Below are 72,089 nucleotides of genomic sequence, written 5' to 3'. Positions count from 1 at the left end.
CAATAACCGTGATATGGCACTTTGATATTGTTACATTCCTATTAAATAACCAAGAAACATAACACACAAAAAAAATCATGAGACGTTGAAAAACTGTCTTTGTGGTACAATGTTCCGTGTATGAATCCCGCGGTAATTTCAAATGGGGGCGTACTTTTTGGACTAAGAATCTTTTCATTTTCTCAAAAATCGACAGTGCGCCTAATGTACGGAATAATTCTATTTGTGCTTACTGACCTCGAAGAAATTTTATTTGGTAAATTGTTTAATGATAAGTGTGACAAGTAGATGGCAGTCACACATAAGAGATATTTGTAGTTTGCAATGTGACGCCAGTAAACAACACCAAAACTTTAAATGTTCCATTGAAAAAGAAGAATATTACACACGGCGTTCGAAAATCCGTCAAAATGTTTTAGTAAGACTTGGAAATCGCACCGTTTGATGGATTGTCGGACCATTACGGCTACCGTAGTCAGAGATACAAGTATTATTATGGTCCGTGTATAAGGACCGCAAAATGGCCCTCATTAGCAGACATATTATCTGGCGTTTTGTTTCACAACATTATGCAAAGCCAACTTTTCTTACCTTCTGGTACCTGCTGATGTGTATTTGAGATCTGCATGAGTCCTGAAAATTTGCGCACCTCCGCCACTGTAGTTTGTGTCGATGCCGTATAAAGTAGTGTAAAGTTCTAACTCATAGCTTGCTACAGAAGCACTAAAAACTACCAGTGTGGTGGGTTTACATAATTCACCCACGGAACTTTATTATTTGCGAGTTTTCGGACGTTTTTTCCACGGGACACATTTCCGCCGATGTTACACTGGTGAGCCACGGATGAGAAGCAGCTGCTCCGTTATTGATTTAGGTAAAGTCGGAATGTCATTAAAACAGTGAGCTCCATCTTTTGACACTTCTTCCACTCCCGTCCTTGCACGCTACACCGCTACAACAAAGATGGCGGTGAGAAGACGCTGTCGAAGGTGAGCCACGTAAATAAAACCGCCCACAAAACGGCGCATTTGGAAGCGACTGTCAGAAAGCGACTTGAAGATGGTCTGTAAAACATATTCTATGCAACATTTTGACCAAAGAACTACCATTACATATTATGTAGACCAGGGGTCCCCTACCAATGTATGCATTATTTTCACGTATGAAGTATTTCAAGAAATACCTAAAATTACAGTATTTCTTATATATATATATTATATATATTATATATATATGTTACGCCTGTTCAGCAGTGTGGTGCCGGGTTTGATTCCCTCCAGGATGCGTCAAAACGAAGAACACAACAAAGGTAAGATATAACCAATTTATTCTAAATAACGGAAGGAGAGCTATAACATAAACACTGGAGCTAACAAAAGGCAAACCAAAGACGCTAGTATGAGAACTAGGAGATACAAGATAGGAAATTAAACTGGCACGTTGGCACACAAAAAGGAGTAAATACAACATTTAGCATGTGAGCTAATAATGAGGTGAGTAGCTGTTGTGTGAGAGCAAACTAGAGTCCCAGAAAGAATAAACAGAAGAGGCTGGCTTATAAAGGGCGGTGATTACAAGAACAGGTGTGCGAGAACTGAGACTAGCAGGTGGAAATAATAAGTGACCATGGAAACGAACAAAACAGGAAGTAAACGGGTCAGAATGGAGAATGAAAACACAGATGGAAAAATAAACAACAACATGTGAAGATCCGAGTAACGGATCGTAACAGTATATATATATATATATATATATATATATATATATATATATATATATATATATACATATATATAAGAAATAATTGAATTTCAGTGAATTCTAGCTATAAATATACTCCTCCAACCTTAACGCCGCCCCCCCACTCCAACCCCGGCCACCTCCAAGACCCCCCCCCCCAATCTCCCGAATTCGGAGGTCTCAAGGTTGGCAGGTATGGTTACATGTTGCAATCTACAAAGAACCATCGTCAAATAACTTTAAATCCTCAAAGTCCTCGAGAAGCGGCTTGAATACTGTCATGCTTGTCCTATGCCTCAATGTTTATCTTCCATATCTTGTAAACTTAATCCTTTTTGGGGGATTTCAAATTTGATATCTGGCCCCAAATGCCAAAAACTGTTTTAAACACACTAAGTGCAGTGCTTCTACGCCATTTGCACAAACAAAACACAGAGAGTGTGCCAATGGCCGTTGGCATGGCGACAGCGGTGGAAGGGTAATGACAAGCTGCAGGTTTTGGGCCGGGCCCGGCCTGGCAGGGCTGTGGTTAGCGAGACCCGAGTCTGGTGCCAGCTGCCCTCTCGCAGTCCTGAGAGGATGCCAAAAGTAAACCCTGCTCCTCTCAAATGGAGCATGACATGGACCATCCATCTTGTGCTGGAGGCCAGCGCCAGATGATCTGCCATCGGCGCATGTCAGGAGCAGGATTCTATCCAGAGCATGAATGTGCTCGCGAGAACTGATGGCGGACATGCAGCCAATAAACGAGTTTGAAACGTGATGCTGTTAAAACCTTTTTGCTATTTTGCAAAATCATTTAGTAACACTTTATAAGTTTATACTATCAAGCATTAATAAAGCATTAGTAAATACTGAATTCATCATTTATCAAGCATGTTTCCGACATTAAATCTTAATAGTAATAAACACACTTTGTAAATATAACCGTTAGTATGTGTCTGAATACTGTATGTGTAAGAGCATTTATAAATGTCTAGGGCCTATGTGTCTAAGTCAAGGCCCGAGGGCCAAATCCGGCCAATATATAAATCAATTATTGTCAAACGAAATGACACTTTTTTCTCTAAATGTGGCCCCCCGAATCAGAATAATTGCCCAGGTCAATTCCAATTTGTTTGCCTTATATGATATTTGATTAGCATTAGAACCGGCCCACAGGCCACAGCCGCCTGCTGCTGTTTTGCACGCACCAATACTCCATCAGTGTTGGCGCTAGGCATTTTCAAAATGGGGTCCCATGGACCCCATCAAGGTATAAAAATGGTGTCCCACAGTACATTTTTGGGGTCACACTTTTTTGTAATCAAATGATAAATGTAATCATTATCCTGTTACGTCTCACATTCTATATTGTGTTTTAAAATAAGGTTGTCATAAATGTTAATTAATCCATAAAAAAAAAATAATAAAAAAGAAAACTAATTGTTTTCATATATAAATGTATTCAGTTATAAACATTCATTCCCTTTCTTCTTTCCTTCAGGGATCTAAACTTTACCGCTGCCGGTATTTTTTTTTGTATATTTTCTATTGTAATATTTTCAGAATGTGTTTGTCTTACTCTGGCCAAAAATAGAACAAATAAAACAATCCGAAGTTGTCTTTTTTAGTTTTAAAGGCCTACTGAAATGAGATGTTCTTATTTAAACGGGGATAGCAGCTCCATTCTATGTGTCATACTTGATCATTTCGCAATATTGCCATATTTTTGCTGAAAGGATTTTGTAGAGAACATCGACGATAAAGTTCGCAACTTTTGGTCGCTAATAAAAAAGCCTTGCCTGTACCGGAAGTAGCAGACAATGTGTGCGTGACGTCACCGGTGTGGGGGCTCCTCACATCCTCACATTGTTTATAATGTGAGCCACCAGCAGTAAGAGCAATTCGGACCGAGAACGCGACAATTTCCCCATTAATTTGAGCGAGGGTGAAAGATTCGTGGATGAGGAAAGTTAGAGTGAAGCACAAAAAATAGAAAAAAAGAAAAGGCGACGGCTCTAGGCGGCAGCAGTGGGAGCGTTTCAGATGTAATTAGACACATTTACTAGGATAATTCTGGAAAATCCCTTACCTGCTTATTGTGTTAATAGTATTTTAATAGTATTTATTTCATCATTGATATATAAACTATCAGACTGCGTGTTCGGTAGTAGTGGGTTTCAGTAGGCCTTTAATGCCACAATTGTAATAGCCCAGCCCGCGTGTGCACAGCTTTTCCTCCTTGCGGCCCCTGAGCTAAAATGTGTTTGACACCCTCTAAGGAGATTATTAAAAGTGTTACATACACTTTCTGAATGATCTAAAACAAACAGTGATAATATCTGAATAGGATGTAAAAATGCTGAATCAATCATTATTTAAGTCAAAAAATGTAGCCATTAAAGGGGAACGCCACTCTTTTTGGAATTTTGCCTATCGTTCACAATCATTATGAAAGACAAGAGGGATGGATTTTTTTAGCATTCTCAATATTAAAATAAATTTGATCAAAAGTCCTTGCGCCAGAGAACGTCTTTATTTTCATGCTGTTAACTAGCTGCACACGCTGGAAATGAGTAACGAGGGCAGAATAAATATATTATTGACAGTGCAGTGTTTAAGTTGATGTCTTTACTTTGTAATTAAGTTACTAAGTTTTAAAGAAGTATAACTTGCGGAGGCACTTTCTGACAAAACAGCCACATTTTGATGTCCGGCCCCTGAGCCCTCGGGCTCTTGAAACTGCCGCCCTCTTCATTTTGTAGTTAAAGAGCTCTGGTTTAAATCATTCAAAAACAACTTTTCATAAGAGTCTATGAATCCACCTCATCTCATTTTAAATATTTTTTTTCATTCTCGCTTCTATAGATGCCTCTAACCCATGGGTTTCAAGCTCTGGCTCGCAGGCCAAATTTGTCCCGCCGTGTAATTTCATTTGGCCCCTGAGGCAATATCAAATTAACAGTAGAGCTAGCCCGCCGGTACTATACACCGCATCCACCGCTAATATTCATACTTGCCAAACCTCCTGATTTTCACGGGAAACTCCCGAAGTTCAGTCCCCCTCCCAAAAATCTTCTGAGACAACCATTCTCACGAATTTCTCCCGATTTCCACCCAGACAACAATAGTCACTGCCTTTAGCGTTCTCTACAAACTGTCATACAAACAGCGTGCCCAGTAACATAACTTAAGCGGCTCGTAAGCACACGGAGGTGAATGCAAGGCATACTTAGTCAACAGCCATACAGGTCACACTATGGGTGGCTGTATGAACGACTTTAACACTGTGACAAATATGCGCCACACACCAAACAAGAATGACAAACACTTTTCGGGAGTGATCCGCACCGTAACCCAACATAAACACAACAGAACAAATACCCAGAAACCCTTGCAGCACTAACTCTTCCGGGAAGCTACAATATACACTTCCCACTACCACCAACCCGCCCACCTCATTATTTTATTTTTAAATGAATTAGCCTGTGGAAAAAGTTAATGTTGATATTTACCTCAGAAGGCTGCAAATAAAAGAGGTATTACATTTTTATTTAATTTTATTTAATATAGCATTGATGTTTTTTGCTGGATCGGTTCGCAGCCGAGTGTGAAGCGACCGGAATGAGAATCAGCACCTCCAAGTCCGAGTCCATGGTTCTCGCCCGGAAAAGGGTGGAATGCCATCTCCGGGTTGGGGAGGAGACCCTGCCCCAAGTGGAGGAGTTCAAGTACCTAGGAGTCTTGTTCACGAGTGAGGGAAGAGTGGATCGTGAGATCGACAGGCGGATCGGTGCGGCGTCTTCAGTAATGCGGACGTTGTACCGATCCGTTGTGGTGAAGAAGGAGCTGAGCCGGAAGGCAAAGCTCTCAATTTACCGGTCGATCTACGTTCCCATCCTCACCTATGGTCATGAGCTTTGGATCATGACCGAAAGGATAAGATCACGGGTACAAGCGGCCCAAATGAGTTTGGGTCTCTCCCTTAGAGATAGGGTGAGAAGCTCTGCCATCCGGGAGGAACTCAAAGTAAAGCCGCTGCTCCTCCACATCGAGAGGAGCCAGATGAGGTGGTTCGGGCATCTGGTCAGGATGCCACCCGAACGCCTCCCTAGGGAGGTGTTTAGGGCACGTCCGACCGGTAGGAGGCCACGGAGAAGACCCAGGACACGTTGGGAAGACTATGTCTCCCGGCTGGCCTGGGAACGCTTCGGGATCCCCCGGGAAGAGCTAGACGAAATGGCTGGGGAGAGGGAAGTCTGGGCTTCCCTGCTTAGGCTGCTGCCCCCGCGACCCGACCACGGATAAGCGGAAGATGATGGATGGATGATGTTTTTTGTTTTTTTTGAAAGTTGATTTTGCACTAAGCGTTGCTTGTTCCATGTTCAGTGTTAAAGCAAATCATTGTAGCAAATTAACGTTTTATTCATGCACTTTCTCTCACTACGTAAAGGCTTGAATGTTTGATTAATTCATTATTGTTATTTTATTTTCAACTGTATTAGTAGCCTGTGGAAAAAGTTTATTTTGATATTTACCTCGGACGGCTGCAAATAGAAAAGAGGCATTCAGTGTTTATTTAAATTTTATTTGATATGCCATTGATCTTTTTTAATTATTATTATTTAAAACTCGATTTTGCATGTCACTATAAAGTTTTATAGGCCGTGCTTTTTCAATACTCAATGCAAAACTTGTTTGGGTTCTCATTAAAAGGTCAGATAATATGTCTTACTTTATACACACACCATAATAATTGTATGCTTAATGCGCCGACACTCCATCAAGCCGTGCGGCCTCATAACTTACCAAAGTCGTACTAAAACTATTTGATTGATTATTGAGCGCCATGTGTAAAGTTATATATTTTCAATGGAACATATAAACATACTTGCCAACCCTCCCGATTTTCCCTGAAGACTCCCGAAATTCAGTGCCCCTCCCAAAAATCCCCCAGGGCAACCATTCTCCCGAATTTCGCCCAATTTCCACTCGGACAACAGTAATGGTGGCATGCCTTAAAGGCACTGCCTTTAGCGTCCTCTACAACCTATCGTCACGTCTGATTTTCCTCCATCCAAACAGCGTGCCGGCCCATTCACGGAATATATGCGGCTTCTACACACACATAAGTGAATGCAATCCATACTTGGTCAACAGCCATACAGGTCACACTGAGGGTGGCCGTATAAACAACTTTAACACTGTTACAAATATGCGCCACACTGTGAACCCACACCAAACAAGAATGACAAACACATTTCGGGAGAATATCTGCAACGTAACACAACATAAACACAACAGAACATCCATCCATCCATTTCCTACCGCTTATTCCCTTTTGGGGTCGCGGGGGGCGCTGGCGCCTATCTCAGCTACAATCGGGCGGAAGGCGGGGTACACCCTGGACAAGTCGCTAACTCATCGCAGGGCCAACACAGATAGACAGACAACATTCACACTCACATTCACACACTAGGGCCAATTTTAGTGTTGCCAATCAACCTATCCCCAGGTGCATGTCTTTGGAAGTGGGAGGAAGCCGGAGGACCCGGAGGGAACCCACGCATTCACGGGGAGAACATGCAAACTCCACACAGAAAGATCCCGAGCCTGGATTTGAACCCAGGACTGCAGGACCTTCGTATTGTGAGGCAGACGCACTAACCCCTCTGCCACCGTGAAGCCCACAATAGAACAAATACCCAGAAACTCTTGCAGCACTAACTCTTCCGGGACACTACATATAGCATACATAGTATACACCCCCCCTACCACAAAATCCCGCCCCCCCAAACCTCAACCCCACCCCCCACGCCCCCCCACCTCACCCCCACCGCCATCTCCCGAATTCGGAGGTCTCTCTGTTGTTTACTTGAGCCATATTGCAGTCTACACTTATCTCTTATGTGTGACTGCCATCTACTGGTCACACTTATCATTACACAATGAACCAAATAAAAATGATTCGAGGTTGGTAAGCAAAACCAGAATCATTCCATACATTAGGCACACCAATTATTAAGCGCACTGTCGAGTTTTGAGGAAAAAAAAAGATTTAAGTGCGCCCTATAGTCCGGAAAATATGGTAGGTGGTTCAGAAAAGGGAATAAAGTCAGGGGGAAATTGAAAGTGCTTCAAAGAAAATTGCTCTTAAAAATATCACTTTCATTATCGTGTGGCATATAATCGAACACGCTCGTGTCTGCAGCGATCACTTTGTAAAATATTTCTTTGAACATTTGATTTGCTTGAGAAACTTTCTGTGTTGCCATCGTTAGAACTTAACGTAAAAAAAAGGAAAGCTTACATTAGTTTGTGTGCTGTTATCGGTTGCTATGTCGAAATACAACTCAGAAGACCTGCTTGTGCCAATAAACTAACGTCATGTTAAGTCCTAGTAAGATATTGTGATTGTTGGTCCAATCCACCGTATTTTCAGTGACCGTTTCCATAACAGAAACTAAAATCAGTTGTTGTGGCGGATAATAAACTACATGAATACATCTCTCGTAGGCTCATCAGCATATACCAAATCTGGCTATAGCTAGCAAACATGATTGCTGCACAACAGGGACATCTATAGCTAAATGAGACAAAATATGAACTTCTTACCATAAAAACAACTGCAGACGTCAGTATCCATCCAATACTGATATAACCATACTTGCCAACCATCCCGATTTTCACGAGAAACTCCTGAATTTCAGTGCCCCTCCTGAAAATCTCCCGGAGCAACCATACACCCGAAATTCTCCCGATTTTCACCCGGACAACAATATTCGGGGCGTGCCTTAAGAACAATGCCTTTAGCGTCCTCTCTTACCTGAAACCTTCACCCCTTAACAGCCGCATACTGTCCAGGTGTTCCCTTTTCCTCCATATAAACAGAATGCCGGCAATGCATACTTGGTCAACATCCATACAGGTCACACTGAGGGTGGCCGTATAAACAACTTTTAACACTGTTACAAATATGCGCCACACTGTGAACCCACACCAAACAAGAATGACAAACACATTTCGAGAGAACATCCGCAGCGTGACACAACAAAAACACAAAAGAACAAATACCCAGAATCCCAACTGCACACACAAGAAGAAGGAGACGAAGCGGAAGAACGAAGACAACGAGTAACAAGAAGAAATACGCTTTTAAGTACCAAAATGATTGGAAAAAATAATTTCATTTCATCCAGGACAGCTCGAAGGGTAAGGGGTATGCTGCCTGCACTTCAACCCCGCAACCACGTCCCCAACACCCCATATCTTCCGAATTCGGAGGTCTCAAGGTTGGCAAGTATGAAACCCATGGTGTTGATACTATAGAATCTATAGGATCGATACAAATACCTATAGTATAGATATTTGTATCGATTCTCCCAACCCTATTGTGTTTTGGTTAATGGGAGAGAGGTTAAGCAATGTGTGTGTGTGTGTGTGTGTGTGTGTGTGTGTGTGTGTGTGCGTGTGTGTGTGTGTGTGTGTGTGTGTGTGTGTGTCTACCTCTGACTGATTACTAGCCACTCCTTGAGTAAACACACTCACTGAGGAGGAATCTAACCTGTGGAAGGAAGGAAGGAAGGAAGGATTCTTCCATCATCAGTGATCAGTGATCCCTAACTTTAAAATGTGAAAACCATCTCCTATGAACATGAAAACACAGTCACAGGCTGTCACCTACAAGTTAAAACAACAGGTGGCGCCCTAAGCCGTGATCGTAAAACTATTTTGGTCAATCAGAAGCCCGAAGAGAGTAATTGGTGGAAAAGTCCCAATGACAATAATAGTCAATAGATCAGGGGTCACCAACGCGGTGCCCGTAAGGACCAGATGAGTCGCCCGCTGGCCTGTTCTAAAAATAGCTCAAATAGCAGCACTTACCAGTGAGTTGCCTTTATTTTTTTAAACTGTATTTATTTACTCGCAAGCTGGTCTCGCTTTGCTCAACATTTTTACTTCTAAGAGAGACAAAACTCAAATAGAATTTGAAAATCCAAGAGAATATTTTAAAGACTTGGTCTTCACTTGTTTAAATAAATTCATTTATTTTTTTTACTTTGCTTCTTATAACTTTCAGAAAGACAGTTTTAGAGAAAAAAATACAACCTTAAAAATGATGTTAGGATTTTTAAACACATATTCCTTTTTACCTTTTAAATTCTTTCCTCTTCTTTCCTGACAATTTAAATCAATGTTCAAACATTTTTTTTTTTATTGTAAAGAAGAATAAATACATTTTAATTTAATTCTTAATTTTAGTTTCTGTTTTTTTCGATGAAGAATATTTGTGAAATATTTCTTCAAACTTATTATGATTAAAATTCAAAAAAATTATTCTGGCAAATCTAGAAAATCTGTAGAATCAAATTTAAATCTTATTTCAAAGTCTTTGGAATTTCTTTTAAAATTTTTGTTCTGGAAAATCTAGACGAAATAATGATTTGTCTTTGTTAGAAATATAGCTTGGTCCAATTTGTTATATATTATAAAAAAGTGCAGATTAGATTTTAACCTACTTAAAACATGTCATCAAAATTCTAAAAATTAATGTTAATCAGGAGAAATTACTAATGATGTTCCATAAATTATTTTTTTAATTTTTTCAGAATGATTTGAATTAGCTAGTTTTTCTCTTCAATTTTTTCGGTTGAATTTTGAATTTTAAAGAGTCGAAATTGAAGACAAACTATGTTTCAAAATTAAATTTTCTTTTTTTTTTCGTGTTTTCTCCTCTTTAAAAAAACGTTAAATTTAGTGTTTTTTCATTGTTCATTCTCTACAAAAAAACCTTCCGTAAAAACAAAAAAAATGTACCACGGAATTACAGACAAAAATACCCTTTTTTTTTAATATATAGATTTATTTATGAAAGGTAAATTGAGCAAATTGGCTATTTCTGGCAATTTATTTAAGTGTGTATCAAACTGGTAGCCCTTCGCATTAATCAGTACCCAAGAAGTAGCTCTTGATTTCAAAAAGGTTGGCGACCCCTGCAATAGATCAATCAATCAATCAATGTTTACTTATATAGCCCTAAATCACTAGTGTCTCAAAGGGCTGCACAAACCACCACGACATCCTCGGTAGGCCCACATAAGGGCAAGGAAAACTCACACCCAGTGGGACATCGGTGACAATAATGACCCAGTGGGACGTCGGTGACAATGATGACTATGAGAACATGATACAGTGAAAGATCAATCCATAATGGATCCAACATCATTTGTATGCTCCAGCCTTTAAATAGACTCCCTTTTCAGACCAGTTGATCTGCCGTTTCTTTTCTTTTTCTTCTATGTCCCGCTCTCCTTTGTGGAGGGAGTCCGGTCCGATCCGGTGGCCATGTACTGCTCGCCTGTGTATCGGCTGGGGACATCTCTGCGCTGCTGATCAGCCTCCTCTTGGGATGGTTTCCTGCTGGCTCCGCTGTGAACGGGACTCTCGCTGCTGTGTTGGATGTATTGTTCACCCCTTAAAAAGGGTCCTATTCTGCTCATAACTTTTTAAATGATATTGGTGAGGTACTACTGTAAGTTTCTTGATTAAAATCTTAAATAAAGGGCACAGGCTCAACTGCATTCTAATCCTCTTGGCCAACCGGCTGGAAGTTGGCAACCTCCCCTTCTGACGACGCCTACTCTGTTGGAACTGGTCAGGGTCAAAGATCGGCTGTGTCTGTGACTTGGCAAGACCTTAAACTCAAGTCCAAATGATGATTTATAATAATAATATATGAGGTTCTATACAATGTTCAGACTGTGTTGTTATTCTTAGTTTCCGTAGGAAGATTAGAAAGGCAAACATTTGAACGCCTTCGATAACTCCATGAGAACCTCCCCCGTCCCCCCTGCCATTTGAAACGTGAACTTTGAGAGTCCTGGGAGAGTCTGAGGAAAGTGTGTGGGCTGGGAGTGAGGGTAGGGGGGGGCTCCAGGAGGAGAAGGTAGGAATGGACTTCCAGGCAGATGCACTAATTCCATTTCCACCCTCTTAAATTTGGTATGCAGGGCTGGGGGTGGGAGGCAGCATGTAACCTGAGACCCACTATCGCTATGGTCGCACAGAAGGCGGCCATGGTAAGGTGGGGCGGTCCGGGGACCGAGTCAACAGTTGGTGGCTGAGCCCGCCAACGGCTATCAGCCCTGTTAATCAATACGGCCTCCACTCTGTAAGCGATGCTCGGACGCCACCCGGCCGCTTTCACCTGGGCCTCACGGGAGGCTTTCAGATGGGACCCTGGAAGTCCCTCGCTTGTTGGTCTGATACGGTTGCAAGTCTTAAAATGAAAGTGGAACGCGCCATTGTCATCGCGGTAAGCAAACATTGGCCTGATTTGCATCAGCATAAGCTAATATTAGCGTAAGTATCTGCGTGTGGCGAACTGGCTTTAATTTGGGGCTGCAACAATTAGTCTGCATAATCGACAATTGCAATTATAAAAAAAATTTCGACAAAGATTTGTTGTCAATTCATAACATTTGAATTGGTAGACCGCCAGGAATGTTAATGTTTACACTAAATAAGTGCAGCTAAATAACAATAACAATGCTGGACACAATTACTTTATTTCAGAGTAGGGCTAAAAACCTAATTATTTGATTACAAAAAATATACATACATACATACATACATACATATATATATATATATATATATATATATATATATATATATATATATACACACACATGTGTATATATATACACACATATATATACATATATATATACATACAAATATTATATATATATCCATCCATCCATCCATCCATTTTCTACCGCTTATTCCCTTTCGGGGTCGCGGGGGGCGCTGGCGCCTATCTCAGCCACAATCGGGCGGAAGGCAGGGTACACCCTGGACAAGTCGCCACCTCATCGCAGGGCCAACACAGATAGACAGAAAACATTCACATTTACACACTAGGGCCAATTTAGTGTTGCCAATCAACCTATCCCCAGGTGCATGTCTTTGGAAGTGGGAGGAAGCCGGAGTACCCGGAGGGAACCCACGCATTCACGGGGAGAACATGCAAACTCCACACAGAAAGATCCCGAGCCTGGATTTGAACCCAGGACTGCAGGAACTTCGTATTGTGAGGCAGACGCACTAACCCCTCTTCCACCGTGAAGCCCATTATATAAATATATATATATATATATACACACATATATACAGTATATATACATATTTATATATATACACACACACACACATATATATACACATATATGTATGTATATACAGTGGGGCAAAAAAGTATTTAGTCAGCCACCGATTGTGCAAGTTCTCCCACTTAAAATGATGACAGAGGTCTGTAATTTTCATCATAGGTACACTTCAACTGTGAGAGACAGAATGTGAAAAAACAACACCAAAGGATGATGTTTCCACCCCCATGCTTCAAAGTAGGTATGGTTTTCTTGGGATGCAACTCAAAAAGTTCTATTTTGGTTTCATCTGACCACATGACATTCTCCCAATCCTCTGCTGTATCATCCATGTATCCATTTTGGTATGAACTCAACTTGTCGTGTTTGGAGGAAGAAGAATACTGAGTTGCATCCCAAGAACACCATACCTACTGTGAAGCATGGGGGTGGAAACATCATGCTTTGGGGCTGTTTTTCTGCTAAAGGGACAGGACGAGTGATCCGTGTTAAGGTAAGAATGAATAAGGCCATGTATCGTGAGATTTTGAGCCAAAACCTCCTTCCATCAGTGAGAGCTTTGAATGTTTGACCAAATACTTATTTTCCACCATAATTTACAAATAAATTCTTTAAAATTCCTACAATGTGAATTCCTGGATTTTTTTTTTCATATTCTGTCTCTCACAGTTGAAGTGTACCTATGATGAAAATTACAGACCTCTGTCATCATTTTAAGTGGGAGAACTTGCACAATCGGTGGCTGACTAAATACTTTTTTGCCCCACTGTATATATAAATACACATAAAATATTTATTCACACACACATAAATATATACCGTATACACAAACATAATACATGTGTATATATGCACATTTATGTACATATAAATATATACATATTTATATACACACACACATACATACACATATATATATATATATATATATATATATATATATATATATATATATATATATATATACATACAGCATTGGATGGTTACCTTTTACATCTTGATTGATACAGTACCAATTCCCGGTACCAGGTAATCAGAAGTCATTGGAACGGTACCAAATAGTAATCAATACCAGACCTCAACGGCACTATTTTTGGGTACATCTGTGTGTTCATTTGTTATTAAATGTATCTTTATTTAAAATACAAAATCAAATTTTTTGTAATTCAACATTGAACTTGCAAGTCGTTATATCTTGATTTCGGATTGAGTCTCATTTGGAAGTGTTATAAAATCGATTTTGCATGCAGTTGCAATCCCAAGACGTTAAAAGGCAGTAGTGTATAGACTTCAATGTGTTGCTTACAAGTCAGGAAGTAGTCTTTGCCATTATGCTGAATCTAGTTCTTTGTTGCGCCCTAAAAAGTGTGCACACTGCTAGCATTTTACTTATTACACGCCATATGTTTGATTTAAACGTGCATCTTTTAGTTGTATTTTTCATTACCAAATGTGGAGGTGTTAAAATCGCCATGTAAAATCGTTAATGCTAATGAGTAGCATCTCTAAGGCAAATACAGCGTAAATTAACATCCAGCTAAGGCATTTTGAAAATTGGTGCCTCACTTTATGTTTGAATGTTTTCTGTCAGGCACACTTGCTTTGTTGGCAGGGAAAATTGTAACATTACCTGGAAGCAATTTGGCTGAGTGCTTGACTGCTTGTTTCCCGGGCAAGTGTTTGAGTCTACATGCAACAGTGGTATGAAATTATAGCCAAATTTGATTATACGCGAATAGATACCCGATAGTACCGAGGGAATTCGGTCAGTGTCGGTGATAGTACTGAACGTGTAGCAGGATAAACGACTTAAAATGATTCCATGATCGATTGCGGTGTTGAATTCATATTAAAATAGGTGTGCACGTATTGTTCCAAACCAAGCTTTTTTGGCCTTGGCGGAGGTCTGCGTTCCACGTTGAGGACTCCAGCTGAAGTAGCTTGTCATCGTCTGATGATGTGAAACTTCTGAACTTAATTCTAAATTCAATCTTTAAAATCTATCACCCTGGCGAGGAAGAAAAAGCCACGCCGAGGCCAAACAAGCTTTCCTTCAGCAAACACAGGCGGGCCGCTGGGCTAATTGGTTCCGATGGAACCTGCGGAAGTGTTTGAGTCCGTCTGCCAAAGTGTCTTAAGCGGCATTTGAAGCTGATGAATCCAATAAGAAGTGTGAATTACTTTAATTAGTGCTGTCACAATGCGCTTATCTGCACGCGTTAGCTTGGGGTTTTTTTTGTTTTTTTTTAAGGCGAGCCTCTTTAAAGACACACACTCACACACCAGGGCGATGTCGCAGCAATCAGTCTCCCAGCATGCTCCCAATGAAACATTGGAGCTGCAGTTAAGACAAACAGCAAACTCCCTTTGGAGCAAGACAACCCCCCGCAGTGGGCTAACTAGACCACATTAACCCCCCTGACTCACAAACACACAAACATACAAGCACGCACACACACACACACACACACACACACATTACATCAGGCTGCAACTTCACATCTGAACTGCGGAATCCTCAAACTATGTCAGCTGATGAATTCTAAAAACATTTGCAAGTCTTTTAATTAGAATGTTCTAATCGGGTTTTTTTTTTGCTGTGTAAATGTTTATATTTATTTATGGTGATTGAGTGGCATTGTGTAGCAATATCAACACAATATTTAAAATACTTCGTAGTTAAATAAATAAAATGATAAATGGGTTGTACTTGTATAGCGCTTTTCTACCTTCAAGGTACTCAAAGCGCTTTGACACTACTTCCACATTTACCCATTCACACACACATTCACACACTGATGGAGGGAGCTGCCATGCAAGGCGCCAACCAGCACCCATCAGGAGCAAGGGTGAAGTGTCTTGCTCAGGACACAACGGACGTGACGAAGTTGGTACTAGGTGGGATTTGAACCAGGGACCCTCGGGTTGCGCACGGCCACTCTCCCACTGCGCCACGCCGTTATCCTTATGAAGTTATCCTTCATTACATAAAATTGGCAGATCAAAACAAAGATAGATAGACAGACAGACCTTTACTGATTCCTTCAAGAGAGTTCCCTCAGGAAAATGAAAATTGAATTAAAAGTCAATAGTATCAATCAATCAATCAATGTTTATTTATATAGCCCCAAATCACAAATGTCTCAAAGGACTGCACAAATCATAACGACTACAACATCCTCGGAAAAACCCACAAAAGGGCAAGGAAAACTCACACCCAGTGGGCAGGGAGAATTCACATCCAGTGGGACGCCAGTGACAATGCTGACTATGAGAAACCTTGGAGAGAACCTCAGATGTGGGCAACCCCCCCCCCCTCTAGGGGACCGAAAGCAATGGATGTCGAGCGGGTCTAACATGATACTGTGAAAGTTCAATTCATAGTGGCTCCAACACAGCCGCGAGAGTTCAATTCAAAGCGGATCCAAGACAGCAGCGAGAGTCCCGTCCACAGGAAACCATCTCAAGCGGAGGCGGATCAGCAGCGTAGAGATGTCCCCAATCGATACAGGCGAGCGGTCCATCCTGGGTCTCGACTCTGGACAGCCAGTACTTCATCCATGGTCATCGGACCGGACCCCCTCCACAAGGGAGTGGGGGACATAGGAAAAAAGAAAAGAAGCGGCAGATCAACTGGTCTAAAAAGGAGGTCAATTTAAAGGCTAGAGTATACAGATGAGTTTTAAGGTGAGACTTAAATGCTTCTACTGAGGTAGCATCTCGAACTGTTACCGGGAGGACATTCCAGAGTACTGGAGCCCGAATGGAAAACGCTCTATAGCTCGCAGACTTTTTTTGGGCTCTAGGAATCACTAATAAGCCGGAGTCTTTTGAACGCAGATTTATTGCCGGGACATATAGTACGCAGTAACTAAACAAAAACTACTAAATTTTACTCATTGTTTTTTACCCTCTAAGTCAGGGGTGTCAAACTCATTTTAGATCGGGGGCCACATGGAGAAAAAATCTACTCCCCAAGTGGGCCGGACTGGTAAAATCACGGCACGATAACTCAAAAATAAAGACAACTTCTGATTGTTTTCTTTGTTTAAAAATAGCCCAAGCACATTCTGAAAATGCACAAATCATAATGTTTTTGATTTTTTTAACTCTTACATTTTGTGGTTAATAGTGTTCTATCTTTAGTTGTTGTCATTTATACTTTCTGAATAAATGATGTAATAATATTCATCAGTCAACTCAATTTATCAAGACAGAAAAAATAATTTCAAAATCAAATTACAGGATGTTATTTACGTAGTTTGCTCATTTTGTTCGACTGGTGCACAACATCATGTGGTTTATTTATTTTTTTACATACGTTGCTCAACAGGGGTCGGGAACCTTTTTGGCTGAGAGAGCCAAAAAGCCAAATATTTAAAAAAAAAATTCCGTAAGAGCCATATAATATTTTTTTTAACACTGAACACAACTAAACGTGTGCATTTTTAAGTAAGACCAACATTTCTAGAGTATAATAGGGCTCTTATTCTTTGTAATAACATTGTTATTCTGAAGCTAACTGTGGAGCGGGCGTGGCCTGCCGGCCTGCAGTGAACTGGGGTGTGCCAGGACCTGCCTCTAAATCAGCCACAGGTGCGTAGACGGCCCACCTGGGCCTTGTTATCAAATCACCTGTCGCTCTGTTATAAGCAGCAGCCAGGAGGAGAGACGGGGTTGGGGCTGGAGCCAGAGTGCGAGCGAAAACGAAAGAGAAAAAGACAATTGCTGGAAATCAACTGAGAGACTTATTGAAAAATAAAACAATATTGTAACCCTGAAACAGGCTCTCACGTCGGTGCTTGATGGTCTGCAGAACCCCCAGGAGGGCAAGCCCCACACTAACCAATAATAAATAAATAACTTCTTACCATTAACGCAACTTCTTGAACAGGTGCGGTAGAGAAACGGACGGATGGATTAAAAATGCATGAGAATGTTTTATATTTTTAACATTATTTTTAACACTGTGATTACAAGTGGATTTATTCATTACTTATCGTGTTAAGCAATGCCAGCTCAGATTTATCCGAGAGCCAGATGCAGTCATCAAAAGAGCCACATCTGGATCCGGGGCCATAGGTTTCCTACCCCTGATCTACAACGATACAAAGAATTGCTATCCCGACATCTAGTGGACACATTTAAAACAGCAGTTTCTTTCATTCAAAAAATATGTTGGCTCCTTTTTATACTGAGCAAACTCATCTCGTGGGTCGGATAAAACCTGTGCCGTACGTTTGACACCCCTGCTCTAAATCCTCATGTGCCAAGGGAATTTTTGTTTGAATTTGTAAACAATCACAATCAAAAATTAAGAAACATGATTTTTGAGAAAATGTAAATATCTTTTTTTTTTTTTACAATAGAAAGTACTTTATTGATCTTTGGGGGAAATCCATTTAATCACTTCTGTAGCGATTATTTACTGATATTACACTTGGTATCAACAATAATAGCTGCTTACTTTCTGCTGTTAAATTTCTCAAACTTTACTAAACACGTGGTATTGTTTCAAATTACTTTAGCAGTCAGCTTAGCTATTAGCATGCCGGCCCTCGGTGTGTAACATGTTTAGCCTCGTCCTCCAGTGATAAGATACTGAAAGAATGCAGATTATTTGCTGTAATGGAGGTGATTGTTATCAATTCAGAGGAACGGCTCCACACTGTTTGACGATACATTATTAGCCGGGGGACAAAAATGAATACAGCCAGAGGGGGTTGCCGTTTATGATCAGCATTAATCTGCATGCACTTTTTTACAAAAAATGTCTGATATTGATTGGTGGTCAATCGATCAGGACATCCCTACTTTTAACGTATGACATTCATAACGAGGATAAATGTGTCCTTTGTTATTAATACACAATGGTATAATATTTGAGGGCTGGAGTAAAATATTAGCAAGAGTGAGGTTGCTTTAATTTCCTACACGTAGTCTGTCTACTATTTCCAGTAACCTCTATGTCAAGAGAGGGGACCACTTTGGTACATTGCTTAAAAGTATACTGTAATCCCTCGTGTATCACTCTTAAACTGCTTGCAGGTATGACTGTGGTAAATGAAATTTTGCAAAGTATGAATGATTAAATATAAATGGAATATGTACATAGTTAGAGCATAAAAATATGTTTACAACCTTCTAAATATTTTTGTAACACATTTGTATATATATACACACACATATATATATATATATATATATATATATATATATATATATATATATATATATATATATATATATATATATATATATATATATATATATATATATATATATATATATATATATATTAGGGCTGGGCAACGATTAAACATTTTAATCGAAGTTAATCGCACAATTTCTCCGATTAATCGCGATTAACTGCATTGTATACGCAAAGCCCAATAATGAATTCAAAAGTAGTGTGTAGTGCACCTTTATTGGAATATTCTCCCACATGAACAAAAGCGCCAAAACATTTGTTGTGCAAACACAATTAAAATCAGTCCTTGTTAAACAGTAGCAGTTAAATAGCATATTTTATGAAAATCAACTCAAAAGATGTAAATACAAACATTTAAGCTTATTGCCACTGCCAGGGTATTTAAGTTATCCTGTTTGTTATGGAAAATAAATATAATCTACATACAAATCTCTGAGCCACAATCATAACATCTGAACAGGCAATTTCTGAGGTAACAGCAGAAACATTTTTTTTAAATCAGGGTCTTATGTTTAAAAAACCTATATTATAGGTAGTGGGCTGTTTTAGGGAATTTTTGATCAAATTATCCGTAGTAGCAATATTAATAATGTTGTGTTTATTCTGCGTAGTGCACTTAAAATAATTATGACCATATTTAGGAATTGATATGAAAGGGAATTTTCCGATTGTTTGCTTGGTGCTTTGATAAACTGAACGCATCATATACATGGTACTATATTGTGATGTTATGAGCCAGGGAAAAAGAGAACTACCCTACCCAGCATGCAACAGGAGTGACGAGCATGCGCGGTAGCCCGGTATAGGTTGTGTCGCCATGACGGCATCTTGTATGTTGTGATATGCACGCTCTGAAAGTAAACGTTAAGAACTCAGCCAACACTCCTCGTCTGCATTATTCATAAATAGACAGACAACACAAATACTCCGCTGCTTCACAGGCTGCTGGATGTAGCCGGCAAAGTATTCCCATGCTAGCTAGCCGGTCTAGCAAGCACGCCTCATTCAGTCCAAAACGGCCCGATCTATCCACATCCAGAATTGTCTGGCGGTCGTAAGTGATCCCGGAGTGACCACGCTGTAAGCCAGCCATGAAATTTACAGAATTGTCCTGTATTTTTGCCAAATGTTCCATCTTTACCAAGAGCCCCTCGACGCTGAAGTACATCCGGGAGATGCCATCTTGTTAAGAAAAGGCGTTAACAAAATAAAAGTATGTAAACAACATACGCAAATGTGCGATAAAATAATTGTCGGCGTTAATAGATTGATGAGTTAACGCGTAATTAACGCATTAATTTGCCCACCCCTAATATATATGTATACACATACATATATACATATATATACATACATATATATACATATATGTATACATACATACATATACATACACACACACACACATATATATATATATATATATATATATATATATATATATATATATATATATATATATATATATATATATATATATATATATATATATATATATATACATACTCCTCATGCACTAATTGACTGAAAGAGCGCACACTTGCCACTGCGGCACGTTATCAATAGGAAAATGCATTTTTAGACAATATAATTTGCCTGATCGGCTTGGAGACCCCAAGAGTAACAAGCAGTTGAAAATGGATTCGAAAGAAAAGATTAAGAAAAAATAGAAATAAAAATGGGAGAAAAAAAAATCTTTTTTTTTTTTTAACTTGGGACTTCCCGCAGGCCAGATTTTGGGGACCCCTGATCTCAACAAATAACCTAAATTGTGTTCATAGCTGACTATTTTTTGTAATATAAAACATCTTGTTTATAGTTAACTAATTTCATTTTCCAATTCAAACAAAGCAAGATCATTTGTATTTTTTTACTAATGCCACAAAAATACAATATGTGGATTATTCCGCATGTACTGACTTGACTTGGGTCAAAGGGATCACAATGAGTGAATATTTTCGATTATGATCTACTTTTACATTAAGACTTATTTTGTGTATTGACCTCCACGTGATTATTAACATCATTGACTTACCCCCTCCCTCCAGCACCCTCCTGGGGGCGTGGCCTATCGTCTCCTCTATAAAGCTCAGCCCGCCCACGGCGCAGACAGCATGCGTGGAGCCACTGAGGAGCACACACACACACACACACACACACACACACACACGCGTGAAGACACACAACAGAGTGAGTTCGGACCTGAGCATGACTTTTACCTCAAGCTTCGTGGACTGATCGGGACCGGCCGGCCCAGCGAGACCCACCTCGGAGCGATGGAGGGGCGGCTCCTCCCGGCCTGGTGCGCGCTCTTCACCCTGGTGGTGCAGCAGTCCGTATGCTGGGGGGCCAAGCAGCTGCAGTGCCAGGAGATCTCCGTGCCGCTGTGCAAGGGCATCGGCTACAACCAAACCTACATGCCCAACCAGTTCAACCACGACACGCAGGACGAGGCCGGCCTGGAGGTGCACCAGTTCTGGCCGCTGGTGGAGATCAAGTGCTCGCCGGACCTGCGCTTCTTCCTGTGCAGCATGTACACGCCCATCTGCCTGGAGGACTACAAGAAGCCGCTGCCGCCGTGCCGGAGCGTGTGCGAGCGCGCTAAAGCCGGCTGCGCGCCGCTCATGAGGCAATACGGCTTCCCGTGGCCGGACCGCATGAGGTGCGAGCTGCTGCCGGAGCAGGGCCAGCAGGACCTGCTGTGCATGGACTACAACCAGAGCCAGAGCGCCGCCGCCGCCGCCACCACGGCCGTGTCGCCGGTGCTGGCCAAGCCCACCAACCGGCCTCTGAAGCCGTACAGCCCGCGGAAGAAGAGCGGCTTCGCCAAGCCCGCCGAGCCCCCTTGCGAGCCAGGCTGCCGCTGCCGCGCTCCGCTGGTCCCCCTGCCGGGCGCCGCCGCCGCGCACCCGCTGCTCGGCCGGGTGAGCACGGCTCAGATCCCCGACTGCGCCATGTCGTGCCACAGCCCGTTCTTCAGCCCGGAGGAGCGCACCTTCACGGCCTTCTGGATCGGCCTGTGGTCGGTGCTGTGCTTCGTGTCCACGCTGACCACCGTGGCCACCTTCCTCATCGACATGGAGCGCTTCAAGTACCCGGAGAGACCCATCATCTTCCTGTCCGCCTGCTACCTCTTCGTGTCCGGCGGTTACATCGTGCGCCTGGTGGCCGGGCACGAGCAGGTGGCGTGTACGCGCGCGCACGGCGTGGAGCACGTGCACTACGAGACCAGCGGGCCCGCGCTGTGCACGCTGGTCTTCCTGCTGGTTTACTTCTTCGGCATGGCCGGCTCCATCTGGTGGGTCATCCTGTCCCTGACCTGGTTCCTGGCGGCCGCTATGAAGTGGGGCAACGAGGCCATCGCCGGGTACTCGCAGTACTTCCACCTGGCCGCCTGGCTCGTCCCCAGCTTGAAGTCCATAGCCGTCCTGGCCCTCAGCTCCGTGGACGGGGACCCGGTGGCGGGGATCTGTTACGTGGGCAACCAGAACCTGGACAACCTGCGGGGCTTCGTGCTGGCGCCGCTGGTCATCTACCTGTTCATCGGCACCATGTTCCTGCTGGCCGGCTTCGTGTCTCTTTTCCGGATCCGCAGCGTCATCAAGCAGGGCGGAACTAAGACGGACAAGCTGGAGCGGCTCATGATCCGGATCGGCGTGTTCACGGTGCTCTACACGGTCCCGGCCACCGTCATCGTGGCCTGCTACTTCTACGAGCAGCACAACCGCCAGGCCTGGGAGCTGGCCCACAGCTGCGGGTGCCCGTCCGAACCGGGCCGCCCCCGGCCGGACTACGCCGTCTTCATGCTCAAGTACTTCATGTGCCTCCTGGCGGGCATCACGTCCGGGGTCTGGGTCTGGTCCGGCAAGACTTTGGACTCGTGGAGGACTTTGTGCACGCGCTGCTGCTGGGGCAGCAAAGCCTCGGGGGGGTCCATGTACAGTGACGTCAGCACCGGCCTCACCTGGAGGTCGGGCACGGGCAGCTCGGCGTCCTGCCCCAAACAGATGCCTCTGTCGCGGGTGTGAGGAGACGGACGCGCCGCTTGGTGGAACTGGGTCGCTCCTGGCAACTTTCACACAGACGGGTTTCAGAGGGTATTTATATTATTATTGCTGCACACAGATGATGTAAATATGTATAATTGTCACTTTGATAGAAGAGTTTATTTTGAGAATAAAACATTTTTATGGAATTGTTACCAGGGTAATCTGCATTGATTGATTGGTTGATTGATTGATTGATTGAAACTTTTATTAGTAGATTGCACAGTACAGTACATATTCCGTACAATTGACCACTAAATAGTAACATCCCAATAAGTTTTTCAACTTGTTTAAGTCGGGGTCCACGTTAATCAATTCATGCTCATTAATGGATCTACAAAAGTGTTCAGATTGATTGATTGATTGATTTGATTGATTAAAACCTTTATTAGTAGATTGCACAGTTCAATACATATTATGTACAATTGACCACTAAATAGTAACACCCGAATACGTTTTTCAACTTGTTTAAGTCGGGGTCCACGTTAATCAATTCATGCTCATTAATGGATCTACAAAAGTGTTCATATTGATTGATTGATTGCAACTTTTATTAGTATTTTACACAGTAGAGTACATATTCCGTACAATTGACCACTAAATAGTAACACCCGAATAAGTTTTTCAACTTGTTTAAGTTGGGGTCCACATTTATCAACTCATGCTAATTAATGGATCTACAAAAGTCTTCATGTTGATTGATTGATTGATTGATTAAAACTTGTATTAGTAGATTGCACAGTACAGTACATATTCCGTACAATTGACCACTAAATAGTAACACCCGAATAAGTTTTTCAACTTGTTTAAGTCGGGGTCCACGTTAATCAATTCATGCTCATTCATGGATCTACAAAAGTGTTCATGCTGATTGATTGATTGATTGATTGATTGATTGATTGAAATTGTTATTATTAGATTGCACAGTACAGTACATATTCCGTACAATTGACCACTAAATGGTAACACCCCAATAAGTTGTTCAACTTGTTTAAATCGGGGTCCACGTTAATCAATTCATGCTCATTCATGGATCTACAAACGTGTTCATGTTAATTGAAACTTTTATTAGTAGATTGCACATAGTACACATTCTGTAAAAATTACCACTAAATGGAAACACCCAAATAAGTTGTTCAACTTGTTTAAGTTGGGGTCCACATTTATCAACTCATGCTAATTAATGGATCTACAAAAGTGTTCATGTGGATTGATTGATTGGATTGATTGATTACAACTTTTATTAGTAGATTGCACAGTACAGTACATATTCAGTACAATTGACCATTAAATAGTAACACCCGAATAAGTTTTTCAACTTGTTTAAGTCGGGGTCCACGTTAATCAATTCATGCTCATTCATGGATCTACAAAAGTGTTCATGTTGATTGATAAATGATAAACGGGTTGTACTTGTATAGCGCTTTTCTACCTTCAAGCGCTTTGACACTATTTCCACATTTACCCATTCACACACACATTTACACACTGATGGAAGGAGCTGCCATGCAAGGCGCTAAGCAGCACCCATCAGGAGCAAGGGTGAAGTGTCTTGCTCAGGACACAATGGACGTGACAAGGTTGGTACTAGGTGGGGATTGAACCAGGGACCCTCGGGTTGCGCACGGCCACTCTCCCAACCGTGCCACGCCGTCCCTTAGTAAATTGCACAGTACAGTACATATTCCGTACAATTGACTACCAAATGGTAACACCCGAATAAGTTTTTAAACTTGTTTAAGTCGGGGTCCACGTTAATCAATTTATGGTCATTCATGTCGCAATGTGATATTGTTCAATTCTAATGTATCATACGCATTATGTAGTTACATATTTTTAATGAATACATCCTAGTTTTGTTGGAAAGGCATATCTAGATGCATCTGTACATTTCTTTTACAATTGACTTGGGACAACCAAATATTTACACTGTCACTTTTCACTATAAGCTATGTTTGCATTTTTAAATAAGTGATACAAGCTGCACAAACGTTTACATGTTTACCTGAGTAAAAGTCGAAGATGACAAAATACTTATGTAAATAATACCCATACACTTCCAGCCCAACAAGTACAACAAGTGTTGTACTCTGCCTCCCTCTATCGGTCAAATAATGAACAGCTGCATTACGGAGCAACCTATTTTAATCCGGTCCGTGAGAAAGTGAATTATCCATCCATCCATTTCCTACCGCTTATTCCCTTTCGGGGTCGCGGGGGGCGCTGGTGCCTATCTCAGCTACAATCAGGCTGAAGGCAGAGTACACCCTGGACAAGTCGCCACCTCATCGCAGGGCCAACACAGATAGACAGACAACATTCACACTCACATTCACACACTAGGGCCAATTTAGTGTTGCCAATCAACCTATCCCCAGGTGCATGTCTTTGGAGGTGGGAGGAAGCCGGAGTACCCGGAGGGAACCCACGCATTCACGGGGAGAACATGCAAACTCCACACAGAAAGATCCCGAGCCTGGATTTGAACCCAGGACTGCAGGAACTTCGTATTGTGAGTCAGTCGCACTAACCCCTCTGCCACCGTGAAGCCCCCGAAAGTGAATTAGTGAATTATATTTATACAGCACTTTTCTGTAGTGACTCAAAGAGCTTTACATAGTGAAACCCAATATCTTGGTTACATTTAAAGCAGTGTGGGTGGCACTGGGAGCAGGTGGGTTAAGTGTCTTGTCCAAGGACACAACGGCAGTGACTAGGATGGCGGAATAATAATAATATGTTTTTTTTTTTTTTTTTTAAAAGCACTTTACGTTGAGCAAATAACCTCAAAGTGCCACAGTGTAAAAAAAAAATAGTAATAATAATAGTAAAAAGATAATAAAAATAAATAAAATATAAAACTAGAAACCAGCATGCATGTCTATAAAATGGCTTTTTTTAAAAGATGGTGTTTTTAAGCCTTTTTTAAAAGCATTTACAGTCTGAGGTGCCCTCAGGTGGTCAGGGCCAGTTCCACAAACTGGGAGCAGCGGAGCAGAAAGCCTGGTCTCCCAAGCGAGAATCAAACCTGGAACCCTCAAGTTGCTGGCACGGCCACTCTACCAACCGAGCTATGTCGCCCATATCCAGTTAAAAAAAAATACATGTTTGCCTCATAGGAAGTGGATAAGAAGTGACATATATAAAAAGCACAAAGACAATCTCATGAACACAATCAAAGCTTTAATACTGCACACACACATGTAGACAAACAGGATGCTGCAGACACGTGTAACAGCATTTGACAAAAACACACACACTGGCTATACACACTTACATTACACGCACACAAAGACGACACAAAACAACTTTTGCATGTTTTCCAAAGCAAATAAAAGCTATGTTTAAATACAGTACATCATTTGGAGTGCATATTTAGATCATATATATTAGAATTTGTGAGAATAACAAGCGACTTTCTTAAAGTGACAGCAGACGTGACTCTAGTGGCGTTAAGAGGAGCTCCTCAGCAGGGGGGAGTGATAGGGGTGGCACCGTGGGGCGAGCTCAGATGGCTGAGGAGGCGTCGCCCTCCTTGGCCCGGTAGCGGCTGACATGTTCCAGCTGACCCGAGTCGGACACGTCGTAGCTCGTCTTGTACTTGGCCAGGATTTTCATCAGAGGGCGGAGCTTCAGCCACCACTGCTCCTTCGGGATCCTGTGTCTGGGGGCACAAACCAGGAGTGTCCTTTAACGAGGTACGATGATGATGATGATGATGATGATGATGATGATGATGAATACAATGTGACAGTAATGCACGCTAACAGACGCTCTGAGGCATACTTGCCAACCCTCCCGGATTTTCCAGGAGACTCCCGAAATTCAGCGCCTTTCCCGAAAACATCCCGGAAGAAATGTTCTCCCGGAAATCTCCCGAAATTAACGACCCCTCCAGCTCCATGCGGACATGAGTGGGGACAGCCGGTTTTCACGTCCGCTTTCCTGTTATATAAACAGCTTGCCTGCATAATCACGTTACACCAGGGGTGGGCATTACGTCGATCGCGATCGACTGGTCGATATCGGAGGGTGTGTCAGTCGATCTCAAGCCAGGCATTAAAAAATAGACATAAAAATGAGCAATCATCAATCATACCAAGACTTCACTTTCGTCAGTTGTTTGACATTCTCGGCACCCGAGGATCTTGTGAGATGACGCTGGCTGCTGCGAGCTCATATTTAAGAAAAAAATCACTAACAGGGCGGACGCAGAGAAACACATTTTATTTCTAGAGACTCCATACCTACTGTCAAAACTCTAAAGACCGACTGCACAGTTCCTGTCTTCACCATAAAAGACCTGTTTCATCCTGCCTGTGCTAACAAAATAAGAGTCTCAGAAAGCTAGCGTGCACAAGCTAGCAAGCTACGGAGTTTGATGCCAATGTATTTCTCCCCCGCCCTCAGCGACCGCTTTCTCACTTGCTTGCCCACCCGCACAGTCACTGACGTCACTCACCTGCTGCCAGACATTAAAGGGCCACACACATATGCTACTCTCATAACAAAGTGTTTAAAAACGAGTATGCAAGTTGGACAAATGAGATGCCAAATCCAACCACTTTCATGTGGTATTGGACAGAAAGGAGGACTTTTTTTTTTTTCCTCCATTTGAAAATGTGGACGTTATCAGCACCACTGTCTAATTCCAATCAATGCAAGTCATCAGAATCAAATACACCAACTTATATTCTTGTCTTCATGAAAGAAAGGAATCTATGTGTGTTAAACATGTTTGTATTATCATTAAACACCATTAACTTGTTAACAAAAATGTCTCTTTCATAAATAAATAAATATAAATTATAAATAGGAATGAGGTAGATCTCCTCGACTTGCTCAATTGAAAAGAAGCTCGCCTGCAGAAAAAGTGTGAGCGCCCCTGCGTTACACCATCTACCGATTTTAATAAAAAACTGCACACACAAGGAGACGAAGCAGAAGAACGAGGAAGTTACAGCCATGGCGACGCCGTCTGTAATTGAGTGATTCTATGTTGTCTGTCGCCATCTCCTGGTGAATGTTGGCTATAGCGTTATGGGGTTGCTTTATGATTGGCCAACGATTTACGTGGTGTTGTGGACCTGACGGCAAGTGACTCTCGCCAGTACGCAAATGGCAGAACAAAGGTTACTCAAATAGTGAAAGGTAAGTGTTGTTGTTGTTTTTTTTAATAACCAGCAAGCACAGTACAGTTAGTAGAACAACTGTGTTTTTATTACTGTGTATTTGATAGGTGCCATCTGAAATTCAACTATTTCTTTTATTTATATATATAATAAAATAAATATATATTGCTGGAATTAATTGAAAGTCAAGTATTTCATACATACATACACATATATATATATATATATATATATATATACATATATATATATATATATATATATATATATATATATATATATGAAATACTTAAATTATACTCGTCCCCTCTTAACCACGCCCCCAACCACGCCTCCTCCCCACCCCTGACTACGCACCCCCCACCTCCTGAAATCGGAGGTCTCAAGGTTGGCAAGTATGCTCTGAGGTCAAGATGAAGACAAGCGTCCTTACACAAAGTCTGTCTCGTCTCGTAGCTTGGACAAGGGCTGGAAGACGAGCGCTCGGCGTCTCATCCCCAGCAGACATGCGCTCTCCTCTGAGTTGGCGAACACTCGTCCTACGTTAACGACAAGAAACGTGGACATGTTTCAAGTGAGAGACAATGTAACGTGCCCACGCTAACCTCCTTTGTACGCGTCCTTGAGGCTCTTCGTGATCCACTGGACCGCCTTCGCTGCTACTTTGGTGCCAAAGTTTCGGTCGAAAGGAGACGGAGCTCCGCCCTTTTTCAACATAACACAATTCCGATAACTCAACTGTGACTGTTTTATTTAACACAGTGTCCGTGTGTGTGTGTGTGTGTGTGTGTGTGTGTGTGTGTGTGTGTGTGTGTGTAACCTGCTGCATGTGGCCTAAAATGTTCTTCCTGCAGTCAAAAACTCCTTTTCCCTCCTCAGTATACAGCTGGTAGATGAAGTCAGTGGTGAAATTCTCATTGCAGCTCTCATTCCTACACACACACACATAAAGTAGAATAACTTAAAGGCCTACTGAAATGAGATTTTCTTATTTAAACGGGGATGTCATACTTGATCATTTCGCGATATTGCCATATTTTTGCTGAAAGGATTTAGTAGAGAACATAGACGATAAAGTTCGCAACTTTTGGTCGCAAACAGAAAAGCCCTGTCTTTACCGGAAGTCGCAGACGATAACGTCCCCCGTTGATGGCTCCTCACATCCTCACATTGTTTTTAATGGGATCCTCCAACAAAAAGAGCTATTTGGACCGAGAAAACGACAATTCCCCCATTAATTTGAGCGAGGATGAAAGATTTGTGTTTGAGGATATTGATAGCGACGGACTAGAAAAAAAATAAAAATATAAATATCAAGTTAAAAAAAACAAAACGTGGTTGTATTGGGACAGATTCTGATGTTTTTAGATACATTTACTAGGATAATTCTGGGAAATCCCTTATCTTTCTATTGTGTTGCTAGTGTTTTAGTGAGTTTAATAGTACCTGATAGTCGGAAGGCTGTATTCACGGGTGTCTTGAGGCCAGTGTCTGATGGAAGTCGACGGCAGCTGTACGGACGGCACAAGCTCAGCTGATCTCCGGTAAGTGGCGACTTTTTACCACAATTTTCTCACCGAAAACTGCTGGTTGACAAGTGGTTGGGATCCTCGTTCGCTTGACCGCTCTGATCCATAGTAAAGTTTCACCTCCGGGAATTTTAAACAAGGAATCACCGTGTGTTTGTGTGGCTAAAGCCTAAAGCTTCCCAACTCCATCTTTCTACTTTGACTTCTCCATTATTAATTGAACAAATTGCAAAATATTCAGCAACACAGATGTCCAAAATACTGTGTAATTATGCGGTTAAAGCAGATGACTTTTAGCTGTGTGTACGCTGCGCTAATATTTCCTAACAGTCCGTGACATCACGCGTACACGTCATCATTCCGCGACTTTTTTCAACAGGACACTTTGCGGGAAATTTAAAATTGCAATTTAGTAAACTAAAAAGGCCGTATTGGCATGTGTTGCAATGTTAATATTTCATCATTGATATATGACTGCGTGGTCGGTAGTAGTGGGTTTCAGTAGGCCTTTAAATGAGGCTTCAAGAAGTTTATTTCAAATGAAGGTGTCTTACCTGAGTACCAAACCTCTCTGGATGGTGGTTTTCATCTTATGGGTGAGATGCTCCACATTAGCCTGATTACAAACAAACAAACAACAAAAAAAAACTTCAGGTTACAGCATTAAAGGATGCAAATACATGCTTTCACCACTGAGGGGCGCCATTGTTGCAGCTCTAATATTGTTCTGTTATTATATTATATTATTTCTACCACACATTACTTATTACATTTCCTAGATATGCAAATATTGTGATTCTATTATTCTTGGTTATTGTGATTGTATTTCATAGTCAACTAAAGGAAATTCTAATAACAGATGGCACAATGCAATTTTATTCAAATTATTTTTTAATACTCTTGTGTTTTCACATGGTCAACAACTTTGTTTTCCCATCACGTTTTAATAGTTTTATTTTCAGCGTGACTTGAATCTTCCGTTTGTGACATTCCGATCAGACTTTCAAGAAGTAGTTTTAGTGACTTTCCCCGAAAACTAATTGAACTACTAATATAATACATCCTTTTAGTTGTTATTTTGTAATCTGTTAATTGTGTTGACTAAAATTCTGCGTCTTAGTTATCGTCCAAAAACTATTTTTCCCATGACTAAAATAGGACAATAACGACTTTTAAAAAAAATGCATGTTGGAAAAAAAAAAAAAAAAAAAGGAATTAATTGACAATTTAGTCAACGAATAGAGACAAGACAAACGTGTTGATGGCGGGAGCTGCCATGCAAGGCCCTAACCAGGACCCATCAGGAGAAAAGGTGTAGAGTCTTGCTCAAGGACACAACGGACGCAACGAAGTTGGTAGAAGATGGGGATCGAACCAGGAACCCTCAGGTTGCTGGCACGGCAACTCCCCCAACTCACCGCGCCGTTTTGTTTTCTTTTCAACGACACTTTAATCTTCCGTTTGTGACGTTCCGATCGGACTTTCAAGAAGTACTTTTAGTGACTTTCCCGGAAAACTAATTGAACTACTAATATGATTCATCCTTTACCGGTGTTAATTTTGTTGACTAAAATTCTGCGTTTTAGTTAACGTCAACAAACTGCGATGAGGTGGCGACTTGTGTACCCCGTCTTCCGCCTGGATGCAGCTGGGATAGCTCCAGCGACCCCCCCCCCGCGACCCCAAAAGGGACAAGCGGTAGGAAATGGATGGATGGATATAATTCATGCTTTACCAGTGTTAATTTTGTTGACTAAAATTCTGCGTCTTGGTTATCATCAACAAACTATTTTCCCATGACTAAAACAGGACAATAACGACTTTGAAAAATGCATGTTGACGAAAAAAAATTACGAAATTAATTGACAATTTAGTCAACGAATAAAAACAAGACAAAAGTGTTGAAAGAGACTAAATTCAGTGATATTCAATTTCTTCTTTAGGCAGGCAGGACAAGTTATCCAATCACAAGGGGGATCCATTCCATTTAGAACTGCTGTCTTTTTAAGGCACAGTGTTTTGTTTGTCCCTATGACTTAAAAGTAAAAGTTTTAAAAAAGTGTTAAAATTTCACCACACAAAGTGTGGTGAAATTTGTCCTCTGCTTTATTCCCTTGCTCACCGCCTGGGAGGTGAGGAGAGCAGTGGGCAGCATCTGTGGCCGCGTCCGGGAATCATTTTTGGGGATTTAACCCCCAATTCCAACCTTTGATGCTGAGTGCCAAGCACGTAGGTAATGGGTCACTTTTTTTTGGTCTTTGGTATGACTCGGCCGGGGGTTTGAACTCACAATCTACCGAGCTTAGGGCAGACAATCTAACCACTAGGCTATTGAGTAGGTTTCACTTCCGCTACATTGTACATTGAGGGCACACAAGCTTCAGCCGAACAATCAGTGGTGTGCCGTCAGGGCCAGCAAAGCCTTCTCTGCTGGCCTAACATAACTAGAAATCATGATCATAATTTTTTATTTACTTTCCCTAAATATCAAAAATGTTTCATAATCTCTTCATGTCATATCACGCTCCTTCCAGAGCTGTTGTTTAGGTTAGGGTTTGTATCCAATCAAAATTCAGCTCACTTATGTTGCCATGCTGTACCAAATAAACAATGTGTGCGTCCGTACACTGTAAGCGAACGGGCACATACAGTTGATAGACAATTGTGATAGCCAATCAGATCACGAGTTGTTGTCAGTAAGGCCTTCTAGATAGCCTCATGTTGAACATAAAATTTACGCGTCCTGTGATTTAATACTCACCAGGACCGTTAGCGGATGAATTTGAGAACACATACAGTTGACAGACAGTTGCCATAGCCAATCAAATCACATGTTGTTGACAGTAACCTACCTAGGTAGCCTTATGTTAACGAGACTAACTTCCAAAGTGAGTATCCACTCAAAAGTTGCAATTTACCAGGAAGCAGGAAGTGTTGCGCTGCAGCCATACCGGGCTAAGAGAGAAATCCCAGATTTGCAAGGCCATTTTCAAGAAGGATATTGAAAGAGAAACTACATCTTGTGAGACCATGTCGGCCAACCCCACCAGCTAGCTCGGCTTTCATCAACAGCGATGAAATGGGGAAATGCCCGCCATTTCCACTCGAATCAATTGACTACGAGTGATACTCCTGGCTTATACGGTGTCGAATGGGTGCTACAAATTGTAAGTTCAAATATTTTATTTCTTTATTTTTTTCAAGTTAGTATGTTTTCTGCTATTTTAATTTTACAGTACCACATAAGATATGTTTTAACTGCTGATGCGGGTTTATTGATTTTTAAAGCTTATGTTGGAACTAGATGACTAAATCCCTCGTTGGTTAAACACCATACTGAACCTTAATATGGCTAAATATTGTGGGCAACCCAAATTTGCTGAGCAACATGGATATCCAGCTAAACAATGAGACAACATTTTCTACCGCTTTTCCCGTTCGGGGTCGCTGGGGGTGCTGGAAACAATCTCAGCTGTATTCGGGCGGAAGGCGGAGTACACCCTGGACAAGTCGCCACCTCATCGCAGGGCCAACACAGATAGACTGACAACATTCACACACTAGGGCCAATTTAGTGTTGCCAATCAACCTATCCCCAGGTGCATGTTTTGGGAGGTGGGAGGAAGCCGGAGTACCCGGAGGGAACCCACGCATTCATGGGGAGAACATGCAAATCCCACACAGAAAGATCCCAAGCCCAGGATCGAACCCAGGACCTTTGTATTGGGAGGTACATGCACTAACCCCTGTACCACCATGCTGCTGCATATGAAGTTAACACCAATAAAACAACCGCAGACATGAATTGTAGATTACAGCCTAATATTCGTACCAGGATTTTAACTGCAAAAACTAAACTTTAGTTAAAGACATGTACTGTAATTTCACTGTTGGTAACAATGTAGCATAACTAGGGCTAGGCAATATATCGATAGACTGGATATATCGCGGGTTTGTGCGATTTAGAAAATGACTATATGGTGATATTCGAGTATACATTCTCACGCAGTTGCTTTTAGCTGCGGGCATTACACTACAGGCTTTTATCACTCTTTCTTGTCTCTCTTTCTCAGAGACTGAAAACAAGCGCACCTTCTTACATACGTCACATACTGTCGCGTCATACGCCCTCGCGGAGCAGAGAGGTAGCAGCATGGGTAACATTAGCTGTGATGCTAGCGGACCGGTGCAAGTGGTAATACGAGAGAAAGAAGGTGCGAATCTGGTAACAAATGAAGGAAGAATTCATTCCTAATAAAAACAGCAGGGGGTCCATCGTTTGGCGGTGGTTTGGCTTCAAGCGGGAAGATGTCGAAAAGTATGCAGCAAAAGCATTGCTACAAAAAGTAGCACCAACAGCTAGTTTGTAGCATCATTTAAAAAGTCACCCGCTAGAGAATGAAAAGTGCTTGAAACTCCGCATGTGTTCGGTGCCATCCATCCATCCATTTTTCTACCGCTTATTCCTTTCGGGGTCGCGGGCCACAAAATGCAGAGGCAACCATTTCCAAATCAACACCATTTGAAAAAATTAGTCAACAACAAAAGGAGATAACGTCCGCAGAAACCTACCACATAGCGAAGGACATAAACAAATTTGAATTCATGTTATGCAGCACATTTTTATTTGACAGTTATTGAAATATCTTGTGTGACATCATGCACAAAAGTGCACTTTATTTGTTTTAAACGGAACATTATCACCAGACCTATGTAAGCGTCAATATATACCTTGATGTTGCAGAAAAAAGACCACATGTTTTTTAACCGATTTCCGAACTCTAAGAGGGTGAATTTGGCGATTTAAACGCCTTTTAATTGATAGCCTGTCGAGCGATGACCTTTCACCCGTGACGTCACAGCATGAAGCAATCCGCCATTTTCTCAATCTTATTACACGCACCCAGTCAAATCAGCTCTGTTATTTTCCGTTTTTTCGACTGTTTTCCGGTACCTTTGAGACATTATGCCTCGTCGGTGTGTTGTCAGAGGGTGTAACAACACGAACATAGACGGATTCAAGTTGCACCAGTGGCCAAAAGATGCGAAATTCCCTCGTTTGTTCCGCACACTTTACCGACGACAGCTATGCTATGACAGAGAAGGCAAGAATGTGTGGATATCCTGCGACACTCAAAGCAGATGTTTTTCCAACGATAAAGTCAACGAAATCACAAAGGTGAGTTTTGTTGATGTTATTGACTTATGTGGAGTGTGCTAATCAGACATATTTGGTCACGGCATGACTGCAAGCTAATCGATGCTAACATGCTATTTAGGCTAGCTGTATGTACATATTGTATCAGTATGCCTCATTTGTAGCTATATTTGCATCCAGCCTTTCCCTCCACCGACATTTAATGCCAAACAAACACATACCAATCGTTAGTTAAAAGGCGATCGCCGAATTCGTCCGCGCTTCCTCTCGTGCCGCTGTCTGTCGTGATATGGCTCAATAGCTTCAGTTTCTTCTTCAATTTCGTTTTCGCTATCTGCGTCCACACTCCAACCATCCGTTTCAATACATGCGTAATCTGTTGAATCGCTTGCGCCGATGAAATCCGAGTCTGAATCCGAGCCACTATGCTATACCTTTCTGTGCTATCCGCCATGTTTGTTTCTGGTGGTTTCATGCAGTGACGTCACAGGACAATAGACGGGTGGATATAACGGCGGTTAAAATCAGGCACTTTGAAGCCGTTTTTCGGGATATTGCGTGATGGGTAAAATTTTGAGAAAAACTTTGAAAAATAAAATAAGCCACGCGGAACTGATTTTTATTGGTTTTAACCCTTCAGAAATTGTGATAATGTTCCCCTTTAAACTATTGTAGTTGCGTTCCGTACAGAAAGTGCACTTTCATTTAGTGTTGTTTTGATATGTCATCTTAGTGACATCACTCACAAAAGTGCATTAATAGATTGTTTTAAAATATCTGACAATCATGCACTTTTTGTTTTGAAATGACATGAATGTTTGTGCCAGTACTTAATAACTGTTTAATAAATACAGTTTTGGTAAGGTTTCCCTCTCTGCATGAAAGTTTAAAATGAGCATATATTAATTCAGTATCAACAATAATATTTGAATGTAGACACATAGAATCATCATACTGCTGTGATTATATGCAACAAGTGTTAATTCAAGGCTAAGGCAAAATATCGAGATATATATTGTGTCTCGTGACATGGCTGAAAAATATCGAGATATTAATAAAAGGCCGTATCGCCCAGCCCTAAGCATAACGTTTTTGAAGCGGTGAATAATTACACAACCCGTTACTGTTAAGCAATAACAGCGTTCGTAATTATATTTCCAGCAGCAAATAAAAAACACAGTTATACTTGAAAAGGGATAATAAAAAAAAAAGGAGTGTTGCGGCGTCTGACCTGCAGGTCGCGTATGTCAAAGGGTTCTTCGTAGATGTAGACCGTGTCAGCACCCGCCGCCAGCCCCCCCACAGTGGCCAGGTAGCCGCAATAACCGCCCATGGTCTCGATGATGAAGACCCGGCGCTTGGTGCCGCTGGCCGACTGCTTGATGCGATCGCACGTCTGGAAGGAAGGTGCCAGAAGCAAAATGTTAATGCTTGATGAGCATAATGATATATTTAAATATAAGGGACCATGCAATCTTTAGTAATAGTACTTACATTACAGGGCGGCTGGAGCCTACCCCAGATGATTTAGTGTATTGATTTTTTTTTTTTTTAATATAAATTGACAAATATTTGTCAGTATGATGTATGAAAATCTTATTTACCTGTTGTGGTCATGTGACCAGAGAAGGGCACTGTTACCATGGCCACATTCCATCAACAATAACAACATGCAGCTGGTCGTCAATGCAAAAGAAGACTGTGTTTGTGTCACTCATCTGTCTGCGCCCCCTTACCTCCACAATGGCGTTGAGGGAGGTGTCGGCACCGATGCTGAGGTCAGTGCCAGGCACGTTGTTACTTATTGTGGCAGGAAACATGCACATGGGGACGCAAAACTCCTCGTAGTTGGCCCGAGCCTCAAACAGCTGCAGCAGCGACTCGAAGGCCTGATGGCGGTGTCGGGTTAGACCACCAGAGGGCGACATATATTTTCTCATGTCAGTGTGCACTGGCTAGCAGCCACCGTTACCATGGAAACAAGTAGGCGGTTACCACTGTTTCCTATTTCAGTATGTGTGTGTTGGCTCTCTCTTTGGCTTCCCACTGGCCAGAGATGGAATGGGAGTACTGGGAAGGGGAGGAGGGGTCACGCTGGCCCACATGTCCAAGTGTTGACGTGACGAGATAAAGCTCGAGGCGGAGCCACCGGTGGACGGTCTTTGCAAATAAGGCTGCATTCCCAGCATGCAAGCGTGCTTCCAAACACGACAACACTATCACCTGCATCCCGCACACACAAGCACACACACTGTAGGGCAAAGGTCAAAACAACACGATACCCCATGCACACTTACCTAAAACAAGTCCGATGCTACTTGTTAGCAACTTTACTTTAATTAGATTAGTTACTCAGATGATATTTCAGGGCTAAGATTAAAATCTTTGTTGACGTTTTTTTACGTCCTTGTAAGATGTTAGCATGTTTACGCTAAAGCTGCTTTGGCAAAAATGCTGGTGTGTTTACACTAAAAACACGACAACATTACGTTCTGCCTACCTCAGCACTATATTGCACGGACTACATTGGCAAGAGCTGTAGTTGTTATAGTTCAGTGGTTCTTAACCTGGGTTCGATCAAACCCCAGGGGTTTGGTGAGTCGGGCTCAGAGGTTCGGCGGAGGTCAAGACACACCCGACTCTTTGTGTAAATAAAAACTCCTCCCTATCGGCGTATTACGGATACGGGAACAGCAGAAGTCACACTGATTTGCAGGTGTGTTATTTGTTGTGAGTTAATACACTGTGTTGGTTTTGTTCTTTGAACAATGTGATGTTCATGCACTGTTCATTTTGTGCACCAGTAAAAAAAACATGGTAACACTTTAGTATGGGAAACATTCACCATTAATTAGTTGCTTATTAACATACAAATTAGTAACATATTGGCTCTTAAATAGTCATTATTAAGTACTTATTAATGCCTTATTCAGCATGGACTTATTATTACCCTAAACCTCTAACCCTGGCCCTAACCCTCTAACCCAGGGGTGTCAAACTCAAATACAGAGTGGGCCAAAATTTAAAACCGAACAAAGCCGCGGGCCGAGGTTGAACAAATTAACCTTTTAATAGGGACCCAAACAAGTTTTGCATTAAATATTGAACAAGCAAGGCTTATATAACTTTATAGTGGCATGCAAAATCGAGTTTCAAATAATAATGATAATTAAAAAATATCAATGGCATATCAAATAAAATTTAAATAAAAATTGAATGCCTCTTTTCGGCGGTGGGGTTGAGGTGGACGGGGTTTGGTGATAGCGGGGGGTGTATATTGTAGCGTCCCGGAAGAGTTAGTGCTGCAAGGCGTTCTGGGTATTTGTTCTGTTGTGTTTATATTGTGTTACGGTGCGGATGTTCTCCCGAAATGTGTCATTCTTGTTTGGTGTGGGTTCACAGTGTGGCGCATATTTGTAACAGTGGTAAAGTTATTTATACGGCCACCCTCAGTGTGACCTGTATGGCTGTTGACCAAGTATGCGTTGCATTCACTTGTGTGTGTGTGTATAAGCCGCATATATTATGTGACTGGGCCGGCACGCTGTTTGTATAGAGGAAAAGCGGACGTGGGAACAGGTTGTAGAGAACGCCAAAGGCAGTGCCTTTAAAGCCCACCCCAAATATTATTGTCCGGCATGAAATTCGGGAGGTGCACTAAACTTCGGGAGTCTCCCGGGAAAATTGAGAGGGTTGGCAAGAAAGAGTGTTAGCGGTGAATGCGCTGTTACAGCGGCGGGCAAGCTCTAATGTTCATTTGATATTGCCTCAAGGGCAAAGTGAAATTACACGGCGGGCCAAATTTGGTCCGCAGGCCAGAGTTTGACACCCATGCTCTAACCCTAACCAAATAACTCAAAATTAAGTCTTTGTTACTTGGAATATGTTCCCCTAGTGTCCAAAAAAATCCAACTTAAGTCTTTGTTACTTGGAATATGTTCCCCATACTAAAGTGTTGCCAAAAACATATAACTTTGGCTTGAATTTGAAAAAAAAAAGATTTGTATTTTTCACTAAAGAAGGGTTTGGTGAATGCGCATATGAAACTGGTGGGGTTCGGTACCTTCAACAAGGTTAAGAACCATTGCTATAGTTATATTATATAAAATGGAAACAGAACAAAAAACTTTTTCTTGTAAAACATAATCTTTCATGGCCAGCAGGGGTGACATCTTTGACACAACATGTAAGACCCCTTCTTAATGCAAGCACTTAGTTTGATAGTTCTGCACCTAAAAATGATGCCTGAATGTAAAATGTCCCTCAAAATAGACACTGTAGTGATTTAAGGCTTGTTTTCCAATGAGTTTCAGCACATCTCCTGCTGGACTCTAGAAAGAGGTTCCGCAGCCTCCGTAGCAGAACCTCCAGGTTCTGTAACAGCTTCTTCCCTCAGGCCGTAAGACTCTTGAACGCATCATAATAATCCCTCCCAAAAATTGATTAACTCGCTGGGATATAAAGACAGTATAACATACATCCATAAACCTGGATGGATATGTAAAAGTGCAATATATCTATCTGTACAGTAATCTATTTATTTATATCTGCACCTTATTGCTTATTTATCGTGTAGTACCATGAGCTAATGCAAAGAAATGTTGTTCTTATCTGTACTGTAAAGTTCAAATTTGAATGACAATAAAAAGGAAGTCTAAGTCTATCCTAGAACCCCCACTTTTAGCTCTAAATAGTGGGCGGGCTTGCCACAACTTGCTGATGTCACCTGCAGAAGACTGGAGGCAATTTCATATTGCGTAGTACAGACCTGGGCAAATTAAGGCCCGGATGCCGCATGCGACCCGTTAAACTTTTCAATCTGGCCCGCCTGACATTCCCAAATCTTTTTTTTACATCTTTAAGATGGAAACTGTAGCTGCATTGCAAAAACTGAAATCTAAATAAGATTAAATATCTCAAATAAGGGTGATATTTGCTTATTTTCTGTCTGATAAGAGATTTCTTCTCACAAAGCAGATTTTACATTAGTGTTGTACTGGTTTTAAGGCTTTTTGGTCCTAAATGATCTCAGTAAGATATTACAGCTTGTTGCTGAGATTTTATGACCTATATTGAGTAAAACATGCTTGAAACTAGAATATCACCTGCTGCAAAGCTGTGTCATCAACACTCACAAGTATAAAAATACTTTTTTAAAGTAATAATTTCTTATTTCAAGCATGAAAAAAAATCATATCGTTTTGTCAAGATAATGGCAGTAGCATTTACTTAATTTCAGACTATTTTTCAACATATTGAACAAAAAGGTCTCATTCTTTTTTCATACCAAGAAAAATGCACTTGTTATTAGTGAGAATATACTTATTTTAAGGTATTTTTGGCTTCATTGAAGTTAGCTAATTTTACTTGTTTTGGAAAGTCTTGACAAACCAAATTTTCTTGTTCTATAGGCAGATAATTTTGCTTAGTTCAAGTAAAACATCCCTCATTTTTGTATTTTTTTTCTTGTTTTTGAACACTGACTTTTTGCAGTGTGGCAGCTACAGTTTCCATCTACAGCTCCTACCCGCCATTATTATGTGCAGTGATCTACATTTCTGCCAGTGTGTGCTTGTGTGTGTGTGTGTGTGTGTGTGTGTGTGTGTGTGTGTGTGTGTGTGTGTGTGTGTGTGTGTGTATTAGTGTTGTCTCTATACCAATATTTTGGTACCGGTACCGGTAACAAAAGTATTTCAGTAATTTTCAGTACTTTTCTAAATAAAGGGGACCACAAAAAAAAATAATTTTTAGCTTTATTTTAACAAAAAAGTCTTAGGGCTATGTTTTCAAATGACCTGAATGTCTTGAACTATACAAAGTATTTCAATGGTTGGAATCTGCGCTTTTGCATGATATACTAGTTACTATGGTCATCTAAATCTCAGCAGATCAGATGAGGCACCAAGCAGTGTGGGTGGGGAGCGTTTCCACAGAGTGTTTCCAGAGCGGCCAGACCGAAATGCGGGTATCGGGCACAGACGCGGAAGGAGATTTTTACAAAAAAGTTGTAAAACTTAGTAATATATCAGATGTATGAGATTGTATATGGGTTCATTTTTCACCGAGTTTGTTGCATTTTTGGAGCGTTTTGCTTGATTGTAAAATATGTCGTATGAAAAAAAAAGTCAACAACAGAAGGTGATAACGTCCGCAGGAACCTATTATGATGCTCATTTTTATTTGACAGTTATGGAAATTTCTTGTGTGACATCATGCACGAAAGTGCGATCTATTTTTTTTTTTTACTATTGTAGTGGCGTTCTGTACAAAAAGTACACCTTAACTTAGTGTTTTGATATGTCATCTTGGTGACATCATTCACAAAAGTGCACTTATAGCTTGTTTTAAAATGTCTCTGACAATCTTGCACTTTCTGTTTTGGAAATGACATGAATGTTTGTGCCATTAATAACTGTTTAATAGTCCCCTGATATGTCTGCCAACAAGGTGACTCTCATGGCTAATTGGACTTGGGTCACAAGCTCAGGTCTGATCCTCCTGTAGCTGGCCGCCTCTGGAGAGGGTGTATAGTGTTAAAGGCCGAAACACCCAGTGACCCAGAGGAACACTACTGATGATGCGCACCCGTAAATTATTTTTATCCTTCAGGTCTTCCATTCACGTTCACTGTTCACCTACAAGGCCACCAAAAGTATGTGCTCGCAAAGGATGCAAACACCTCATTCTGTTTTTAATTTGTTTTAGGAGTCTTTTTACGTTTTTTTAGGAGTATTTTTACGTGTTTTATGAGTTTTTTACGTGTTTAGGAGTCTTTATGTGTTGTAGGAGTCTTATTATGTGTTTTAGGAGTCTTGTTATGTGGTTTAGGAGTAATTTACGTTTTAAATGTCACTGTGCATCTCTTCGGAGTCATTTTATGTGTTTTGGAATCGTTTTTAATGTTTTAGAAGTTGGTTGTTGTGTTTTTAAATGTTTTACTAGTCATTTTAATGTGTTAAGTCATTTTATGCATTTGTGTTTCGCACAAGAGGTAGAACATCTCACTCTGTGTTTTCTGGAATCTAATAAATACAGTTTTGGTAAATTGACTTAGTTGGGATTTCCCTCTCTGCATGAAAGTTTAAAATGAGCATATATTAACACAGTCTGAACAATCATCATATCATCATATCATCATACTGCTGTGATTATATGCCTCAAGTGTTCATTCTACGATAAAGCAAAATATCGAGATATATATCGTGTACCGTGACATGGCCTAAAAATATCGAGATATAAATAAAAGGCCGTATCGCCCGGCCCTAGACCAGGGTGACAAAAAATGTTGTGAAGTGAAGAAAATAATAGTTTTACATGCCTCTGTCTACACTTTCAGTTTCGTAGATGACGTCACACCAAGAGGGGGCGGCATATCGAGTCTGGTGATGGAAAAGGGGGCCTTTGTTCTCTAATAATATATCTAATTGATGTTATGGGAAAAGACGGCCAGATTCATTTTCAGGGGTAAAAATGACAGAAATGTCGGTCATTTGGACGATATGGGTGCTTTAAGCTTAGCTAGCTACACAGTAGCTATTAGGGCTGCGAATCTTTGGATTCAATATCGATTCTTGGGGTCACGATTCGATTTTATATCGATTTTTTCGATTCAACGCGATTTTTTATTCAAAAACGATATTTTTCCGATTCAAAACAATTCTGTATTCATTCAATTCATAGGATTTCAGCAGGATTTACCCCAGTCTGCTGACATGCTAGCAAAGTAGTAGATTTTTTTTTTTTAAAAGCTTTTATAATTGTAAAGGACAATGTTTTATCAACTGATTGCAATAATGTAAATTTGTTCTAACTATTAAACGAACCAAAAATACGACTTATTTTTTCTTTCTGAAAACATTGGACACAGTGTGTTGTCAAGCTTATGAGATGCGATGCAAGTGTAAGCCACTGTGACACTATTGTTCTTTTTTTTTTAAATAAATTTCTAATGATAATGTCAATGAGGGATTTTTAATCACTGCTATGCTGAAATTATAACTAATACTGATACTGTTGTTGATAATATTCATTTTTGTTTCACGACTTTTGGTTTGTTCTGTCTCGTGTTTGTGTCTCCTCAATTGCTCTGTTTATTGCAGTTCTGAGTGTTGCTGGGTCAGATTTGGTTTTGGAATTGGATTGCATTGTTATGGTTTTGCTGTGTATTGTTTTGTTGGATTGATGAAAAAAAAATAATAATAATAATAATAATAATTTAAAAAAAAGGGCTTCACGGTGGCAGAGGGGTTAGTGCGTCTGCCTCACAATACGAAGGTCCTGCAGTCCTGGGTTCAAATCCAGGCTCGGGATCTTTCTGTGTGGAGTTTGCATGTTCTCCCCGTGAATGCGTGGGTTCCCTCCGGGTACTCCGGCTTCCTCCCACTTCCAAAAACATGCACCTGGGGATAGGTTGATTGGCAACACTAAATTGGCCCTAGTGTGTGAATGTGAGTGTGAGTGTTGTCTGTCTATCTGTGTTGGCCCTGCGATGAGGTGGCGACTTGTCCAGGGTGTACCCCGCCTTCCGCCCGATTGTAGCTGAATAGGCGCCAGCGCCCCCCGCAACCCCGAAAGGGAATACGCGGTAGAAAATGGATGGATGGAATAATTTTTAAAAAATCGATTTTTAAAAAAATGAGAATCGATTCTGAATCGCACATCGTGAGAATCGCGATTCGTATTCGAATCGATTTTTTCTCACACCCCTACTAGCTATAGTCCTCGGAGGGTCGGGCTACACAGTCATAGAAAAGTTGCTTGTCAAATTCACAAGAGTCCATTTTGTCACAGTAGCTGTCAATGAAGCCTCAGAAAGCGCACTCAGCTTTACACACACACACACACACACACACACGAACACACACACAAACAGCGAGCAGGCCAGCCTCACTTACATCCGTGATGGCGTTGAGCGCCGTGTCTGAGCCGATACTGAGGTCTGAGCCCGGTATATTGTTGGACACAGTGGCGGGAACCATCACCATGGGCACGCAGAACTCATCAAATTTGTCCCGCGCAGTGGAAAGTTCCAGTATTCCCATGTAGGCCTGCAGCGGTGAAAGTAGCCGGCATCTTATTGGCTATTAGGGACCCAGGGGAGTGGGGCCAGATGGAGATGAAGGCGATGACATTTCTTACGACTTAACGCTGACGATGTTTGAGACAAAACAGACGCACGAACTGAAGACACAAGAAGACTCTAAGGACATCACAATGTGTTCTAGCACATGCTACGCCAGCAAGAAAGCTATTAGCACTAGCATCAGCTAACTATCACTCCATCATTGGAGCTTGCTATGTATGACCTTTGAACCCTCAGACTCTTAACATGAAGACAATGACGCTGTTAAAGGCCTACTGAAACCCACTACTACCGACCACGCAGTCTGATAGTTTATATAGTTTACTAAATTACAATTTTAAATTTCCCGCGGAGTTTCCTGTTGAAAACGTCGCGGAATGATGACCTGTATGATGACGCGTGCGCGTGACATCTCGGGTTGGAGGGGACATATTAGCCCAGCACCACACACGGCTAAAAGTCGTCTCTTTTCATCGCATAATTACACAGTAATTTGGAAATCTGTGTTGCTGAATCTTTTGCAATTTGTTCAATTAATAATGGAGACTATAAAGAATAATGTTGTTGGTGGAAAGTGGTGGATTGCAGCTGTCTTTAGCAACCGAGACACAGCTTGTGTTTCTTTGTTTGTTGCGAAGCTTTAAGACAGAGTGGTCAAGCGAACATGGTTTCTACGTCAACCAGCAAGATTTTGGATGGGAAAATTGTGATATTAAGTCGGCTCTTACCGGAGACTTCAGTGGATTATGGGACTTCCTCCTGCAGCTCAAAAAGGCAGCTGTGATCTTGGCTCCTCCATCGGCTTCTCTGAGAGACACTGGCGTTCACCGCAGCCATCCGACTTTCAGGTTTGTCTTTACAATCTCACTAAAACACTATTAAAACAATAAGCAGATAAGGGATCTTCCAGAATTATCCTAGTAAATGTGTCTAATTACATCTGAAACGGTCCCACTGCCGCCGCCTGGAGCCGTCGCTTTTTCTTTTTCTTTTTTTTGTGTTCCACTCTAACTTTCCTTATCCACAAATCTTTCATCCTCGCTCAAATTAATGGGGAAATTGTCACTTTCTCGGTCTGAATATCTCTTGCTGCTGGAGGCTCACATTATAAACAATGTGAGGAAGTGAGGAGCCCTACAACCCGTGACATCACGCGCACATCGTCTGCTACTTCCGGTAAAGGCAAGGCTTTTTTATTAGCGACCAAAAGTTGCAAACTTTATCATAGATGTTCTCCTTCTAAATCCTTTCAGCAAAAATATGGAAATATCGCGAAATGATCAAGTATGACACATAGAATGGACCTGCTATCCACGTTTAAATAAGAAAATTTCATTTCAGTAGGCCTTTAAACACCTGTTGAAGACGCCAGCAGGTTGAGGAAGGGGCTTGCAAGGATTAGCAGAAAGGGTTGGGCTTCTACTCACATGGGCAGGGCTCGTGGCAACATTAAAGAAGTCAGTTAAGGCATGGGAGGAGCTTTAAAGAAGTAGGAGGAGCTTGGATGGGATGCATGACATGGTTCGTAGTGTGGGAGGGGCTTATAGCAATATAAGAAGGACTGACAGACATGGAAGAAGTAAGGCAGTGGGTGGGGCTTGTAGGGACATATGCTGATGGGAAGAGCCAATCAGAGAGAGCCAATCACATTGCACACACAAATGAAAAGCAAAACATTGAAATCCTAGCTAAGCTCAGTCACAATTTAACTTTCTCAACTGTTTCAAAATGTTACAAAATTCTAAAACTTCTAAATTTGTGAAAACAACAACATTAAAACAACACAAATAATACAATATACTAATGAAATGATTTGTGTTTAGCAATAGCATTTTACATCTGTAATAATGGAATTTGAATGACATAACAATAATTAACAACGATGCAAAGGTTGCGTACCTCAAAGCCGCCGATGACCAGAAGCGCGTTGATGTTGTGGATCCTCATCTGCTCGGCTATTTGTGCCAAATGTTTGCCCGGAAGAGTTCTACAACAAAGTTCTTATTCTTCAGAGCAATTATCGCTGATAATAGATGACTACAACATACACCACCAGACATCCAAGTGTCAAAAAAACTGTCATTCACCTCTTCGTCCCGAGCAGAGAGCCTCCTTGACCCGTCCAGCCTCCGACGTCGCCCCATTTAATTTCCTTGATCTGATTTTAAAACGACAAAAACAACGCTGCAAAAGGTCAGTGTTTAAAAAAATACAAAAATTAGGGATATTTTATTTTAAAAAAAAGCAAAATTATCTGCGTATAGAACAAGGAAATTTGGCTTGTCAAGACATTCCAAAACAAGTAAAATTAGCTTACCTCTATGAACCCAAAAATTCCTTAAAATAAGTATATCCTCACTAATAACAACTGTACTACTATATGCGTACGTATTTTCTATTGTTTCATTGAAAATAAAACAGCAAAGTACATTTGACTGTCATCTGTTTTAATATGAGACACAAATGTGTCAAAGTCATGTTTTTTTTTCATGCTTCAAATAAGAACTTATTACTTTGAAAAATTAGTTTTATACTTGTGAGTGTTGATAACACATCTTTGCGAAAGTTGATATTCTATTTTCAAGCATGTTTTACTCTATATAGGTCATAACATCTCATCAACAAGCTGTAATATCTTACTGAGATAATTTAAGACCGAAACCCTTAAAGGGGAACATTATCACAATTTCTGAAGGGTTAAAACCAATAAAAATCAGTTGCCAGTGGCTTATTTTATTTTTTGAAGTTTTTCTCAAAATTTTACCTGTCATGCAATATCCCGAAAAAACTGCTTCAAAGTGCCTGATTTTAACCGTCGTTATATCCACCCGTCTATTGTCGTGTGACGTCACTGCGTGAAGCCACCAGAAACCAACATGGCGGGTAGTACAGAAAGGTGTAGCATAGTAGCTCGGATCCAGACTTGGATTTCAGCGGCGCAAGCGATTCAACAGATTACCCATGTATTGAAACGGATGGTTGGAGTGTGGAGGCAGATAGCGAAAACGAAATTGAAGAAGAAACTGAAGCTATTGAGCCATATCACGACAGACAGCGGCACGAGAGGAAGCGCGGACGAATTCGGCGATCGCCTTCTAACCAACGATTGGTATGTGTTTGTTTGGCATTAAATGTAGGTGGAGGGAAAGGCCAGAGGCAAATATAGCTACTCCTAAACAGCATAATGATGCAATATATACTTACAGCTAGCCTAAATAGCATGTTAGCATCGATTAGCTTGCAGTTATGCCGTGACCAAATATGTCTGATTAGCACACTCCACATAAGTCACTAACATCAACAAAACTCACCTTTGTGATTTCGTTGACTTTATCGTTGAAAATGCATCTGCTTTGAGTGTCGCAGGATATCCACACATTCTTGCCATCTCATTCATAGCATAGCTGTCGTTGGTACAGTGTGCAGAACAAACGAGGGACTTTCGCATCTTTTGGCCACTGGTGCAACTTGAATACGTCTCTGTTAGTGTTGTTACACCCTCCGACAACACACAGACGAGGCATGATGTCTCAAAGGTACGGGAAAACAGTCGAAAAAACGGAAAATAACAGAGCTGATTATCGGTCCTGCTAGACACCGACCTCTATTTAATAATACAACTCTAACATTTGACAACCAAACAATTAAACAAGGCGACACGGTAAAGAATCTGGGTATTATCTTCGACCCAACTCTCTCCTTTGAGTCACACATTAAAAGCGTTACTAAAACGGCCTTCTTTCATCTCCGTAATATCGCTAAAATTCGCTCCATTCTGTCCACTAAAGACGCTGAGATCATTATCGATGCGTTTGTTACGTCTCGCCTCGACTACTGCAACGTATTATTTTCGGGTCTCCCCATGTCTAGCATTAAAAGATTACAGTTGGTACAAAATGCGGCTGCTAGACTTTTGACAAGAACAAGAAAGTTTGATCACATTACGCCTGTACTGGTTCACCTGCACTGGCTTCCTGTGCACTTAAGATGTGACTTTAAGGTTTTACTACTTACGTATAAAATACTACACGGTCTAGCTCCATCCTATCTTGCCGATTGTATTGTACCATATGTCCCGGCAAGAAATCTGTGTTCAAAGGACTTCGGCTTATTAGTGATTCCCAAAGCCCAAAAAAAGTATGCGGGCTATAGAGCGTTTTCATTCGGGCTCCAGTACTCTGGAATGCCCTCCCGGTAACAGTTCGAGATGCCACCTCAGTAGAAGCATTTAAGTCTCACCTTAAAACTCATTTGTATACTCTAGCCTTTAAATAAACTCCCTTTTTAGACCAGTTCATCTGCCGTTTCTTTTCTTTGTTCTCCTATGTCCCACTCTCCCTTGTGGAGGGGGTCCGGTCCGATCCGGAGGCCATGTACTGCTTTCCTGTGTATCGGCTGGGGACATCTCTGCGCTGCTGATCCGCCTCCGCTTGGGATGGTTTCCTGCTGGTTCCGCTGTGGACGGGACTCTCGCTGCTGTGTCGGATCCGCTTTGGACTGGACTCTCGCGATTGTGTGGATCCATTATGGATTGAACTTTCACAGTATCATGTTAGACCCGCTCGACATCCATTGCTTTCCTCCTCTCCAAGGTTCTCATAGTCATCATTTTCACCGACGTCCCACTGGGTGTGAGTTTTTCTTGCCCTTATGTGGGCCTACCGAGGATGTCGTAGTGGTTTGTGTTGTGGTTTGTGCAGCCCTTTGAGACACTAGTGATTTAGGGCTATATAAGTAAACATTGATTGATTGATTGATTGATTGAGAGCTGATTTGACTTGGTGCATGTGATAAGATTGAGAAAATGGCGGATTGCTTCATCTTGTGACGTCACGGGTGAAAGGTCATCGCTCGACAGGCTGTCAATTGAATGGCGTTTAAATCGCCAAATACACCCTTTTAGAGTTCGGAAATCGGTTAAAAAAACATATGGTGTTTTTTCTGCAACATCAAGGTATATATTGACACTTACATAGGTCTGGTGATAATGTTCCCCTTTACAACAAGTAAAACACTAACATAAAATCTGCTTAGTGAGAAGAATTATCTTATCACTTAGAATTTAGTTTTCGCAGTGAATAACAATTCCTTCAAGTGTTATTTCTCAAAAATAAATTCAACTTGTGACCATTTTGTTGAGGCGTGTGAATTCTCTCTCAAGGATTTCAATGTCTTATTTTTCAAATAGTTAATTATTTGTTAGCTTATTTTGTTTTCTAGCATCACTGTACATCACATGTCATGATAAATGCCACCGAGCAGCACGACAACACCCGCACAGTCTCCTATCTCGGCCACTAAGTGACAATGGAGTGGGGACGTGGTCACTTCCTGCTTGGCGCCAGTTGTCACGGTGACCTGAAAGGAATGCTTTTTTCCTCTGGGTTGAATTTAGCGCTGGCCGATAGCTGTTAGCTTTATAAAATAGCACGCGCAGGCTGAGGCTAATTTTAGTGCTTTGATCCCAGACGCCAAAGGAATGCGGAAAGTGAGCTTGTGATCACTTTGGAGACAAGGACATGTGGCTAATAAGGTGACAGCAGGCCTACACTGTGTTTGTTATTCCTTAAAATACTTCAACCAAATAATGGCATACTTTGAAGGTAAGGTAGTTCTCTGCAGATAACTTTAGCAACGCAGTACAGCATTAACCTATCTTTAGCCGAGCTCTCACCTGCCCCTTGTAGAACCCTTCAAAGCCGTCGCTCACTGCGAACATTTTATGCCCTTCGGTGATTCCCACCCTGACGGCTGAGCGCACGGCGGCGTTCATGCCGGCGGCAGGCGCGCCGACGTTCAAAACTGCCACATTGAAGGAGCTCTGAAAAGGACAGAGAAGACAGCAGGTTGTTTTCTGAAAAGCCAGGGGGTTGGGGGACAATCAATGATATCTGGAATGTATTCCCAAGTGGGGCGACCTGGGCAGAGCTTTTTCCCTGAGCAGAACCAGGCTGCGTTGATCCTACATGCAAGAAGCTCCATGCTGCTACAAGATGCATTTAGGCAGCAACAGATACTTCCTAACTATTGACATCATTCCAGTGCACACAGGTGGTGTACATCATGTGACATATTCTCCATGCGTCTGTCCAGCACTAGCATACTTGCCAACCTTGAGACCTCCGAATATGGGAGATGGTGGGGGCTGGGGGTGGGGTCGGGTATATGTTTTCAAGCATTTCTTATATATACAGCGGGGCAACAAAGTATTTAGTCAGCCACCGATTGTGCAAGTTCTCCCACTTAAAATAATGACAGAGGTCTCTAATTTTCATCATAGGTACACTTCAACTGTGAGAGACAGAATGTGGAAAAAAATGCAGGAATTCACATTGTAGGAATTTTAAATAATTTATTTGTAAATTATGGTGGAAAATAAGTATTTGGTCAACCATTCAAAGCTCTCACTGATGGAGGGAGGTTTTGGCTCAAAATATCACGATACATGGCCCCATTCATTCTTTCCTTAACATGGATCAATAGTCCTGTCCCCTTAGCAGAAAAACAGCCCCAAAGCATGATGTTTCCACCACCCTGCACCATACAGTAGGTATGGTGTTCTTGGGATGCAACTCAGTATTCTTCTTCCTCCAAACACGACGAGTTGAGTTTATACCAAAATGGATAAATGGATGATACTGCAGAGGATTGGGAGAATGTCATGTGGTCAGATGAAACCAAAATAGAACTTTTTGGTATAAACTCAACTCGTCGTGTTTGGAGGAAGAAGAATATTGAGTTGCATCCCAAGAACACCATACCTACTGTGAAGCATGGGGGTGGAAACATCATGCTTTGGGGCTATTTTTCTGCTAAGGGGACAGGACGATTGATCCGTGTTAAGGAAAGAATGAATGGGGCCATGTATCGTGAGATTTTGAGCCAAAACCTCCTTCCATCAGTGAGAGCTTTGAATGGTTGACCAAATACTTATTTTCCACCATAATTTACAAATAAATTCTTTAAATCTCCTACAATGTGAATTCCTGTAATTTTTTTTTCACATTCTGTCTCTCACAGTTGAAGTGTACCTATGATGAAAATTACAGACCTCTGTCATCATTTTAAGTGGGAGAACTTGCACAATCGGTGTCTGACTAAATACTTTTTTGCCCCACTGTATATATATATATAAAAAATAATCTGTTCATGAATGAGTATATCCGTTCGTCCACCGTGTTCAATGGAAAAGTCTGATCTACAAAATTTGCAGGCAGCCTACCCCTTCCCCTTCGAGCTGTCCTGGATGTACTGAAATTATTTTTTCCAATCATTTTGGAACTTGCAAGCGTACTTCTTCTTCTTACTCGTCGTCGCCATGTCCCTTCCTCGTTCTTTCGCTTCGTCTCTGTTATGTTTTTGGACATTACTACTTGCCGTAGTTTTGAAGCAATGCATGATGGGAATCCGGATGTTGTGTGTCAGTGTCAACACACGCTGAGAAATAGCTCTGTGCCTGCCTACTTTATGGGTTATAGATAAACCTATGGATAAGGGAGACATATACAATAGTCTCCTTTTCAGGTGAGGGAGGACGCTAAAGGCAGTGCCTTTAAGGCACTGCCCCCAAAACTGTTGTCCGGGTGGAAATCGGAGAAATTGGAGAGAATGGTTGGCCAGGGAGATTTTTGGGAGGGGCACTGAAATTCGGGAGTGTCCCGGGAAAATCGTGAGGGTTGGCAAGTATGAGCACTAGTGCACCCTCACACAAACAAGCGGGTTGCCAGAGCAACCAGACAGCTTGAGAGGTGCTCAGGGTCAGTGACATAGCATTGTGTCAGAAGTTGAAACTTTCTAATCCAAAATTGTTCAAAAAAGCAAAAAAACTAACAAAGGCGGCTGCTGGTCCACTTTTACTTTCCATAAAGTGACTGCACTTTTGGTGAAAATGTAACAAAACTGCAACTTCAAAGCCAATCAAATCAAAGGAGAACACAGCAGGGCCTGTTAGCTTGCAAGCTACTGGACGTCTTTGCATGTGCAATGCTAGCTAGCTAACGCACGTCTTTGCATGTGCAATGTTGACGCACGCTCGCTAGCTAACGTACGCCTTTGCAATATTAAAGACATCAGCAAAGACAAACATCACTGATGATGTTTGCGAAGCTTTTTTTTGGCCTCGTGTGTGAAAAAGGCACATCAGTTAAGACAAAAAGTGTCTGAAATAGTAACACTAATTCAGTGCTGAAGAGGACAATACGTAAGCTCCGCCTTCTGGCCGCTTATTGGACAGTTAGTGAGACAAAAAGACCCACAATGCATTTGTGCAGGATGTACCTTCATATGCTAACCTCAGATTGGCTGGAGGAGAGAAGATTACATTATTTAAATCTGTAATTGTATAATTTAAAAAGAATGTTGTCATACAAAATGAGACTTACGCTTGGAATCTCTGAGTCAGCATTGCGGTAGGAGAGAAGTCTGTAAGTGATCAGGTTGTTCTCAAAACTCCTGCAAACACACGTTACATGTAACAGGTGAGGGATGACGTCAAGGTCAAGAATGAGTCCTATCGGGGCCTTTTTGGCTCATGGGACTCTGGAGGTAGTTGAAAGTTACGGCAGGCTAGGCTGTGTGCCACTGAGCAGTCACCGAGGCAAAAACTTGGACATGGTAGGAGTTCGAGGAAACCACTGTGAATGACTTCCAGGCAACTTCGAAGACATTCTGAACCACCATCCCCCGTCTCAGTCAAGGGAAGCTCTGCACGGTCAGCACCATGTATGTTTTGTTAACCGGTGGAAGGAACTACTTTGAAAACCTGCTCGATCCCACTGACACATGTTCCAATGAGTGCCTGGGGACTGTACAGTCGATGGGATCCACCTGAAGTTCCCTAGATGCTGTGGGGTTATCTTGGTTGACACGACGCTGCTGCTTCGCATGGAGGCAGTACCTCTCGATTGGCAGCCTGGAGTGGATGTTCCTCTTTTTAAGAAGGGCAACAGCATGGTGTGTTCCATGCTGTTGTGGGTTCACAGTGTGGCGCTTATTTGTAACAGTGTTAAAGTTGTGTATACAGCCACCCTCAGTGTGACCTGTATGGCTGTTGACCAAGTATGCCTTGCATTCACTTGTGTGTGTGGAAAGCCTTAGATATTATGTGATTGGGCCGGCACGTAAGAGCAGTGCCTTTAAGGTTTATTGGCGCTCTGTACTTCCTTCTTACATCCATGTATACAGTGGCGTTTTAAAAAGTCCTACATTTTTATTTTTGAAACAGATACCAATCATTTTGAAACTGATGCAGATAATTGCCGATATTACATTTTAAAGCATTTATCGGCTGATAATATCAGCAGTCCTATATTATCGGACATCTCTACTTGTAAGAGTTTGGACATCAAAATAGCTTCAAGCAGCATGCAAAATTAATGAATGAATAAGTGTTCATGGTCCACACACAGAGGCATATTTAGCGCAATGCAAATGTTCGCAAACTAAATAGAGGCGTTTGTGCATCGAGGTTCTACTGTATACAGGAAGTATTGGTAAAATACTACCTGCCACGCAGTTTAACCGCCTCCTCAAACTTCTTCTCGTCCATGGCCTTCTGCACTTCCTGCGTCTGAAGACATTATGCGCACATCTCACTGTCTAAACATATCCAAAAATAAATCCCGGTGGACAATTCTTACCATCTGCACACACTCCATGAGAGGCAGGCGGACCGCTTGGTTTCCCACCAGAGACACCACACAGGCTGGAGTTCCAGCAGACGCCTCCAGCAAGGCCAGCACCGCCTCCACGCCCATGCGACTGGCCTGCCACCCACGTGTTGAGTCACAGTCACACCTTCCACTAGATGCTAATTGTGGACATATGCAGCAGAAAATAAGGAGGACCTACCAGGATCCTGTCGAAGGCTGACGGTGTCCCTCCTCTCTGTACATGGCCCAGGATAGTCACCCTGGTGTCGAAGCCCAGGTTGCGCACTACCAGCTGGGTTTGATTGATTGAAACTTTTATTAGTAGATTGCACAGTACAGTACATATTCCGTACAATTGACCACTAAATGGTAACACCCGAATAAGTTTTTCAACTTCTTTAAGTTGGTGTCCATGTTAATCAATTCATGGTACAAATATGTACTATCAGCATAATACAGTCATCACACAAGTTAATCATCAGAGGGGGTTGGGTTATATCAGCACTTCAGTCATCAATAATTAAAACATCTGAGAAGTGGGCATTAAAACAGTGTAGGTCTGACTTCATAGGAGATGTACATCGAGCAGTGAAGGGGTGACGTCACATATCAAGTAAACGTCTTTATATTTGATATGTCAAACTCAAAGCATGTGTGACTAAACCAGGCAGTGTTAAAAGGTTAACAAGGAGTTAACTTGAGTCACAAAAGTGTACTTACATCTTTGATGTAATCGGGCGTGATGGCTTTGTTGTGGGAGTCAATGGCGCCTTCTGCTACGATGATGATGTTCAGTCTTTTCTTGTCAGCTCGGTTCTAGAAGAACACACCGGACTTTGAAAACATGACACGTGATGTTTTACATGAACAACATTTGAATTCTGACTTTGTACCAGAAGAATGTTTCCTGTGAAGTATTTAACCATAAATCCAAACGCTGTAAGATTTCAAACTACATGTCGGTTGTATAATTTGTCATGTTCATCTGGATTACAGACCACTTGGTGCAGCGGACAATACATTGGACTTTGGGAACTATTTTATGGTTGTGGGTTTAGGTACCACCAGCAAGATAGTAGGACACAAAACTTTAAGCCAGGGGTATTTCATGGAGGGCCACGTTGCAGTTTTGACTGCCCTCAGAGGGCTGGCCGGTTGTAATATTTATAAACAAAACACACATGTAAAAGGATTGGAATGCATTTAATTAGTAAATGCACAGTATATTTTGCCTACATTGTAAGAAAAAAATATCTGTACATTTTGCGGTCAAGAAAATGGCCGAATTTTGCCATAAAATGTACAGTAAAACGGTCACACTCTGGTTCACTGTAAAATGATGGTGATAGAGCTGCCAGTTTTGTTGCTGTTTTTTGCATAAAAAATATGGTTGCTGTTTTCACAGTGTATTACTATAAATGTAAAAATGGTAGCACAGTTTTTTTCTTACGGTAGGATTCTGAAGACCGATCTTATTGTCATGTTTGCAGTGTACAATTTGATGGATAACTTGCTTTGAAATCATAAGGCTAAGTAGATATTTGTGTATGTTTTTACCCCAAAAATGTTTCGAATTTGTGGTAATACAATATCTGTTACATTATTAGATAGATGAAGTATAAAATATGTATAACTGCATGCCGTACATGTCTTTTTTTTCCGTCAAAATAGAAAAAGAGACAAAGATGAAGAACTTCATTGATGCATATAATTTCCAAGCTTCAACAGGCTATTAAAAATGATGTGGTGGGCCAGATCTGGCTGCTGTGCCTTGAGTTTGACACCTGTGCTTTAGGCAATGGGTAGAACCACACCTGTACCTACCAGTTCTGATTATCTTACTATGCAGTAGGCTCTTTTGGTTTAAATCCATTTTCACAAAAAAATCCTAAATTAACAGTAATATACAAGTAAAGCCTACTTCTATATTTATTACAAAAATACATCCAAAGTAATTTTACAAGTTGTTATGTGTATATTTATTTGGAGAATGGTGAGTGTGACGTGTATTCTGGTTACAGATAGACATAGTGTCCTTCAAAGCTAAGAGGTCAGCGAACACTTTGCTCATAGCCACAGAGATGCTTGTGTGGGTGTCATACTCATAAGGTACAAGGAGTCACTTTCCAAGGAACAGTGGCCAAGAATAATGAGGAAGTAGACATAAAATCACCTTTTTATTTTACTTAGCGCTAGCCTACTGTCATCCATCTTTGCCTAATTGCCTAGCTCTAGTTTTATAAACACTGTAAATAGTGTGTAATGTAAAAACATTCATTGTAAATATGTATTTTTTTTTTATTAACTTTTTGTACATTTTGTACATCTACAGTACATATCTTACTGGATGTTGTAAATAGATGAATATAGGTTGTATTTTGTGTTATTTGTTGTACACGCAACTTTACTATTTTATTTTTTTCGTTGCAGTACATGGTTTAATTTATATAGAGCTGCATGCGAGGTAAAATAAATCACGAGTAGATATACATATAGATATATTTTACACAATGGATACATTTTACGCAATATACAATACCATTTGATACCAATTGTCTGAATACAGTGCAATGAACTAAAGTTACGTTATTAGTTGTAGAAATAGATTAAACCTGCCGCAATCTATGATACAAATGTTGTAACACATTACATTTGTTGCAGGAAACAAAAAAAAGAAGTGGAAAAAATATGTTATTTGTGACTCAGCCGTGTCCGGGATTCAAAAAACTTTGTTCTTTTTGTCTTTCTTCCTCCACCTTCCCTGAATTCTTCCCCATCTTATACAGATAAATGTTCTTTGGTGCAATGGATAGCGTGTTAGACTTCTAGTACCATAAGAAGAATATGTATTTTAAAGGTGGTGGGTTCAAGTCACACCAATGTCAACATTTTTGCGCAATAGTACCAAAAACTCACACAATAACGTATCAAAACTATTATACGTAAGCCGTTATAGCAACTGTCGTTTCAACCAAGAGGCTCTGTTGGGCATTGTACTTCCTAGATTATACTAGTATGTACAAACCCCGTTTCCATATGAGTTGGGAAATTGTGTTAGATGTAAATATAAACGGAATACAATGATTTGCAAATCATTTTCAACCCATATTCAGTTGAATATGCTACAAAGACAACATATTTGATGTTAAAACTGATAAACATTTTTTTTTTTTTGCAAATAATCATTAACTTTAGAATTTGATGCCAGCAATACGTGACAAAGAAGTTGGGAAAGGTGGCAATAAATACTGATAAATTTGAGGAATGCTCATCAAACACTTATTTGGAACATCCCACAGGTGTGCCATGATTGGGTATAAAAGCAGCTTCCATGAAATGCTAGGTATCTCACAAACAAGGATGGAACGAAGGTCACCAATTTGTAAGCAAATTATCGAACAGTTTTAGAACAACATTTCTCAACGAGCTATTGCAAAGAATTTAGGGATTTTACCATCTACGGTCCGTAAAATATCAAAAGGTTCCGAGAATCTGGAGAAATTACTGCACGTAAGCGATGATATCACCGACCTTTGATCCCTCAGGCGGTACTGTATAAAAAACCGACATCAGTGTGTAAAGGATATCACCACATGCGCTCAGGAACACTTCATAAAACCACTGTCAGTAACTACAGTTGGTCGCTACATCTGTAAGTGCAAGTTAAAACTCTACTATGCAAAGCCAAACCCATTTATCAACGACACACATGAACGCCGCTGGCTTCTCTGGGCCTGAGCTCATCTAAGATGGACTGATGCAAAGTGGAAAAGTGTTCTGTGGTCTGAAGAGTCTACATTTCAAATTATATTTGGAAACTGTGGACGCGGTGTCCTGCGGAACAAAGAGGAAAATAACCATCAGGATTGTTATAGGCGCAGAGTTCAAAAGCCAGCATCTGTGATGGTATGGGGTTGTATTAGTGCCCAAGGCATGGGTAACTTACACATCTGTGAAGAGACCGTTAATGCTGAATGGTCCATACAGGTTTCGGAGCAACATATGTTGCCATCTAAGCAACGTTATCATGGACGCCACTGCTTATTTCAGCAAAACAATGCCAAGCCACGTATTACAACAGCGTAGCTTCGTAGTAAAAGAGTGCTGGTACTTTCCTGGCCCACCTGCAGTCCAGACCTGTCTCCCATCGAAAATGTGTGGCGCATTATGAAGCTTAAAATATGACAACAAGACCCTGGACTGTTGAACAACTTAAGCTGTACATCAAGCAAGAATGGTAAAGAATTCCACTTTCAAATCTTCAACAATTAGATTCCTCAGTTCCCAAACGTTTATTGAGTATTGTTAAAAGAAAAGGTGATGTAACACAGTGGTGAACATGCCCTTTCCCAACTACTTTGGCACGTGTTGCAGCCATGAAATTCTGAGTTAATTATTATTTGCAAAAAAAAAAAAAAGGTTATGAGTTTCAACATCAAATATCTTGTCTTTGTAGTGCATTCAACTGAATATGAGTTAAAAATGATTTGCAAATCATTGTATTCCGTTTATATTTACATCTAACACAATTTCCCAACTCATATGGAAACGCTGTTTGTAATTCAAAGGTTGTTGGTTTAAGTACCAGCAGAATCAATATTTTTGGATGTGATGTCTTTAATGACTCTTGAAATTATTGTAAACAAACATTGAGAGCGGTGGTCACCAACCTTTTCAAGCCCAAGATCCCTGGTCCCAGCCAAACACCAAAGCAAGATCTACCCCTGCGTCAACTATGTTTTATGTATAAACGTGTGTGTGTGTGTATTTATTTATTTTAATTTTTATTTATGTGGGTGTCTTCTGGGGTTAAAATGCGTGCCTTTTGACAATAGTTTTGGTCACTCTCCAGGGCTGAGGTGTCAATGTTGTCATATTAATACATATTTATTTTTCTAATATTTTCGTGATCGACCGGTAGGGTGCCAAAGATCAACTGGTCGATCGGGTTTGACGGGCTGGAGGCCTCTGCGTTTGAGTGACGTTGAAAAGGAAATACTATATTGTGTTACAGCTAATGTTGTACACGTGTTGCTTTGTGTTACCTCAGACAGTTTCTGACACATGTTGTCCTCCCAGCCGTCTTCAGGAGGCATTTCTGGAAAGAACACCCAGTCGGCTCCACATGCCAGAGCACTGACTAGAGCCAGGTAGCTGCAAACAAAAGCAGCATCCTCAAAATGTCTTCTTTCAAAGTGGAGTGAGAGAATCTTTCTTATTGTTTCTAAGAGTTATAACCATCACTAACAGGCTGTGTGGCACAATTGAGAGCGCATTGGACTTATGTGGACGCTTAAAGGCCTACTGAAATGAGATTTTCTTATTTAAACGGGGATAGCAGGTCCATTCTATGTGTCATACTTGACCATTTTGCGGTATTGCCATATTTTTGCTGAAACGATTTAGTAGAGAACATCGACGATAAAGTTCGCAACTTTTGGTCGCTAATAAAAAAGCCTTACCTTTACCGGAAGTAGCAGACGATGTGCGCGTGACGTTACCAGTTGTGGAGCGCCTCACATCCTCACATTGTTTATAATCATAGTTACCAGCAGCTACAGCAATTCGGACAGAGAAAGCGACATTTTCCCCAATAATTTGAGCGAGGATGATAGATTTGTGGATGAGGATATTAAGAGTGAAGAACTAGAAAAAAAAAAAGAAAAAAGGCGAGGACAGTAAGAGCTATTCAGATGTTATTAAACACATTTACTAGGATAATTCTGGAAAATCCCTTATCTGCCTATTGTGTTACTAGTGTTTTAGTGAGATTATATAGTACCTGAAAGTCGGAGGGGTGTGGCCACGGGTGTGGTGACCGCCAGTGTCTCTGGTGGGAGGAGGTAATAGTCCGCGGCTGCAGGAGGACGCAAGCTTCACTCATAACTATGGTAAGAGCCAACTTATTACCACAATTTTCTCACCGAAACCTGCCGACTGACATGTGGTCGGGATCCATGTTCGCTTGACTGCTCTGTTCCATAGTAAAGCTTCACCTTCGGGAATTTTAAACAAGGAAACACACTGGCTTTGTTTGTGTTGCTAAAGGCTAAAAGCTTCCCACCTACATCTTTCTACTTTGACTTCTCCATTATTAATTGAACAAATTGCAAAAGATTCAGCAACACAGATGTCTAGAATACTGTGTAATTATGCGGTTAAAGCAGACTACTTATAGCTTGGATCGGGCTGGAAAATAATGTCCGCTACAACCCAAAACGTCAAACGCACGCGTCATCATACCGCGACGTTTTCAACAGGACACTTCGCGGGAAATTTAAAATTGCAATTTAGTATTGGCATGTGTTGCAATGTTAATATTTCATCATTGATATATAAACTATCAGACTGCGTGGTCGGTAGTATTGGGTTTCAGTAGGCCTTTAATAGGGAGTCATTCAAAGGTTGTGGGTTTATGAGTCCCACCATAGTCGCTGTTTTGCATCTGTATATGTACAATCTACAGCCATCGGTGTGATAAATGCATATCTAAAGTTGTATGACAGTATATGTAAATCTATATGTGCAAGTGGATGTTAAATGTGACTGACCCGCAGTGGCGTCCCATCACCTCCAGCACAAACGTCCTCTGGTGGCTGCAGTGAAGCAAACAAAGTGACATTCGGTCAGCGAAAGAAGACACAAACAAGATGAGTCCGTCTACCTCACTCACCTCTGAGCTGTGGTCATGATGGCGTCCACCACCTCGATGATGCGGTGCAGCGCAGAGTCGGTCCCAATGGTCATGTCAGTGCCGCAGAAGTCGTTGTCGATGGATCCCACCATGCCCACGATGTGCAATGCGGAATTAGCGCTTACAGCGTCCTCGCTGATCAGACCTGCAAGAATTATAAACAATTGGGTATTTGTCGTCTACACGTTCTACTTTAAGGGCCTTCGATCTGGTTGGACGACTTCCACAACACCAGGTACCCATTATTGTTTGCGAGTATGCTTTTAAAGTACACTGTACACTTTTTTTATTTCTCTCTGGCACTCATCGAGGGTGGACGCTCCCCTTTCCTCTCCCTTATCTCTCCTGCTTGCTTCTCTGTTTTGTCTTGTCTTAACTTTCTTGTTGCCTCTTTTTGCACTGCTCTCCAAATATAAACATTGGAACTATTTAACTGGCCTCAACAAAATTGACAAGATCTTGGGTTTAGGGGAACCTGCTGTTGTGACGAAGAGGTTGTTGCTGGACACACAACGGAGACTTGGGAGAAGAAGGAGGGCCGCGTGCTTGGCGACCCTTTTCTGTCGAGGACGTGAAGATATCCACCTATTCGGAATTATGACAACAGGACATCTGCTGATTGGAGTAAGCGTTGCTCTGGTTTGTCGACAAATAGGAAGTTGATGGCAGTCTTCAAAGTACCCCAAAGCTGCCACAAATGATTGGAGGATGCGGTAAGAACTGTGGATTACATCAAACTGTCTACCCCGCAGTTTTTGAAGACCAGTCATAGACAATTCAGACTGAAAAGCAAATTGTATTTTCACCCGCATAAAAATCTTTCTAACTTGGATTGTTTCCCTGGCTTTGAGACTCTCCCGAAGGACAGCGCAGCGAAGACACAACAAACTCCCTTCTTGTCTTTCATGGACACACACCTGTTGTTGTTGACTTTGGACTAGCGACCGCAATACATCAAGGCCGCGGAACAGAGACACACTATGGGCTTACACACACACACATCCACAAAAATGTACGCCACACATGCACACCCCATCCCCCCCAACCCAACGCCCTCGACGCAAATCCCATAGGGGTGATGAATGGATGGTCAGCGCCTGAGAGCTGCGGCCTACCACTATGACCTTGAACTACCTTCCCTCTGTTACTAGATATCTCGAGATGTATGTTGTAATATGTATATGTGCTTTGCTATGAAGGTTTTTTCTCATTGTATTTTTTTACTCATCCTTCCCCAGCGTTTGCCTTTTTCCCATCTTTTACGGGGCGCCTTATGGCGACCCATCAGCGTTCTTGTTCTGTAAAACTGTTTGTTTGTCTAATCTTGAACAGGTTTGTGCTGAAAACAAAGTTTTGTTTGTTTTTGTGCAATGGCAATAAAGACCTATCCTGTACACCTCATTTGGACTGTATCAAACCTTCTACTGTACTATTTTAAGATTGAAACTCTGAGAGAAGGTAGCTCAAATGTTAGGGTGCTCACTTCAACCCAGAAACAGCAGAGTGAAGGCGTCACCTTGCTGAAGGAGTTCATCCAGCAGTCCGCTCCACTCCTCCCTGAAGAGGTTGGCTCCGGTAAGACTACCGTCTCCTCCGATAACACAAAGGTTGGTGATGTTCCTCTCCACCAGGTTGTGAGCAGCTTTCAGGCGTCCCTCTCGGTTACGAAACGCTTTACAGCGAGCGCTGCCGATGACCGTGCCGCCCTGCTCGCCAGAACGACATCAATTTGTCACATTTCCACACTGCAGGCTAATGAAATCTGCCACAGTAGATTAGTTTTTTTCTTACCACTTGCAACATGCTGGAGACACTTTCCCAAGTGGCCTCCTTGATGTTGTCCCCGCCATCCACCATACCCTGGTAGCCCTGCAGGTGGCACCAATGCTTTGCTCAATGCCAACACAACACTCACTGAAGAAGACCTCCACCAAGGCTAAAACATTTGTTTCATGTGTGCTCAAAAAAGTACACTGTTACCATTTGTCCATTTATTAGTGGCAGCCTGCCACAAATACATGTGGACATTTGTTACCTTTTTGCCCGTATTCATGAACATGATATACAAACCCTATTTCCATATGAGTTGGGAAATTGTGTTAGATGTAAATATAAACGGAATACAATGATTTGCAAAATAATTTTCAGCCCATATTAAGTTGAATATGCTACAAAGACAACATATTTGATGTTCAAACTGATAAACATTTTTTTGCAAATAATCATTAACTTTAGAATTTGATGCCAACAACACGTGACAAAGAAGTTGGGAAAGGTAACAATAAATACTGATAAAGTTGAGGAATGCTCATCAAACACTTATTTGGAACATCCCACAGGTGTGCTGGCTAATTGGGAACAGGTGGGTGCCATGATTGGGTATAAAAACAGCTTCCCAAAAATTGCTCAGTCTTTCAGAAGAAAGGATGGGGCGAGGTACACCCCTTTGTCCACAACTGCGTGAGCAAATAGTCAAACAGCTTAAGAACAACGTTTTTCAAAGTGCAATTGCAAGAAATTTAGGGATTTCAACATCTGCGGTCCATAATATCATCAACATTTTCAGAGAATCTGGAGAAATCACTCCACGTAAGCTGCATGGCCGGAAACCAACATTGAATGACCGTGACCTTCGATCCCTCAGACGGCATTGTATCAAAAACCGACATCAATCTCTAAAGGATATCACCACATGGGCTCAGCAACACTTCAGAAAACCACAGTCACTAAATACAGTTGGTCGTTACATCTGTAAGTGCAAAGTAAAAGCCATTTATCAACAACATCCAGAAACGCCGCCGGCTTCTCTGGGCCCGAAATCATCTAAGATGGACTGATGCAAAGTGGAAAAGTGTTCTGTAGTCTGACGAGTCCACATTTCAAATTGTATTTGGAAATATTCGACATTGTGTCATCCGGACCAAAGGAGAAGCGAAACCATCCAGACTGTTATTGACGCAAAGTTCAAAAGCCAGCATCTGGGACGGTATGGGGGTTCATTAGTGCCCAAGGCATGGGTAACTTACACATCTGTAAAGGCACCATTAATGCTCAAAGGTACATACAGGTTTTGGAACAACATATGCTGCCATTTAAGCGCCGTCTTTTTCATGGACGGCCCTGCTTATTTCAGCAAGACAATGCCAAGCCACATTCAGGACGTGTTACAACAGCGTGGTTTCGTAAAAAAAAACAGTGCGGGTACTTTCCTGGCCCGCCTGAAGTCCAGCCCTGCCTCCCATCGAAAATGTGTGGCGCATTATGAAGCGTAAAATATGACAGCGGAGACCCCGGACTGTTGAACGACTGAAACTCTACATAAAACAAGAATGGGAAAGAATTGCACTTTCAAAGCTTCAACAATTAGTTTCCTCAGTTCCCAAACGTTTATTGAGTGTTGTTAAAAGAAAAGGTGATGTAACACAGTGGAGAACATGCCCTTTCTCAACTACTTTGGCACGTGTTGCAGCCAGGAAATTATAAGTTGATTATTATTTGCAAAAAAAAAATTAAGTTTTATGAGTTTCAACATCAAATATCTTGGCTTTGTAGTGCATTCAATTGAATAGGGGATGAAAAGGATTTACAAATCATTGTATTCTGTTTTTATTTACCTCTAACACAATTTCCCAACTCAAATGGAAACGTGTTTTTAATGTCAATGTACTGTAGCTTGTCATTCTAACTTCATACAGTAGATGGCAGTGATTTTTAGACTGTAGCAAAGGTACCACAAGTGGTACGCGGGCCCTATATACTGGTACGCCAAGAATCACTGGATTTAAGTGCAGTATTTTATTTTCCTATTTTCAAACTCTGTGCAAGAATACAGTGGATATATATTAAATATGCTTGTTAAAAAAAACTCTTTCTTGTTTTTATTGAATACTTAGCCTACTAGGCTACTGTATTTTAATGTGGGTCAGTAAGGTGGTACTTAAGGAGCAAAGTTTTTTCTGAGCTGGTATTTGATGAAAAAATGTTGAGAACCACTGGTACATGGCATTGTAAGTCTGCTTACAATGAGATCATTGTTGCTATATACTTAGCAGGTTTTTAGACCCTTAGATTGTCTTCAAAAACGTTACTAGTTGCAAATCCCGAAACATTATCTTGTCTTACTGGAAAAAGCATAAACATGTGTAATGGCCAACTATGCAAACTGGCCAACGTAACGCCATAGACAGATTACAGTCCTGCGTGGAAACAGTAAAGTGGACAACTACTATTTGTATGTCTAAGAAGAAGGGGTGGAGAAATTTCCTTACAATCACACGAAGCTAACCTTCAAATTAAAGTCTGTTTTTTTTTTGTGGGAACTATGTCACCAAAATAAAAGCACAGTGTGTGTTTTCGCCTCCAACAGGGGACAGTGGAGTCACGCTGATCCAATTATACGTGCACTGAAACCAGATCATCCCTGCGTGCCTCCTATTCTACGTGAGCTGTGTGTTACTTTTCAATGCATTTCCCACTGCATCTTTGTCTCGCGACCATGTCTCACCTCATGGATGAAATACACTTTGGCTCCCACGTAGATTCCCATGCGGACCACCGCTCGGACCGCCCCGTTCATCCCTGTGAGAGGGAAAGGTCAGTTACCAATTCTGTCATCATAATCATCTCATATCAATATACCAACAACAAGATCACATCTATGTTTAATGTAAATGTTGTGATCTGAAAATGTCTACAATGTACACTTTTCCCAATGCAGTTTTGCACTGTGGACTGCTTGTAAAATCTAAACTCCTGTGACAGATTGTGTTGCTCAGCATCGCCCATCTCTTTACAGTACATACAACAACACATAAGGGCAGATTAGTGTTACATAACATGTGTCTCTAGTACTGAGGAATGTATGTATACTCTATGTATACATACAAACCCCGTTTCCATATGAGTTGGGAAATTGTGTTAGATGTAAATATAAACGGAATACATTGGTTTGCAAATAATTTTCAACCCATATTCAGTTGAATACGCTACAAAGACAAAATATTTGATGTTCATAACTGATAAACATTTATTTTTTTGCAAATCATCATTAACTTTGGAATTTGATGCCAGCAACACTTGACAAAGAAGTTGGGAAAGGTGACAAAAAAGACTAAAAACGTTGAGAAATGCTCATCAAACACTTATATGGAACATCCCACAGGTGTGCAGGCTAATTGAGAACAGTTGGGTGCCATGATTGGGTATAAAAGCAGCTTCCATGAAATGCTAAGTAATTCACAAACAAGGATGGGGCGGGGGTCACCACTTTGTAAACAAATTGTCGAACAGTTTTAGAACAACATTTCTCAACGAACTATTGCAAGGAATTTAGGGATCATCAAAAGGTTCAGAAAATCCGGAGAAATCACTGCACGTAAGCGATGATATTACGGACCTTTGATCCCTCAGGCGGTACTGCATCAAAAACCGACATTAGTGTGTAAAGGATATCACCGCATGCGCTCAGGTAACTACAATTGGTCACTACATCTGTAAGGGCAAGTTAAAACTCTACTATGCAAAGCTAAACCCATTGCTCAACAACACCCTGAAACGCCGCCGGCAAGCTCAACTAAGATGGACTGATGCAAAATGGAAAAGTGTTCTGCGGTCTGACGAGTCCACATTTCAAATTATATTTGGAAACAGAGAACGTGGTGTCCTCCAGAACAAAGAGGAAAATAACCATTCGGATTGTTATATGCACAAAGTTCAAAAGCCAGCATCTGTGATGGTATGGGGGTGTATTAGTGCCCAAGACATGGGTGACTTACACATCTCTGAAGGCACCATTAATGCTGAAAGGTCCATACAGGTTTTGGAGCAACATATGTTGTCATCCAGGCAACGTTATCATGGACGCCCCTGCTTATTTCAGCAAGACAATGCCAAGCCACGTGTTACAACAGCGTGTCTTCGTAGTAAAAGAGTGCGGGTATTTTCCTGGCCCGCCTGCAGTCCAGACCTGTCTCCCATCGAAAATGTGTGGCACATTATGAAGCATATAATACGACAGCGGAGACCCCAGACTGTTGAACGACTGAAGCTCTACATAAAACAAGAATGGGAAAGAATTCCACTTTCATAGCTTCAACAATTAGTTTCCTCAGTTCCCAAAAGTTTATTTAGTGTTGTTCAAAGAAAAGGTGATGTAACACAGTAGTGAACATGCCCTTTCCCAACTGATTTTGGCACGTGTTGCAGCCATGAAATTCTAAGTTAATTATTATTTGCAAAAAAAAAAGAAATATTATGAGTTTGAACATCAAATATCTTGTCTTTGTAGTGCATTCAACTGAATATGGGTGGAAAATGATTTGCAAATCATTGTATTCCGTTTATATTTACTTCCAACACAATTTCCCAACTCATATGGAAACGGGGTTTGTATATGTAAATTCTCACATTATTATCCGTATCCACTCGGCATACATTGCACTGTTCGCCCGGGGGGTCCCCACACCTGCGGTCCCCTACAAGGTTTCTCATTACGCCCAATGGGTTCAGTTTTTTCTGGCCCTGATGTGGGATGTGAGCCAAGGATGTCGTTCTGGCTTGTGCAGCCCTTTGAGACTTAAGGGCTATATTAAATAAACTTTGATTGATTGATTGATTGATGTTTGACATAAATGCAGTCATTTCGACTTGTGTGGTCTTAATGAGACCTAAGGGGGAAGTTTTAAAGGGGAGCTGCACTTTTTTGGAATGTTGCCTATTGTTCACATTAATTATGAAACACACGACGACGGATGGATTTTTTTTTTAAAGCATTCTAAAATACTAAATAAACGTAAATAAAAGTCCGCTTACAGCAAAGCCAATGAGAGCTCCCCTATTCCACTCATAAAATCCGATGAAAAAAAACATTTTAAAAAGCGCCAACGATGCTCAATTTACAATTCATGACTTGAATATTAACGACGTATTAGTGACATTGTTATTATAAGCGCTAACACAGACAAACTATTCATAGCGGCTGTGTGTCCCTATTGGGGCACACGGTATAGCTTGGTTGGTAGCGTGGCCGTGCTAGCAACTTGAGGGTTCCAGGTTTAATCCCTGCTTCCACCATCCTAGTCACTGCCGTTGTGTCCTTGGGCAAGACACTTTACCCAACTGCTCTCAGTGCCACCCACACTGGTTTATATAATTTATATAATAAATATAATTTATAACTCAGATATTGTGTTTCACTACGTAAAAGCTCATTCAGTCAGCCGAGAAAAGCGCTATATAAATATAATTCACTTCACTGTGTTTACATCATCGAGTGGTCTGCTGTTTCCTCGCTTCCCTGCTCCATGTAAGTTTATTGTAGATCTTAAATCATGCCTCTCCCCTGAACTTGAGACCTTTGAGTAGGTTTTCCAACAAAGTGGGACACTTTGACAGCCAATTTAGGACCTGTAACTGGTCGTGGTGCGTTTTTTGAAATGTATGCATTAATTCTTAAGAAGATCAAAATATGTAAATATTAAATTTCATTATAAATGTGCCCTTTACTATGTATGCATTAATTTTTAAGATGATCAAAATACGTAAATATTACATTTCATTATAAATGTGCCCTTTACTACATTACATCATGTATAAAAAAACACCCTAATGGAAATGAGCAGTTCCCCACACGTTGAGTTGAGTGAGAGCATGTGCTGGTCCTCACGTAAGCGATGCGACCATCAGTGGGAGCATTCATCAAGCTACTGTTGCTTACAAACCAGAATAATGGCCGAGACGTAAAAGTAAAAGCATTGCAATGACTCTGACTCGGGAGCAACTCTTATTGTGAAAGTTTCAACCGGATATGTGTTACTATAGTTCGGTTGGACGTGATATCGCTTTGCTCACGACTCATCCACTATGCTAGATCAGTGGTTCTCAAATGGGGGTACGCGTACGCCTGGGGGTACTTGAAGGTATGCCAAGGGGTATGTGAGATATTTTTAAAATATTCTAAAAATAGCAACAATGCAAAAATCATTTATAAAGATATGTAATGAATAATACTTCAACAAAATATGAATGTAAGTTCATAAACTGTGAAAAGAACTGCAACAATGCAATATTCAGTGTTGACAGCTAGATTGTTTTCATAAATATTGATGTTAAAGATTTTTTTTTTTGTGAAGAAATGCTTAGAATTAAGTTGATGAATCCAGATGGATTTCTATTACAATCCCCAAAGAGGGCACTTTAAGTTGATGATTACTTCTATGTGTAGATATCTTTATTTATAATTGAATCACTTGTTTATTTTTCATCAAGTTTTTAGTTATTTGTACATCTTTTTTCCCAAATAGTTCAAGAAAAACCACTACAAATGAGCAATATTTTGCACTGCTATATAATTTAATAAATTACAAACTGATGACATAGTGTTGTATTTTACTGTTTTATCTTTTTTTTTCTACCAAAAATGTTTTGCTCTGATTAGGGGGTACTTGAATGAAAAAAATTTCACAGGGGGTGCATCACTGAAAAAAGGTTGAGAACCACTGTTGTAGAGAACGTTAAAGGCAGTGCAGTCACGGCAGCCCTTAATAATGTCGGCCGAGTGACAATTGGGAAAAATTCGGGAGAATGGTTGCACCGGTAGATTGTCGGGAGGTGCACTGAAATTCAGGAGTCTTCCCGGAAAAATCGTGAGGATTGGTAAGTATGATGCAAGGGCGGGAAAGCCATTCATAGAAGGTGAATTCATTAAAAAATGCATGTCAGCTTTTTTAAGAAATATTTTCTTGCGGTCCAGCCTCACCCAGTTTCTGCATCGAGTGGCCCCCAGGTAAATTGAGTTTGAGACCCCTGATGTAAACAAACCACAGTGAGTTCAAAGACCGCCAAAATTAGTAGGAAAAAACGGCGCTCGCCAAATACTCAAATCAATGAGGCATGTTTAATACAAACAGTGTGCTCTATGACAATTAGGGAGGTTTGTGTCATGTTTGTCCTCCTACAGAAACCAAATTAAAACAAAACATATGTTTTTTCCCCCCACATCTTTTTCCACAATTCATACATTTTTGAAAAAGCTCCAGAGAGCCACAAGGGCGGCGCTAAAGAGCCGCATGCGGCTCTAGAGCCGCAGGTTGCCGACCCCTGTGCTAGATGAATAGAAAAGCGCTCAAAATATGATTTCACGGGTTCAAAAAGTATTATTTCATCATTTATTACCGATTAATTCCCATCGCATGACCTGTCTGCGCATGTGCAAACGCATCAGCTGGTCCCGATGGCTTTAAAAAAAAAAAAATTTTATTACACATCAGTAAAGGAAGCTTTTAATAACGCACTGTATCACGAAGATAATAATAATAAATATTACAATTATTGATTAATAAATGCCATGCATTAGTACGCGCACGCATGGTGACAACCAACTGGTAATGAATTAGCACCTGTGGGGCTTCACGGTGGAAGAGGGGTTAGTGCGTCTGCCTCACAATACGAAGGTCCTGCAGTTCAATCCCAGGCTCGGTATCTTTCTATGTGGTGTTTGCATGTTCTCCCCGTGAATGTGTGGGTTCCCTCCGGGTACTCCGGCTTCCTCCCACCTCCAAAGACATGCACCTGGGGATAGGTTGATTGGCAACACTAAATTGGCCCCTAGTGTGTGAATGTGAGTGTGAATGTTGTCTGTCTGTCTGTGTTGGCCCTGCAATGAGGTGGCGACTTGTCCAGGGTGCCTGATTGTAGCTGAGATAGGCGCCAGCGACCCGAAAAGGGAATAAGCGGTAGGAAATGGAGGGAAGGATGGATGTACCTGTGACGTCACAGAAAGTCATTGTAAAATATGCAGTGTATTGGTTACACATTTGTCACTTGTGTGTGTGAATCTAGCTATCGTGGGATGCGCGAACAATATTGATCACAAAAAAAAAGACAATGCAGTCTGAGAAGACTCCTTAATGTTATTGTTTATCGCAAAAAACAACAAAAAAAAACATATCCGGGTTTGGGTTTGGTGCAGTCCATCACGCCCAGCTCGAACAGGTCCATTTACTTTCAGCACAGACGACTTGAGTCCATTATTAGGCAGCGCCGTGTCGACCTTTTTATCTTATTTTATCTTATATTATATTATCTTATACAGGTTATAGTGCCGGTGGCACCTGCTTGTTCTAATTAAAACTGAACAGATTGTACCGGAACCATTGGAGTTCAGGAGGGGGCGGGGGAGGGGGCCTGCGTTTCCTAGGTGACCAACAGTCCGTCAATTTAAAATCAATGTTAGCGACAAAATGATGAAGTAAAAGGGACGTCAATAACGTTTCTTCCTAATTTGGTGTTTTTCTATTTGGACCGCCGGTACCGGGCTGTCCGATAATGGAACCCCTCATACCTTGGGCATCTCCGCCGCTGGTGAGCACCGCGATTGACTTCCCGGCGCCGGACAAGTTCTCGAAGAACTTCCGGGTGTCCTGACGCTTCGGTGCCGACATATCTGCTGCTGCTGTTGCTGCTGCTGAGCTCCTTCACGGCAACGAAGCAGCTCCCAGGGACTGTCGAAGGAATGTGTTCTCCGGTGTTCTGATGGACGGACGGCCTGTAAAGAACGGTACCGACTGCAGTGGTTACCGCCCCCTCCTTCCCTGAAGGCCACGCCTCCTTTGACAAAGATCCTATCTCGCTGAAGATGTCCACTGTGTACGCTATTGTAACATATAGCGAACAAGCGATTAGTAAACAACATAGAATATAAATCACCTTATTGTAAGTTCATAAAATCTAATAAGATGTTGAATACATTTTTTTGGAACAGTGAAAAAAAAAAGCACCTGAGAGAGGCATTACTCTTCCACTTCCTCCACGCATGCAGCTCTCGTCAAAGATCCTACTGCCAAAGGCGTCTGGTTTATTTTGAGTGACACCTAGATTGTCCAATGAGCGTCAAAAGCACGTACAACAGAAGTATATGTTGGCCAATTGTGACAAAGAACTTATAAATATGAATTTTTACAATGGAAAAACTTTTTGTGACTAAAATACTCAGGTAAAATATAAAAATTATAGTATTATACATAATAAAGAACAAAGTATATATATATATATATATATATATATATATACACACACAAATATACATACATATATAAAAACATACATATACACATATATATATATACATATATCTATATCTACACACGTACATATATATACACACATATATACATACATATAAAGACATACATATACATGTATGCATATACATACATATATATTCATACATATACACATATACAGACAAATATATACATACACATACATACATATATATATACATATATATACACAATATATACATATATATACATATATATATATATATATACAGTATACACATATATGTGTATATATGTATACATAAATACATAATTATATGTATGTATGCATGATATATTTGATAAAATGCATACATTATATCAAAAATTTAATATTTAACAAAAATAATTACAAATAATAATTTAAAGTGAGTGGGATGTCAATGTTTAGAAGCAAAAAGTGTATAAAAAACATTAAAAGTAAAAAAAAAAAAAAAAACATTTTTAAATGTCCTTTAATATAATTAATGATCATAAACAATTAGAACTTTGAAAAATAAATATAATTATAAAGCATTGGAACTATATTTTAATTAAGAAAAAAAAGTATGTTAATTAAAAAGTGACTAAAAGTGTTAATGTACAATATGCTTTA

General features: G+C 41.1%; 2 protein-coding genes across 4 annotated transcripts; one reads left to right on the top strand and one right to left on the bottom strand.

The window, feature by feature from the left end:
* Nucleotides 1-21,220: 21,220 nt before the first annotated feature.
* On the top strand, nt 21,221-23,305 carry LOC133568682 (frizzled-8-like). Its single transcript, XM_061920770.1, has one exon. It carries the CDS (start codon nt 21,381-21,383, stop codon nt 23,130-23,132), a length of 1,752 nt encoding a protein of 583 aa, XP_061776754.1. The 5' UTR covers nt 21,221-21,380; the 3' UTR covers nt 23,133-23,305.
* Nucleotides 23,306-26,313: 3,008 nt separating this feature from the next.
* On the bottom strand, nt 26,314-70,969 carry LOC133568681 (ATP-dependent 6-phosphofructokinase, platelet type-like). Of its 3 annotated transcripts, XM_061920768.1 has the most exons (23): nt 70,735-70,969; nt 64,900-64,973; nt 62,187-62,264; nt 61,912-62,101; nt 60,375-60,540; nt 60,253-60,297; nt 58,747-58,855; nt 54,422-54,517; nt 53,901-53,993; nt 53,690-53,815; nt 53,555-53,619; nt 52,433-52,502; nt 49,726-49,872; nt 46,139-46,209; nt 45,951-46,038; nt 43,864-44,016; nt 36,706-36,858; nt 36,201-36,365; nt 30,366-30,427; nt 29,103-29,214; nt 28,888-28,987; nt 28,716-28,821; nt 26,314-26,814 (listed from the first exon to the last, which is right to left on the bottom strand). In XM_061920768.1, exons 1-23 carry the CDS (start codon nt 70,832-70,834, stop codon nt 26,658-26,660), a joined length of 2,526 nt encoding a protein of 841 aa, XP_061776752.1. In that variant the 5' UTR covers nt 70,835-70,969; the 3' UTR covers nt 26,314-26,657. The 3 variants fall into 3 exon arrangements, with proteins under 3 accessions (XP_061776752.1, XP_061776751.1, XP_061776750.1); XM_061920767.1 differs by lacking the exon at nt 36,706-36,858; XM_061920766.1 differs by lacking the exon at nt 43,864-44,016 and having other exon boundaries at nt 70,735-70,967.
* Between the last annotated feature and the right edge of the window lie 1,120 nt (nt 70,970-72,089).

The sequence above is a fragment of the Nerophis ophidion genome, linkage group LG14 (assembly GCF_033978795.1).
Source record: "Nerophis ophidion isolate RoL-2023_Sa linkage group LG14, RoL_Noph_v1.0, whole genome shotgun sequence".
Lineage (NCBI taxonomy): Eukaryota > Metazoa > Chordata > Actinopteri > Syngnathiformes > Syngnathidae > Nerophis > Nerophis ophidion.
Note: the sequence above shows the minus strand (reverse complement) of the source record. Positions and strands in the feature narration are given on the sequence as shown.

What these genes read in the sequence shown, in the direction of transcription:
- LOC133568681 (XM_061920768.1), bottom strand. Translation starts at nt 70,834, where the DNA reads ATGTCGGCACCGAAGCGTCAGGACACCCGGAAGTTCTTCGAGAACTTG. An exon ending in ATCATGACCACAGCTCAGAG is followed by an intron (nt 60,298 to 60,374) that starts GTGAGTGAGGTA and finishes GCTTCACTGCAG; the next exon opens with CCACCAGAGGACGTTTGTGC. An exon ending in TTGACATACGCGACCTGCAG is followed by an intron (nt 30,428 to 36,200) that starts GTCAGACGCCGC and finishes GTTTGTAATCAG; the next exon opens with GCTAATGTGGAGCATCTCAC.
- LOC133568682 (XM_061920770.1), top strand. Translation starts at nt 21,381, where the DNA reads ATGGAGGGGCGGCTCCTCCCGGCCTGGTGCGCGCTCTTCACCCTGGTG.